At 45.2% G+C, this 71,101-nt stretch overlaps 3 protein-coding genes across 3 annotated transcripts; 2 read left to right on the top strand and 1 right to left on the bottom strand.

Annotated features, from left to right (window-relative positions):
- The first annotated feature begins 18,460 nt into the window (after positions 1–18,460).
- Positions 18,461–30,367, top strand: LOC115482008 (acidic mammalian chitinase-like). The gene is made up of 11 exons (XM_030221536.1): positions 18,461–18,534; positions 19,382–19,411; positions 21,230–21,431; positions 22,153–22,209; positions 22,308–22,473; positions 22,600–22,724; positions 23,301–23,424; positions 24,323–24,508; positions 27,152–27,271; positions 29,194–29,335; positions 30,022–30,367. Exons 1-11 carry the CDS (start codon positions 18,510–18,512, stop codon positions 30,288–30,290), a joined length of 1,446 nt encoding a protein of 481 aa, XP_030077396.1. The 5' UTR covers positions 18,461–18,509; the 3' UTR covers positions 30,291–30,367.
- A 2,012-nt stretch (positions 30,368–32,379) lies between these two features.
- Positions 32,380–45,609, top strand: PIFO (primary cilia formation). The gene is made up of 6 exons (XM_030221661.1): positions 32,380–32,425; positions 34,475–34,617; positions 40,686–40,784; positions 42,239–42,372; positions 42,709–42,826; positions 45,348–45,609. Exons 1-6 carry the CDS (start codon positions 32,407–32,409, stop codon positions 45,414–45,416), a joined length of 582 nt encoding a protein of 193 aa, XP_030077521.1. The 5' UTR covers positions 32,380–32,406; the 3' UTR covers positions 45,417–45,609.
- A 3,366-nt stretch (positions 45,610–48,975) lies between these two features.
- LOC115481601 (acidic mammalian chitinase-like) lies at positions 48,976–68,210 on the bottom strand. The gene is made up of 10 exons (XM_030220866.1): positions 68,171–68,210; positions 67,180–67,381; positions 65,710–65,766; positions 63,800–63,965; positions 63,316–63,440; positions 55,087–55,210; positions 54,815–54,997; positions 54,271–54,387; positions 50,649–50,790; positions 48,976–49,205 (listed from the first exon to the last, which is right to left on the bottom strand). Exons 2-10 carry the CDS (start codon positions 67,311–67,313, stop codon positions 48,976–48,978), a joined length of 1,278 nt encoding a protein of 425 aa, XP_030076726.1. The 5' UTR covers positions 67,314–67,381; positions 68,171–68,210.
- Between the last annotated feature and the right edge of the window lie 2,891 nt (positions 68,211–71,101).

Below are 71,101 nucleotides of genomic sequence, written 5' to 3'. Positions count from 1 at the left end.
CTTCATCTCAGAGCACAGACCTCGTAGTTGCATTTATGAGCCCTGCAGGGACAGAAAAACACCTCCCGTGACTTCCCTTACTCCATCCAGTGGAGAACTGCTCAAACCGGACCACCTTTCTATACCCCGGATGTGCCAAGTACCAGGTCCAAATAGGCATGGCCTTCTTTTTAAATATGGGCGTCCCTTCACCTTCTATGATCGGAGTTGGACGTCCATGATCTTTGGCCCCTCCCTAATCCCAACCAAAACACATCCAGACCACACCCTCTTGACTCTTTGACCTACAGCAGTTTTCGAAGTCCATATCCTGGCTTTATAAAATCAGGATTTGGACGGTCACGTAGTATGAATATCTCCATGTCAGTTTTCACATGTTCAAAACAAGAATAAAATTTGAAAATAACCACCAGAGAGTACATGTCCAATTTACATCTCCTCAGAGCAGATGCAAATTTCTGTCAATATGTGTGTACGACTGGGTGTGGTTCTGCTTATACATTACACTCATATATCATATACTAATATATCACTAACCCCTATACAATATACTCATACATCACCGCTCCCTATACATTACTCTCATATATCAGTACCCCCTATATAATACTCTTAAATATCAGTACCCCATAAGAATATAAGAATAACAATACTGGATTAGACCAATGGTCCATCCAGCCCAGAATCCTGCTTCCAACAGTGGTCAATCCAGGTCACAAGTACCTGGCAGAAACCCAGTTAGTAGCAACATTCCAGAATCTCAAATAGTAACAACCTTCCATATAGAATCTCAAGTAATACCAACATTCCATGCTATCAATCCCAGGGCAAGCAGTGGCTTCCCCATGTCTGTCTCAATAGCAAACTATGGGTTTTTCCTGCAGGAATGTGTCAAAACCTTTTTTAAACCCAGATATGCTAACTGCTTTTACCACATCCTCGGACAATGAGTTCCAGAGCTTAACTATTCTTTGTGTGAAAAAAATATTCCCTCCTATTTGTTTTTAAAGAATGTCCATGTAGTTTCATTGTGTCCCCTAGTCTTTCCTCTTTCACCCATTCTACTCTACTCAGGACTTTGTAGACCTCAATCATACCCCCCTTCAGCCATCTCTTTTCTAAGCTGAAGAGCCCTAACCTCTTTCGCCTTTCCTCATATGGGAGGAGTTCCATCCCTTTTACCATTTTGGTCTTTCTTCTTTGAACCTTTTCTAATTCTGCTATATATGTTTTGGGATACAGCGACCAGAATTGAACGCAATACTGAGGTCGCACCATGGAGCGATACAGAGGGATTGCAATATTCTCGGTCTTATTTTGCATCCCTTTTCTAATAATTCCTAAGTAGAGAGGTGTGGTAGCCATGTTAGTCCACTCTTAAAGGTTATCAATAGAAATCAAACAAAATAAAACATGGAAAAGAAAATAAGATGATACCTTTTTAATTGGACATAATGTAATACATTTCTTGATTAGCTTTCGAAGGTTGCTCTTCTTCGTCAGATATTTCCGATCTGACAAAGAAGGGCAACCTTCGAAAGCTAATCAAGAAATGTATTAAGTTATGTCCAATAAAAATGGTATCATCTTATTTTCTTTTCCATGTTTTATTTTGTTTGATTTCTATTGATAACCTAATAATTCCTAACATCCTGTTTGCCTTCTTGGCCGCCACTGCACACTGGGCAAAAGATTTCAGTTTATTGTCTACAATGACACCTAGATCTTTTTCTTGAGTGCTGACTCCTAAGGTGGACCCCAGCGTCAGGTAACTATAATTTGGATTATTCTTCCCAATGTGCATCACTTTGCATTTGTCCACATTAAATTTCATCTGCCATTTGGATGCCCAGTCTTCCAGTTTCCTAAGGTCTTATTACAATTTTTTACAATCTGCATGCGATTTGACTACTTTAAATAGTTTTGTGTCATCTGCAAGTTGAATCACTTCACTTGTCGTTCTGATTTTCAGATCATTTATAAATATGTTAAATAGCACCGGTCACTTGAGGCATTCCACTTCACCCTCCTCCATTAAGAAAAATAGCCATTTAACCCCACCCTTTGTTTTCTGTCCAATAACCAATTCCTAATCCACTGACAGATATTGCCTCCTATCCCATGACTTTTTAATTTTCTCAGGATTCTCTCATGAGGAACTTTGTCAAAAGCTTTCTGAAAATCTAGATACACTACATCAACTGGCTCACCATTATCCACATGTTTATTCACACCTTCAAAGAAATTAAGCTAATTGGTAAGGCAAGACTTCCCTTAGCTGAACCCTTGCTGATTCTATCCCATTAAACTATGTTTGTCTATGTGTTCTGTAAAAAAAATTTTTATATAATACTTCCACTATTTTGCCCAGCATTGAAGTCAGGCTTACTGGTCTGTAATTTCCAGGATCACCTCTGAAAACCTTTTCAAAAATCGGCAAAGTCAGCACGGATTTAGTGAAGGGAAGTCTTGCCTCACCAATCTAATGCATTTTTTTGAGGGGGTAAGCAAACATGTGGACAATGGGGAGCCGGTTGATATTGTATATCTGGATTTTCAGAAGGCGTTTGACAAAGTGCCGCACGAAAGACTCCTGAAGAAATTGCAGAGTCATGGAATCGGAGGTAGGGTATTATTATGGATTAAGAACTGGTTGAAAGATAGGAAGCAGAGAGTAGGATTGCGTGGCCAGTATTCTCAGTGGAGGAGGGTAGTTAGTGGGGTCCCGCAGGGGTCTGTGCTGGGTCCGTTGCTTTTTAATGTATTTATAAATGACCTAGAGATGGGAATAACTAGTGAGGTAATTAAATTCGCCGATGACACAAAATTATTCAGGGTCGTCAAGTCGCAGGAGGAATGTGAACGATTACAGGAGGACCTTGCGAGACTGGGAGAATGGGCGTGCAAGTGGCAGATGAAGTTCAATGTTGACAAGTGCAAAGTGATGCATGTGGGTAAGAGGAACCCGAATTATAGCTACGTCTTGCAAGGTTCCGCGTTAGGAGTTACGGATCAAGAAAGGGATCTGGGTGTCGTCGTCGATGATACGCTGAAACCTTCTGCTCAGTGTGCTGCTGCGGCTAGGAAAGCGAATAGAATGTTGGGTGTTATTAGGAAGGGTATGGAGTCCAGGTGTGCGGATGTTATAATGCCGTTGTATCGCTCCATGGTGCGACCGCACCTGGAGTATTGTGTTCAGTACTGGTCTCCGTATCTCAAAAAAGATATAGTAGAATTGGAAAAGGTACAGCGAAGGGCGACGAAAATGATAGTGGGGATGGGACGACTTTCCTATGAAGAGAGGCTGAGAAGGCTAGGGCTTTTCAGCTTGGAGAAGAGACGGCTGAGGGGAGATATGATAGAAGTGTATAAAATAATGAGTGGAATGGATCGGGTGGATGTGAAGCGACTGTTCACGCTATCCAAAAATACTAGGACTAGAGGGCATGAGTTGAAGCTACAGTGTGGTAAATTTAAAACGAATCGGAGAAAATTTTTCTTCACCCAACGTGTAATTAGACTCTGGAATTCGTTGCCGGAGAACGTGGTACGGGCGGTTAGCTTGACGGAGTTTAAAAAGGGGTTAGATAGATTCCTAAAGGACAAGTCCATAGACCGCTATTAAATGGACTTGGAAAAATTCCGCATTTTTAGGTATAACTTGTCTGGAATGTTTTTACGTTTGGGGAGCGTGCCAGGTGCCCTTGACCTGGATTGGCCACTGTCAGTGACAGGATGCTGGGCTAGATGGACCTTTGGTCTTTCCCAGTATGGCACTACTTATGTACTTATGTACTTACAGTATGTACTTATGTACTTATGGCATTGCATTGGCCACCCTCCAATCTTCAGATACTATGGACGATTTTAATGACAGGTTACAGATCACTAACAGCAGATCAGCAATTTCATGATTGAGTTCTTTCAGTACCCTGGAGTGTACACCATCCAGTCCAGGTGATTTATCACTCTTTAACTTGTCGATTTGGGTCAGTACATCATCCATAGAGATTTCTTTCTGTCCCACCGGATCTTCATCTATACAATGCACTCGTATATCACTCCCTATACATTACACTCATGTATCAGTGGTATCAGGCGAGTTCCCACCCAGACAGATCCCACCGGACAGTTCTCACTACCAATTCCCCCTGAGACTATTCCCACCTAGGACAATTCCTCCCGGGACAATTCCCGCTTAAGGGGTCAATTCCCACCAAGGACTTTCCCCCTTATCATTTTCCACCCTCACTAGCCTTTTTTTTTTTTACTGACCATAGCTTATTTCTTGTATCAGGTCCCATAACGGCATCTGGAACAAGGAGGTTAGAGCCGTATACGGATGTACACAGAGGACGTATAATATCAGAATAACTTTTCATAGGTAGAGTAGTAATTTGTTATAAATTGTAATCAGTGCGTCATTTTGAGGGATTGAATTAGATTCAAACCTAGTTTGGGGGGGGGGGGGTTGAGGGACATGAGTTTGTATTATTTATTTATTTATTTACAACATTTAGATCCTGGATTAAACATGAATTAGGTTGAAACCTAGTTTGGGGGGGTGTGGGGGGCTTTGTCGTCCCCCCACACACACATGATCTGCATATCTGGAAGGGGAAAGGGATGTGTAAAAGATAATGTTGTGGGAGGATGAGTGGGTAATGCCCCCCCCCCCCCAAATGATCTGGAAGAGAAAAGGGAGGGAGATTACTTGCCTTGTGTGTTTTATATTTTTTGGCTTATGGGTGGTGGGAATTGCCCTCCCTGGTGTGGTGGGAATTGTCTAGATGGCAACTGACCTAGAACCGTATCAGTACCCCATGAATACACTCATGCATCACCACTCCCTAAACAATACACTTATATATCACTACCCCCTGTATAATACATCTATATATCAGTACTAACTATATCTTACTCAGACATCACCACTCCCTACACAATACAATAGGATTGGAGAGTGGGCTAGCAGTTAGAGCACAAGTCTTGACATCCTAGAGGTGGCCAGTTCAAATCCCACTGCTGCTCCTTGTGATCTTGGGCAAGTCACTTAAGCCTCCATTGCCTCAGGTACAAACTTAGGTTGTGAGCCCTCCTGGGACTGAGAACTATCCAATGTACCTGAATGTAACTCACCTTGAGCTACTACTGGAAAAGGTGGGAGCAAAATATAACTAAATTAATAAATAAAATGCACTCATACATCACTCTCTATACACTGCACTCATATATCAGTACCCCCACATCACAATCAGAAACATGACAGGAGATAAGGGTCTGCCCATCTCAGTAACCACTAACTCCTCCCACATGCCTGTCCCATGCTGTCTTAAATTCAGACACAGTCCTAGTCTCCACTGGGAGGCCATTCCACGTATTCACCAGTATCTTCTTAGATTCCTCCTGAGCCTATATTTCCTCTTAACTTCATCATGTGCCCTCTCATTCCAGAGTTTTCCTTCATTTGAAAAAGGTTCTCCTGTATATTAACAACACTGAGGTATTTAAACATCTTTATCCCCTCTCTCCTGCCTTTCTTCCAGCATATACATGTTGAGGGGTATAAGCCTATCCCAATATGCTTCATGACAGAGACCACTGACCAATTTTGTAGCTGCCCTCTGGACTGACTCCGTTCTGTTTATATCAGAAATATCTACTTACATTACACTCAGACATGGCCCTGCTGGGCTCTTCTTTTGTTACATGTTTGACTCAAACCGAGAAGCAATATCACAAGCCAATAGAACAGGTTGGAAACTAAGGCACTTCCATCTGTGTATCTCATCAGCCGAACAGCTTGGAAAAGAGGCTGAGGTCTACAAAATCCTGAGTGGTGTAGAACGAGTAGAAGTAAATCAATTTTTTACTCGTTCCAAAAGTAGAAAGACTAGGGGACACTCAAGGAAGTTACATGGAAATACTTTTTAAACAAATAGGAGGAAACATTTTTTCACTCAGCGAATGGAACTGTTTGCTGGAGGATGAGGTAACAGCACTTAGCATATCTAGGTTTAAAAAAGGTTTGGGGTTCTACATGGAAAGTTGCTACTCTTTGAGATTCTGCATGGAATCTTGTCACTCTTTAGGATTCCAGAATCTTTCTATTCCTTGGGGGTTCTACATGGAATGTTGCTACTCTTTGAGATTCTGCATGGAATCTTGTCACTCTTTAGGATTCTAGAATCTTCTTCTCTTTGGGGTTCTACATGGAATGTTGCTACTCTTTGGGATTCTGCATGGAATCTTGTCACTCTTTGGGATTCCAGAATCTTGCTATTCCTTGGGGGTTCTACATGGAATGTTGCTACTCTTTGAGATTCTGCATGGAATCTTGTCACTCTTTAGGATTCCAGAATCTTGCAATTCTTTGGGGTTCTACATGGAATCTTGTCACTCTTTAGGATTCCAGAATCTTTCTATTCCTTGGGGGTTCTACATGGAATGTTGCTACTCTTTGAGATTCTGCATGGAATCTTGTCACTCTTTGGGATTCCAGAATCTTGCAGTTCTTTGGGGTTCTTCATAGAATGTTGCTACTCTTTGGGATCTTGCCAGGTACTTGTGACCTGGATTGACCACTGTTGGAAACAGGATACTGGGCTTGATGGAGCATTGGTCTGACCTAGTATGGCTACTCTTATGTTGTTATGTGCAACCATGTGTATGCACAGATTATATGTGTCTACTTTTACAGAGTTGGAAAGCAGGTATTCCCAGTGTCTAGTTTGTCTGAAGCAACATGCACACATTTTATAAAATACCTTTGCAAATATACAGAGCCTGCACTGATAGCTGCATCTTTCTTTGGAGCAAGTATACATTTGCTACAGGGCGCCAGATCTGGGGTCTATTTCATAAAGGTACACAAGGGCTTAAATTGCCTTTACAGATTAGACTTAAAATAGGCAGCATTTTGGACTTCTCCCAGAGATATCTCATTATAAAACCAAGCACTACATTGTGACTGCATCAGCCATGTTCACAGTAGCCCTTATATGACTCTCTTGCTTCTCACATCATCTGTGTCCTTTTGTCCTTTACTGGAAATGTTATCATATGCAAACAGTCAATAAAGTACTGTTTAAGTAACTGGTATGTTCCATCGGCATCTTTTCAAAGGACCTGAAAGCTTCATGAAAAAAACCGAATGAATGTTCTGTTCCAGCAGGGATGAGGCAAGACTTTCCTTTCTGCCAAAACAGAAACGCTACAAAATTTATAGAAAAAACACTGGGCCCAATATTTCAAAAGATGTAGCTGTCAGAACCAATGACAACCACATACAGTGGGGGAAATAAGTATTTGATCCCTTGCTGATTTTGTAAGTTTGCCCACTGACAAAGACATGAGCAGCCCATAATTGAAGGGTAGGTTATTGGTAACAGTGAGAGATAGCACATCACAAATTAAATCCGGAAAATCACATTGTGGAAAGTATATGAATTTATTTGCATTCTGCAGAGGGAAATAAGTATTTGATCCCCCACCAACCAGTAAGAGATCTGGCCCCTACAGACCAGGTAGATGCTCCAAATCAACTCGTTACCTGCATGACAGACAGCTGTCGGCAATGGTCACCTGTATGAAAGACACCTGTCCACAGACTCAGTGAATCAGTCAGACTCTAACCTCTACAAAATGGCCAAGAGCAAGGAGCTGTCTAAGGATGTCAGGGACAAGATCATACACCTGCACAAGGCTGGAATGGGCTACAAAACCATCAGTAAGACGCTGGGCGAGAAGGAGACAACTGTTGGTGCCATAGTAAGAAAATGGAAGAAGTACAAAATGACTGTCAATCGACAAAGATCTGTGGCTCCACGCAAAATCTCACCTCGTGGGGTATCCTTGATCATGAGGAAGGTTAGAAATCAGCCTACAACTACAAGGGGGGAACTTGTCAATGATCTCAAGGCAGCTGGGACCACTGTCACCACGAAAACCATTGGTAACACATTACGACATAACGGATTGCAATCCTGCAGTGCCCGCAAGGTCCCCCTGCTCCGGAAGGCACATGTGACGGCCCGTCTGAAGTTTGCCAGTGAACACCTGGATGATGCCGAGAGTGATTGGGAGAAGGTGCTGTGGTCAGATGAGACAAAAATTGAGCTCTTTGGCATGAACTCAACTCGCCGTGTTTGGAGGAAGAGAAATGCTGCCTATGACCCAAAGAACACCGTCCCCACTGTCAAGCATGGAGGTGGAAATGTTATGTTTTGGGGGTGTTTCTCTGCTAAGGGCACAGGACTACTTCACCGCATCAATGGGAGAATGGATGGGGCCATGTACCGTACAATTCTGAGTGACAACCTCCTTCCCTCGGCCAGGGCCTTAAAAATGGGTCGTGGCTGGGTCTTCCAGCACGACAATGACCCAAAACATACAGCCAAGGCAACAAAGGAGTGGCTCAGGAAGAAGCACATTAGGGTCATGGAGTGGCCTAGCCAGTCACCAGACCTTAATCCCATTGAGAACTTATGGAGGGAGCTGAAGCTGCGAGTTGCCAAGTGACAGCCCAGAACTCTTAATGATTTAGAGATGATCTGCAAAGAGGAGTGGACCAAAATTCCTCCTGACATGTGTGCAAACCTCATCATCAACTACAGAAGACGTCTGACCGCTGTGCTTGCCAACAAGGGTTTTGCCACCAAGTATTAGGTCTTGTTTGCCAGAGGGATCAAATACTTATTTCCCTCTGCAGAATGCAAATAACTTCATATACTTTCCACAATGTGATTTTCCGGATTTAATTTGTGATGTGCTATCTCTCACTGTTACCAATAACCTACCCTTCAATTATGGGCTGCTCATGTCTTTGTCAGTGGGCAAACTTACAAAATCAGCAAGGGATCAAATACTTATTTCCCCCACTGTAAGTCTTTTTCTTAAAAATATCTGCCCCAGTTGTACCCATCGTTTTATGTATAGACAGTGCCACCAGAGAACTAAGCGTAAAACTTACATGCAGACCAGGAGGAGGCAGCTTGGGGCAGGCCAGGGCTGGGAATGAAGTGATATGTGGAGGTGACTATGATAAAATGAGGAAAATGCTTAAAAAGAAACTAGAAGGATTTGCCGTAAAGGTTAGAACTTTAAATCAGCCATGGACACTAATTAAAAATACCATTTTGGAAGCACAGACTAGATGTATTCCACCACGTATTAACAAAGGCAGCCAGCATGGTTAAAAGGTGAACTAAAAGAAGCTATTACAACCAAAAGACCATCCTTCAAAGAATGGAAAAAGGATCTGAATGAAGAAAATTTAGAAGAAACATAAGCACTGGCAAGTTAGATACACAGCATTGATAAAGAAGGCTAAAAAGAATATGAAGAGAAACATGCCACAGACGGAAAAACTCACAGTAACAACGTTTCCAGGTAGATCAGAAGCAGAAAGCCTGTGAGGGAATATTCAGCGTGATGGGCCCCCAGCTCTGGAATGCTGTCCCTTTAGCTCATCGATTAGAAATTTCAAAGCCCAATTTAAGACTTACCTATCTGCCAAGGATTTTGATCTTGACAATGCCTCACTGCCTACTTGCCTAGCATAGGTTCCTTAATTGTGTCCAACCTCTCCGACCTCTTCATCTTCTCCTTTCCTGACTTCCTCTCCCCCCTACCTGATACTTTTCATGGGCTTCCCTTTCCTTTACCTTCTCTCTTTTTTTTATTTTATGGAGTTCCTTTCTGTTTCCATCATTAGTTATTGAATTTGTACTGTAAATCACCCTGATGGACCCCTCCCCAGAGCGGTATATCAAATCAACTAATAAACTTGGAAACTATTCAAGCTTGTTAACACACATGTGGACACACATTGCAGGAAGACCTTTGGAAACTGGAAGACTGGGCATCCAAATGGCCAATGAAATTTAATGTGGACAAATGCAAAGTGATGCACTTTGGGAAGAACAGTCCAAATCATAGTTGCCTGATCCTAGGGTCCACCCTTGGGGGTCAGCAACCAAGAAAAAGATCTACCTGTCATTATAGACAATACACTGAAATTTTCTACCCAGTGTGCGGCGGCGGCCAAAAAAGCAAACAGGATGCTAGGAAATTATTAGAAAAGGGATGGTAAATAAGACCGAGAATACTATAATGCTTCTGTGTCGCTCCATGGTGCGACTACACCTTGAGTATTGTGTTCATTTCTATAACGGAATTAGAAAAGATTCAAAGAGTGACCAAAATGACAAAGGAAATGGAACAGCTCCCAAATGAGGAAAGGTTAAAGGGGTTAGGTTAGCATGGAAAAGAGACGACTGCGGTGAGAGTGGAGTGGAGGAGTGGCCTAGTGGTTAGGGTGGTGGACTTTGGTCCTGGGGAACTGAGGAACTGAGTTCAATTCCCACTTCAGGCACAGGCAGCTCCTTGTGACTCTGGGCAAGTCACTTAACCCTCCATTGCCCCATGTAAGCTGCATTGAGCCTGCCATGAGTGGGAAAGCACAGGGTACAAATGTAACAAAAAATAAATTGAGGTCTATAAAATCCTGAGTGTGTAGAACAAGTAGAAGTGAATCAATTTTTTACTCTTTCAAAAAGTACAAAGACAATGAAATTATATGGAAATACTTTTAAAACAAATAGGAAGAAAAAATTGTTCACTCAATGAATAGTTAAGCTCTGGAACTGTTTGCCGGAGGATGTCGTAACAGCAGTTAGCATATCTGGGTTTAAAAAAGGTTTGGACAAGTTCCTGGAGGAAAAATCCGTGAGTCTGTTATTGAGATGGACACGAGGAATGCCACTGTTTGCTCCGGGATTGGTAGCAGGGAATGTTGCTACAAACTGGGCCAGGTACTTGTGACCTAGATTGGCCACTGTTGGAAACAGGATAGTGGGCTGGATGGACCGACCATTGGTCTGACCCAGTATGGTTATTCTTACGTTCCTAATAGTTAGTGCAGGGGCGCACAATGTTTGTCGACTTTTACAAAATTAGGGGGTTTATGTCTAACTTTACTCTTTCTTTCAATTGTATTTGTGGTTAAACTGTTTTATTTACTTTATTTGTATGTGCTCAGATTCCTTGTCATATAAGAGTTTTTACAAATGCTGGATTAAATTAAATTATGCATGGAATTATGTTCAAATTATCATCCTTTAGCCAGTTTACTTTTCTTTTTTTGACTCTGTAGATCAATTTCAACATCATCTGGAGGCATTTTGTCTCTTGGATAGTTTTTAGCGTAACATTAATCTAAATTCTAACTTAAATCAGGAAGAAATGGGAGAGTGTAGTGCAAATAGCATTTTATGCTAAATAGTTTATTTATTTATTTGTGACATTTATATCCCACATTACCCAAACAAGTTTGAGTTCAATGTGGCTTACAATAAACAGTATAGGATACATAACAAAGAATAATGCATAAGAAAGCAATTTGTGGTAAGAATCCAATTTTACAATATAGAGGGGCATAATCGAAAGGGACGCCCATGTTTTGTTCAGGACGTCCTCGCAAAACGTCCCCATCCAGGGGCGGGGAAACCTGTATTTTCGAAACAAGATGGACATCCATCTTTCGTTTTGATAATACGGTCAGGGACGTCCAAATCTTGAAATTTAGGTCGCCCTTAGAGATGGTCATCCCTAGACGTGGTCGTTTCTGATTTTTGGCAATAATGGAAACCAAGGACACCCATCTCAGAAACGATCAAATGCAAGCCCTTTGGCCATGGGAGGAGCCAGCATTTGTAGTGCACTGGTCCCCCTGACATACCAGGACACCCTAGGGGGCACTGCAGTGGACTTCAGAAAATGCTCCCAGGAACATAGCTTGTATGCTGAGCCCCCCAAATCCCCCCTAAAATTGTACACCACTACCATAGCCCTTACAGGTAAAGGGGGCACCTAGATGTGAGTACAGTGGGTTTCTGGTGGATTTTGGAGGGCTCGCTGTTTCCTCCACAAACGTAACAGGTAGGGAGGGGGATGGGCCTGGGTCCGCCTGCCTGAAGTGCACTGCACCCACTAAAAATGCTCCAGGGACCTGCATACTGCTGTGATGGTGCTGAGTATGACATCTGAGGCTGGCAATCAATATTTTTAAAGATGTTTTTGAGGGTGGGAGGGGGTTAGTGACCACTGGGAGAGTAAGGGGAGGTCATCCCCGATTCTCTCCGGTGGTCATCTGGTAATTTCGGCCACTTTTTTGTGCCTTGGTCATAAGAAAAAAAGGACCAGGTAAAGTCATCCAACTGCTCGTCATGGACACCCTTTTTTTTTTTTTTCAATTATGGGTCGAGGACGTCCATGTGTTAGGCATGCCCAAGTCCCGCCTTCGCTACACCTCCGATACACCTCCTTGAACTTTGGCCGTCCCTGCGGCGGAAAGCAATTGGGAACGTCCAAAATCGGCTTTCGATTATACCTACCGATTTGTGTCGAAAGATGGGCGTCCTTCTCTTTTGAAAATGAACCTGTTAGTATCATAAACATACTGGGATAACTATGGATATTTAGAAAATCTATTATGAATGAGAAATTGTACATGAAGCAAAGAGAAGGTTAATGGTAAAGAGAGCAATAACCAATTCAGATAATAATTAGTTGTTTGAGATATGGTCGTTCTTTGTGAGGGTTTCTTTGAATAGGAACGATTTGAGGATTTTGCGGAATCTAATATATTCCTGTATATTTCTTATTTGGTTCCTAGGGAAGTGAAGTCTGCAGAGTGGACAGTTTTGTAGATCACGTTTTTGCAATTTGGGAGGTGTAGTCTGAGGGGTGGTTCTATGGAAAAAAATAATTAAAGCACTCATTAAAGGTCATGACATTGAAACTCATGTCTGCCAAGTTTAATTTTACTTCATTTTTTGTTCCAGATAAACTGCTTAAACAGAGACCCGAATCTAAAATTGCCTGGCAAATAAAGTGAATTGTTTAAGGGGTGTTTATCACCTCCCCAGGAATATGGAGCACTGCCAGACCAAACTTGTTTTCCCTTTGACTTTGTTTTTAGGACTTTGTCTCATAAAAGCACAGCTGGGTGCATGTGAAAGGGAACCCAGAAATTCTGAAATATTCAACTGAAAGCTAATAAAGGCAGGTTAAGTGCCATCACCGTAAAGAGGTAAAGGTGGTCTCCTGTATGCAAGTACCAAGGCATGAATGACTTCTGGGGGTCACCACTGTATGATGGTTTCTTGGCAGGGTGGTTTGCCATTGCCTTCCCCAGTCATCCCCAGAGTCTATTCTGTTCAATGCACATCTTTCTTCATGGTCAGAGACAAAGCCCCCTCATCCAATCCCTTGTATGGAAAAGGAGCCCCCGCTAACCCCAGCAAGATATCCCTAGTGTCCTGTTACTCCTGCCATGGCGGCTCCTTTATTCAAATGACACCACTTCAGCCCTAGTAATAGTCTGTGGCAGAAACGCTCTCATATGTGTCTGTACAAAGAAAGCATTCTGGAACTTATTTCTTTATTTATTGCACTTGAATCCCACATTTTCCCAATTATTTGCAGGCTCAATGTGGCTTACAAAGATCTGTTATGGCATCGCCATTACAGTGTAGAAAGATACAGTTGGTGTTACAGAGAGATCAAGGATGATAGAGAAGAACTAAGCAGTTATAGAAAGACGTCAATCAGAGTCATGATGGAGCGGTGAAGTGTTGTAGTTAAGGGATCTCGTGGTAGGCCTTGTTGAAGAGATAGGTTTTCAGAGATTTGCGAAAGTTAGTTATATCATTGATTGTTTTCAATTTTGTTGGCAGTGCATTCCACAGCCGTGTGTTCATGTAGGAAAAGCTGGTCGCATGTGTTAGTTTGCATTTTAATCCTTTACAGCTGGGGAAGTGTAGATTAAGAAATGTGCGGGCAGATTTTTTAGCATTTCTAGGAGGTAGGTCAACAAAGTCTAGCATGTAGGTCGGGGCATCTCCGTAAATGATTTTATGAACTATCGTGCATATCTTGAACGTGATTCGTTCTTTGAGTGGGAGCCAGTGCAGATTCTTTCTTAGGGGTTTTGCACTTTCATATTTTGTTTTTCCAAATATGAGTCTGGCTGCGGTATTCTGGGTTGTTTGAAGTTTCTTGATAGTCTGTTCTTTGCAGCCTATGTAGAGTGCGTTGCAATAGTCCAGGTGGCTTAGTACCATTGATTGTACCAAGTTGCGAAAGATGGATCTAGGAAAGAAAGGTTTTACTCTTTTAAGTTTCCACATGGAGTGAAACATCTTCTTAGTTGTATTCTTCACGTGGTTATCAAATGTGAGATTTCGATCAATGGTGCCTCCGAGAATTTTCAGTGTATTATGATTAATAAGACAATTGCTCCCTTTTGGGAAACATGAACTCCGAGCACTCTACCAAAACACTCATCCACACCCTTGTCACCTCTCGTTTAGACTACTGCAATCTGCTTTTTGCTGGCCTCCCACTTAGTCACCTCTCACCTCTCCAGTCGGTTCAAAACTCTGCTGCCCGTCTCATCTTCCGCCAGGGTCGCTTTACTCATACTACCCCTCTCCTCAAGACCCTTCACTGGCTCCCTATCCGTTTTCGCATCCTGTTCAAACTTCTTCTACTAACCTATAAATGTACTCACTCTGCTGCTCCCCAGTATCTCTCCACACTCGTCCTTCCCTACACCCCTTCCCGTGCACTCCGCTCCATGGATAAATCCTTCTTATCTGTTCCCTTCTCCACTACTGCCAACTCCAGACTTCGCGCCTTCTGTCTCGCTGCACCCTACGCCTGGAATAAACTTCCTGAGCCCCTACGTCTTGCCCCATCCTTGGCCACCTTTAAATCTAGACTGAAAGCCCACCTCTTTAACATTGCTTTTGACTCGTAACCACTTGTAACCACTCGCCTCCACCTACCCTCCTCTCTTCCTTCCCGTTCACATTAATTGATTTGATTTGCTTACTTTATTTATTTTTTGTCTATTAGATTGTAAGCTCTTTGAGCAGGGACTGTCTTTCTTCTATGTTTGTGCAGCGCTGCGTATGCCTTGTAGCGCTATAGAAATGCTAAATAGTAGTAGTAGTAGTAGTAGTAGTTGTTGGATTACTGTATTATATTTGGGAATATCAAGAAAATAATTACATCCCACTGAATTTAGTAGTGAGCAGGTAACTTTGCCAGAGCTGCGTTCATAGAGTTAGTTTCTCATACAGTTTGAGGATGTCAAAATACAAACAGAGCAGTTCGATACGTCACTAGAGGAAACAGTCCAGTAATGGTTGATGATGATGCTACTTGGGAATAGATAGGATTTTAACTTTTTCCGAAAGGTAATGAAACTGTTATCAGTTTTTATAAAAATAAGGATGGAGTTCCTAACACAGGGAAAAGAGAGCTATATATCTTCCAAAATCGAATGCCCTTGTAGAACGGAGAAGACAGAAACAGTTGATCTTTTCATCTATCAGATTGAGACATACAGAATGATGATACATTACTCAACAGATTAGGTGCGATGCCAGGTAGAATTTGAAAGACTATATAAGCGGCTTTGAACCTGATTCTCTCAGCTTATAGGAAGCCAGTGCAGTTTGGCACGGCACAGTGAAACACTACTGTATCTATTCAGTTTGAAAATCAGTCGAGCTGCAGTGTTCAGAATTACTTGTAGTTTCTTCGGATGTTGAATCTTAATACCAAAAAATAGGATGTTACAGTAGTCTAGATGTGGCAGAATCAGAATTTGGACCAGCATTGAGAAGGCTTTCTTGTTAAAAAATGATCTAAGTAATCTCAGATGTCTCATTTTAAACAGAATTTTCTTCCATAGATGATTAATGTGGGCAGAGAGTGATAAGGAAGAATCAAGAAGTACTCCAAGAATTCAAGCTTCAGAATCTACCGTGAAAGTTTTATCCAGTGCATATTTTCTAGCAAAAAAGGTGCCAGTACTCAAATGCTGGGCCACTCTTCAGGGGTGGGGTGATTACTGAGGGACCCACCTCACAATAGCCAGACCCCCTGCAACCAGTCACAGAATCTATGGCAAGGCAGAGTTGGAGTGTAGAGCCTGAGCTCTTTCATTAAAACTTGTGGTCCATGGGTCAATTTTAGCAGACAATGGAAAAGGTGCCGGTACTCAGTACCCCCAAGTACCCCCTCAAAAAAAGCCCTGGTTTTATCATTACACAGTGTTGTTGAGGTTGGGACTTCAATCCCCTGTTTTCGGAACCACGGGATCTTGGTTTTTTTGTGTGTTTCAGTTTAGTTTGTTTATCAGTGCCCAATTCTGGATAGAAGTTATCCCAGCTGTTACAGTCTGGGTTAGATTGTGGTGTGAAGGATGTATTGGGAGAAGAAGCAGAATGTCGTGAATGCAGGATAACAGCAGTTCGCTTAGTACCAAGTGTATTGTGTCCAGACAGGAGTGGGACAGTTGGCTTCTGTTTGAAAGGAATTTGCTAAACAATTTGTGAATCCAACCGTTAAGAAACATTACGTGATCGACTGCATCAAATGATGCCGAAATATTGAACTGGAGCAAGATTACCTGATCACCTTTACATAGGTGTTGTTCAACGTACGTAGTTAGAACAAGCAATAAGGATTCTGTACTATGCACAGCCCTGAAGCCGAATTGTGTCCAGTGTAGAATAGAAAATTTCTCCAGATATGACGCAAAATGCTTACTAACATAGGTTTCCAGCATCTTTGTGAAAAGGGGTATATTACCCACTGGGCGGTAGTTTGCCGCCGATGTTATGTCTAATCCAGAGGCCTTCAGCAAAGGTGTAAGAACAATTTTGGCCATGTCTAGAGGAAGGAAGGCCATTTCTAAAAGCCTGTTAAGGCTAGCCATTAACCATTGAACTAACTTAATCGGAATAGTTATGGGAAATGTGTTTTATGAATAAAGGGATAGTAACGGCAAGAAAAATGAATAAAGGAGTTAAAAAGAAGATAAATTAATTATATGGGCATTTGGAATTAATTTAAAATTTGGCATGTATGAAGGAATGAGTGTTGAAAAGGAATATTTAAAATTAATGAAAAGAATGCTTGGAGAGAGGGGATTGGTGGAAAAGGCAAGAGTGGGAAATCTGTTTGGAATGTTGGGCGGGAGCGTTGTGTTGGGCAGAGGGAGGTTGGGTGGTGGTTGGAGGGATGTGTGGTGGTAAAAGGGGTAATTTTTCTGAGAACTCTCCCTGCCCAACCATGGTTGGGGATGTAGGTTATCAGCTTTGTATGGTGTTAGGATTAGTAATGGGGTTTGCAAGCTGGTTTGTAGTTGGGCTACTTGGGGGTAGTAGGAGTCACAGCTACAGTAGGGTCTAGGAGGGTGGGAATCTACGCAGCCAATTGGTGGGGATAAATTTTGTGGTTGAATTAGACGCAGTTGGTGTGTGATGAAACAAGGCTCGGGTGTGACACCGCATTGAGTCGAGGTGAGTTCTTGGCGTTACAGCAAGACTCTTGAAATTAATGAATTTTGCTACTAAGATGTTTATGGTGTTATCGTTATTTAACTTTTACTAATTGAATGAATGCTGTGTGAGTGGCAAGGTTATGTAAACATTTACAAATAATATAACATATAGCAGCCAGATTACTTTTGGGAAGAAGTAAATGGGAGATTGCACACCCACTTCTTAAGCAGCTCCATCGGTTGTTGGATATGGATCGTCGTTTATTCAAATCGATGGTTCTGGAATTTAAAATACTCACAAAGCTGGGTACTTATTGAGGGCAATTTGGCGGTATGAACCCTCTCAGACACTCCGATCCTCGGAAAAGACACTACTAGAAATTCCACCTCTAGAATTCTATCCAAGAATTAAATGGAGGAATAAAAAGCTTTAAGTGTAATTGGTCCCAGTTATTGGAATAAATTTACCCATAGAGTTTACGTGAAATGGGACCATTATTATCTTTTAGGAAGGGTTTGAAAATGTTCTTTTTTTCTAATATTTGAGCCTATTACAAAAGTTGACCTTATTGGCTTAGGTCTTCTGCTGGTGTCTCTTATTTTCTATCTTTATTGTTTTTATTTGCATTGTAAACCACTTTTTGAATGGATTTGTCCTAAAGGTGGTGATAACGATTGTGGTGATGGTCTCACTGAACTGACCCATTGACTGACCTTGTGACACTTCTGTGCATAACCTTCCTGGGCTCTGAATTTCACACACTCTTGGCTGAGTTCCTTAGGGTTATGGAATTTGATAACACATGGAATTAGAAATTATAATGAGCCTTTTATTGGTGCTTATCATACTCTGTGCTTGCAAATGAACCAAATGGCATGGTACCACTAGATGTTAGACTGCATACAGCCATTATCAAAGAGTGTTACGAATGATCTGTCCATATTGATACTATGATATGGCACTAATATCGTAAGAGCACGACAACTATTTCCTATAAAACAAAAAAATGTCATATTTGCAGCCTGGTTACAAATTAATTGTACAGGCCACAGTGTAAAAAAACTTTCTTGATAAAGGAATTGAGGAGGAGCTCAATGGTGTATAAAAAGCAGAAGGTGACAGCTTCGAATCAGTACAGAGGCAAAGATGGCCAAGTTACTCTTCCTCGCCGGTAAGACAACTCTTTTGAATTTTATATTTATGTCTAGCTCATAGTTCTTTCAAGATTTAATGTACTGTTTTATTTGTACCATTAAGACAGAATATGATTGCACATAAACACCTCAAGGTGCCTGGTCTACTGAAATCCATTTACTAAAATGAGCTCTGAAATTTAGAGGTACATGCAGGAAAACAAATTGAAAATGTGTTAGATACTGTAGCACTGATGAGATCTAATTCTCTCAGTAGAGCCAGCACCAGAGCTGAAATTAAAACACAGTAACTGGGTTTGGTTCCCAGCTCAGTCAGGTCTTCCACACTCTTGGCAGACTGGAGCTGAGGATGTTCACAGCCCCAACAGAAAGAAGTCATGGATATCATGCAACAGCAACATTCAGAGGCTGGATTCAGGGCTATGCCTTCAGGGTTTTGGAAGGGCCTTGGTGCAGGGCCCCTGCTCAAGACCATCACTGTAATAACGACCATATGAGGAGTGTTTGGTGGGGGAGGGGAGAAGGGGGAAAGGTCCCTGGGTTACTGCAAATCAAGGCTCATGTAGCCAGACCACAGTCCTGGGTCTGATTGAGCTGGAAGCCTGGAGGAGGAGGAAACTGGGGGACAAAAGAAAGCAGAGGTCTCTCCGGATCTGCTCTATAACTTGACAATTCTTCTGCAAAGTCCTTATAGATTTCTAATGTGGCTGAAAATGCTTTCTTTCTTTTGATATGTGTTTCCAAGGTTATTTGTGTGATTGGTAGACTTCTAGGGGTTTACAAAATCTAAAATTACAGGGGTGAAAGTTCTGAAGAGGATAGAGATAGTAACAGAATAAAAATTCTTTGTTTCCTTCTTTTCAGGTCTGGCACTTCTGCTAAATGCTCAGCTAGGTAAGTGGAATTATTAGAGGAGAATGTGCAGAGCACGATGCAAGCTGTGAATAAAACTAAAATGCGGCTTATCTGTATTCAAGCAACTTCTCACTGACAAAAAACAGGAGATAAATACAGAAACTCTCCAAATGGCCAGTTTCAGGAATCAGGTCTGCCAGGTGGAAGGACCAGTCCAGAGAGTACTTCTGGCCCTTCTGCTGGAAAATAAGTTGCAGACGTTCCAGTGAGGTAACCAAGAGCAGTGTTTAGCGGCACAGGAACTCATAAATATCCTGCTAAAAGGAAAACTAATTCAAAAGAAAAGACTATGGAGGTAAATGACAGCCTGCCTTAGTAAAAGACCCTCTTTAATTGGGAATAAGTGTAAGAACATCTGAGAGAATCGCCCACCAGGCCTTTCCTGTCTCATGTCTGAATGTTTCCGATTAATCCTTTTGGAAATGTGTACATCGCCTAGCTCTGCACCTCACTTTAGATGGTAATAAGCTATAAACTGTAATATTTCACCAATATTGATCTCTCACTTACATATCCAACGGAATAAATTACTACTTATTTCTATAGAACTACTAGACGTACGCAGCGCTGTGCACTGAACACGTAAGAGACGGTCTCTGCTCGACAGATCTTACAAATAAACAGGACAAATAAGACCCAAGAAACCCAGTCAAGGGAATTAACAGCAGGTTAACATCCAGACCAAAGTTTCAGCCTGCCTATCTGATATCGCTGCCTGGAGGTCTCAACGTCATCTGAAACTTAACATGGCCAAAACCGAGCTTCTCATCTTTCCCCCCCAAACCCACCTCTCCTCTCCCCCCTTTCTCTATTTCTGTGGATGGCACTTTCATTCTCCCTGTCTCATCAGCTCGTAACCTTGGGATCATCTTTGACTCCTCTCTCTCTTTCTCTGCTCACATTCAGCAGATTGCCAAAACCTGTCGTTTCTTTCTCTATAACATCAGCAAAATCCGTCCCTTCCTCTCTGAGCACTCTACCAGAACCCTTATCCACACTCTTATCACCTCTCGCCTTGATTATTGTAACCTGCTTCTCACCGGCCTCCCACTTAGCCATCTCTCTCCTCTTCAATCAGTCCAAAACTCTGCTGCGTGAATCATTTTCCGCCAGAGTTGCTATGCTCACATTAACCCTCTCCTCAAGTCACTTCACTGGCTCCCTATCTGTTTCCGCATTCAATTCAAACTTCTCTTACTGACCTATAAGTGCATTCACTCTACCGCTCCCCAATACCTCTCCACTCTTGTCTCTCCCTATGCACCCCCCCCCCCTTTGGTACTCCGTTCTGTGGATAAATCTCTCTTGTCTGTCCCCTTCTCCTCTACTGCTAATTCCAGACTCCGTTCCTTTTTTCTCGCTGCACCTCACGTCTGGAATAGACTTCCCAAACCTGTCTAGCCCTGTCTTTGACCGTTTTCAAATCCAGGCTAAAGGCCCACCTCTTTACCGCTGCTTTTGACTCCTAACCAATACTCACTTGCCCTGTACCCTCTTATCCCCACCTCTTTAATTCCCTTACCTCTTAGTTGTTCTGACTGTTTACTTGTCCTACTTAGATTGTGAGCTCTTTGAGCAGGGACTGTCTTTTTCATGTATGATGTACAGCGCTGCGTATGCCTTGTAGCGCTATAGAAGTGATAAATAGTAGTAGTAGGTTCTGATTTTGATTATTATGAAAAGCAAAACATAGGGGAAAAGCTATTGAACAGAGATCCACTCTGATCCAGTGACAAAGTCGTGCAAAGAAGCGCTCAGCAAGCCAGGACTCAGTCACTTCTCCTCTGTTCCCTGCAGGCTCTGCCTATGAGCTGACATGTTACTTCACCAACTGGGCTCAGTACAGACCAGGTCTGGGGAAATTCAAGCCTGACAACATTGACCCTTGCCTGTGTACTCACCTGATCTATGCCTTCGCCGGAATGTCCAACAACCAGATCGCCACCATTGAATGGAACGATGTGACCCTTTACAGCTCCTTCCAGAACCTGAAAAACCAGTAAGTCCACATAGGAAACTTCATGGTGTATATTCCATGCATAACAAGGTCACCTCTCCAAATCATGACCACTGGCAGCTTCTATCCCAAACCACAGAACTAAACTTCACATTAACAGGTGCACTGAACGCAGATGTTAAATTTAATTGCCCAAAGTCAAGGCAAGTTACACATTCAGGTAGTTAGATTTAAGTATTTTCTTGGGTACAGGCATACTGTGCAGGAATCTGAAAGGTTCTAGACCACTTTCTGCTTTAGGCTGAAGTTTTGCTCTTTACCTTCTGTGGAAATGGTGAAGTTGTTGCTTTTTATTTATTAGGATTTATTTACTGTCTTTTGAAGAAATTCATCTAAGGCCGTGTACAGCAAGAATAAGCTGAACATAGACAATAGACTACAGCAGTAAAAATATTCAAATAACAGTACCTAGTATGGCATGATACGCAACTTACAATGTCAACACTATACACTTTATACATTAAAACATCTTAAAATAGACAGCGCAGGCTGCAAGCCATGCTCTATTAGTTCCTGATCCTCCGGTAAAATTGTCTTTAATGCCCGTTATATCAAAAGCAACTGAAGTGCTAAATTTAGTTACTGAATTTTGATTTCTACATTGCTATTTAATAAAAGATTCACACCACCATCCATAATATCATTACAAAGCCATAAGTGGTAGAAGAAAACTCTTGAATGATTTTATTCTCTTTGCTCGCAGGAACGGTGCCCTGAAAACACTGCTGGCTATTGGAGGCTGGAACTTTGGAACTGCACCGTAAGTGTGACATTTTGGTAGCTGGAGGTTCACCTCGACATTGTACAGTGTCTTCAAACTGGTTATTGTCTAGGTTCCTAAATCTTTGTCTTCTGTAGATTCACAACTATGGTATCCACGTCTGCAAACCGCCAAACCTTTATCACCTCTGTCATTAAATTCCTGCGCCAGTACGGGTTTGATGGGCTGGATTTCGACTGGGAGTACCCTGGCTCAAGAGGTAGCCCTCCTCAGGACAAGCAGCTTTTCACAACACTGGTTCAGGTAAAGAACAAGCAGCTGGCAAAAAAACCTCATTCAGTCTCGAAAGGTACCCTGTATTGCGTGCAAAGGCAAACCCCATCTTTTTCCACCTGATGCTCAGAGATGTTTCTGTTTACTTCCCTTCAGGAAATGTTCGCAGCCTTTGAACAAGAAGCAAAACAGACAAACAGAGCCAGGCTCATGGTTACAGCTGCTGTGGCTGGTGGGGTATCTAACATTGAGTCAGGCTACCAGATTCCTCAGCTCGCTCAGTAAGTAGCACCATCTCTTGCTGGATTATTCCATCTCTCTACAAACTATCACCTTTCTGAAGTTTGGTTCAATAGGTTTCTCATGATCATACTGTAACAATTTAGTAATTCTCCCAACACAAAGCTGTGAACCTAGAGATACGCTCTTCAGTCGACACAGATTAAAATTTTGGCATGAGCAAAATATACTACTATATTTGAAGTATTTGGGTTTCGGCCAGGTACTTGTGACCTGGATTGGCCACTGTTAGAAACAGGATACTGGGCTGGATGGACCATTGGTCTGACCCAGTAGGGCTATTCTTATGTTCTTACCTTAGAACAGAAGCTGTCGACAAGACATCAAATTTCAAGTTCTATCAGCAAATCTTAAAAGATCACAAAATAAAGTCCCCCATCCTAAAGAAGAAATGTATTTATAAAGTGTTGTGAGGGCATCGCTCAGGACAAACTATTGATCAATATGCAGGAAATACTCCTGAAAAGATAATCAGGCCACAACTTAAAAACATTATGCGTATACGTTTTAGACTATTAACAGAAAAAAAAACCCTGTGTGCCTATTCCTTTGCACAGGTATCTGGACTATTTCCATGTGATGACATATGATTTGCATGGTTCATGGGAAGGATACACAGGGGAGAACAGCCCTCTGTACTCAAACCCTGCTGCCACTGGTGCCAACACCTACTTGAATGTCGTAAGTATGGCCTGAGCAGGTACAACAGACGCCAAGATGGCAAAACCTAATCAAATGAAAAAGCTGACTATAAAATGTCAATTAATTGACTTCTGATTAATAAGACAGAAATGAGGGTAAAGCCAGAGAACAAGATCCAGCATATCGGCCAATTAGATGGCTTTAGAGGTTTCTATTTGTCATCAATTTCTCGTCTCATATCGTCCTTCCCACAGTCACATTCAGAGATCCATGTTCACTGATGGCGCTTCACAGGCAAAATGATCTAAATCCCCGAGGTGTGGGTACCTCAATAGGCTTGCAAACAAATGTTGACAAGGGAAGTCCTCAAGGAATTTCTTCTTTGAAATTAGTGTCACTTCCACACCAGCATCAGATTCCTACGCTTTGCCTACTTACCCCACCCCTTTGCAACGCAGTTAAAATTTTCCTCCCTATATAATAAGGATTAACTCTGAATTGGACTGTTTCTGTACAGATACATGATGAGCTTTTCATAATTAACTCTTTAGATGCATGGTTTACCACATATTTACACCCACAAATACTGTAAGTGCCTTGTTTATTTATTTATTATATTTGTACCCCGCGCTTTCCCACACATTGCAGGCTCAATGCGGCTTACATAGTAAATACAATTACAGAGTCGTGAAGGAGAGTATTACAAGTTGTAGTAAGCGTAGTAATTATGAGGTTTTGAGGATATGAGAGTTGGATATGTAGAGGCAAACAAAGATAGGATAAGCAAAAGGAAAAGAAATTGGGAGCGATAAGGAGAAGGAAGGATGGAGAGGAGAAGAATAGAGGGATGGGCATAAGGAGATTGGGAAATATAGTCTAAGGGATACCTTTAGTCTTGTCAACGGTACCTTTTTTATACTAAATGTCATCTTTGCAGGACTATGTCATGAATTACTGGCTGAATAATGGTGCCCCGGCTTCCAAACTCATTGTTGGCTTCCCAACCTACGGACACACCTTCGTTCTCAGTAATCCATCGAACAATGGCATCGGTGCTGCAACATCTGGTGCTGGACCCGCTGGACCTTACACAAGACAGACTGGGTTCTGGGCCTACTATGAGGTAATTGTCTGTGGACTTAAACTTACATCTAATCAGTGCATTTTTCTAGCAAAAGAGGTGCCGGTACTCAAATGCCTGGCCACCCTTCAGGGGTGGGGAGATCACTGAGGAACCCACCACGCAATAGCCAGGCTCCCTTCAACCAGTCACAAAATGTATGACAAGGCAGAATTGGCGTGTAGAACCTGAGCTCTTTCATTAAAACTTGGGGTCCATGGGTCAATTTTAGCAGACAATGGAAAAGGTGCCGGTACTCAGTACCCCCAAGTACCCCCTCAAAAAAAGCCCTGCATCTAATACAGATGCAGTAATTCTGTTTTTATTGTACTATTTTAAAAAAATATTCATTAGCGGGGGCATGACAAGACTCCAGACTTGTGAGCGGCAGTGCAGTTTTGCTGCTGGTGAAATTTTTACGTCTGGAACATGATGCCACATACAAAGAGGAAGGGGGTAGTGTCATGTCCCCTACCTCAACGCACGTGGCGTCCTCAGGCTACGCGGGGTCCCGTCGACACACACACTTGACTGGCACTGCCTGAGCCATGTATGTGAAGTCCTCTCTGGGTTTGTTCAGAGAACGGTGGTTGCAGGATCCTTAATTGCTTTGCTTCCATGCACCTGGCTCTGCTCTCTCTCTGCCTGGCTTCCAGGCTCCTTGATTGCTTTGCTTCCACCCACCTGGGTCTGCTCTTCCTCTGCCTGGCTTCCCTTGCTTCTTTCCTATTGGTCTTCCGGTTCCTCCTTCCCCTGCTCTTGTCCTATGGCTGTGCCCTTTCTCCCTGCTGATGTCAGACGCCAGCACTTTTTCAGCTGAGCTCCATGCTTCGGCTTCTACATTGGTAGGGGTTTCTAACTCTGTAGTCTGTTTCTTATCTACTGGTAGATAAGAAGAAATCTACTGGTCCCTCGTTTCTGACTTCACCTGTACCTGGCTTACTCTCTTTCCTGCCACCTGCATCTGGATTACTCTCTTGCCTGCCACCTGCCTACTGACTTTCGCCTGTACCTGGATTACTCTCTTTCCTGTCGTCTGCCTACTGACTTTCGCCTGTACCTGGATTACTCTCTTGCCTGCTGCCTGCCTGGCCAATACATTCATCACCCTGCTTCCAGCTCCATCCCGTAAGTCCTGCAGGCCACCCGCACCTAGGGGCTCCACCTCTGGGGAATGGCGGTCAGCGCAGGTGAAACCCGGGGTTGTCCAGCCACCAAGCAGAACCTGGCCCGAGTACCGGACTCGGCAGCACTCTACTTGGTACAAGAACTCACAAGTCTGACAGGTAGTGAGGACGGTTCCCTCGCCTGCCTCTATTTCATCCCCCGTGCAGCAGAAACTTGATTGTTTCTTGTTCGGAGATGTTGGGGAGCCAAGCCCTGTTGTGAAGATAAAGGAGCATCGTCTTTGCTGAGGCAGGAAATAATGCTTTCGCCCCTAATTTCCAACACTCCTCTGAGTGAAGTGGGAGACTGCAAGCTGCCAGAAGTGCTGCGAGTGAGGTCTCCAGTGAGGGCCCCGAGCCATCTTCAGGTATCTTGGGGGATCAGACTATAAGATCAGCAGGACTCTCTGCTTCACCCATGGAGGTGACTTTGGTGACTCTATGGTCAATGTTTCAAAGAATAGACTCAACGTTTGTTAAATCATCAGGAGAGGTAACAGCTTTAGTTACCAAATTTGAAGAACTTTCTAGGACTGCTGAGACTGTTAAGGAAGATCTCTGTGGCTGGGTCAGGCAGGTACAGGAAGATGTGAAACAGCTCCAAGAGTTTACGATAACAGCCAGAGATAAGTTAGTCCTCCATAGAAAAACTGAGCAGATAGAGAATTTCAATAGGCCTTTAAATCTCCGCCTCCTGAACTTTCCTAAAACTCCTGGGATTTTGCCACTGGATTTGTTTAAGAGATACCTGCTGGAAAAATTTTTAATGCTTCTGGACTCTATTTCTTCAGATAGCAAGATTTATTATTTGCCAACTAAGAGTTCCCAGGGCAAAAGGGAGGAGATAGTAGGGGAGAGACAAACGTTGACGTGAATAATTTATCTGCTATATTGGAACAATCTATTGAAGATACTCACGAGGGTGTTTGAGCAAGACTTAAATGTGATTTTAAGACTTTAAGCGTTCACATACTCCTTTTGGTGGACAAAAAATTTGGATTTGTCCTGATGTTACTAAATCAGTCCAAGAACGGAGGAAAATTTTCCTGTTGATGAGGCAGGAAGCTTTGAACCTTGGTGCATCCTTTGCATGCTTATCCCTGTAAATGCCTGCTGCAGTATAGGGGGACCAAATACGATTTTATGCTTCTGAGCAATTCAAGGCCTTTTTGGATTGGAAAAAGATGGGAATAGAATGTAAATGGTGTTTAGGGTTTTCTTGCTAAGTCTTTACTTTGTTTCTTATTCGATACATCTCCTATTTACTGTATGTCACTCTCCCGCTTTGTTGTGGTCTAAGAAAGCTTTATTATCTTTAGTTTCCATGGGATTTTATTTTTCCTTATTTGTTGTTTTGCTGAGTTACTTGTAACAAGAATTTGTCTTGTGAAAATATTGTTAAATCGAATAAAATAAAAATTAAAAAAAATATTCATCTCTGTCAAAGCTGGACATTAACGAAAGTCTTTCATTTCCACAGATCTGTACCTTCTTGAAAAATGGAGCTACTCAGGTTTGGTCATCTGCCGAGGACGTTCCCTATGCATACCAAGGCACTGAATGGCTTGGATATGACAATGTGAAGAGCTTCACCCTCAAGGTATCATTTTACCACCTGCCCTACTAACTAATTCTAGGTTTCGGTGGGTTACCCCTTTGCGTTGTGACAATCATTGGTTGTCGGTGGCCTATAGGATTAAGTTGAAATGGTTGATGCTTTATTTGATGGGGGCTCTGCTTATTTGGCTTCACATTTGATTCCATCCACTGCAATTAGTTCCCAAACCACTTTGACTCTACCACAGAAAGGAGATATATCTAATCCCATTCCCCTTCCCCTTTGTTCCTTTCACCCTCTAGAATATATTTAAAGCCCACCCATCACTGTGCATTTGTGTACCTTGCTCCAGCATTGTGGAATACTCTTCCCGTTGAGTTTCCTAGATCAGAGTCACCTGTAAAGAAATGTAAATGTGTACAGTGCTGCGTACATCTAGTAGCACTACAGAAATGATTAGTAGTAGTGGAGTGAATGACTGGTTTTACATACAGGCTCTTGGTGGGCTGGTCCCAGACTATGGGCCATGTGTGGAAGTGGACTGCTTGTTGGTTAGGTTAGGTTAGTTTATCTTGTGTTTCATTAAATACTAATTGCTATTTTATTTTAACATTCTAATTTATGATGGTTTTTTATTATAATTTCTGGATATCGCCTTGTTCACAAGCAGGCTTATTTTTGAAAGAGAAGGGCGCCCATCTTCCGACACAAATCGGGAGATGGACGTCCTTCTCTCAGGGTCGCCCAAATCGGCATAATTGAAAGCTGATTTTGGGCATCCTCGACTGCTTTTCGTCACGGGGATGACCAAAGTTCACGGGGACGTGTCGGCAGCGTAGCGAAGGCGGGACTGGGGTGTGCTTAAGAGATGGGCATCCTCGGCCGATAATGGAAAAAAGAAGGGCGCCCCTGACGAGCACTTGGCCGACTTTACTTGGTCCATTTTTTCTTGCGACCAAGCCTCAAAAAAATGCCCGAACTGACCAGATGACCACCAGAGGGAATCAGGGATGACCTCCCCTTACTCCCCCAGCGGTCACCAACCCCCTCCCACCCTAAAAAAAAACTTTAAAAATTTTTTTTGCCAGCCTCAAATGTCATACCCAGCTCCATCACAGCAGTATGCAGGTCCCTGGAGCAGATTTAGTGGGTGCAGTGCACTTCAGGCAGGCGGACCCAGACCCATCCCTCCCCTACCTGTTACACTTGTGGGGGTAAATGTGAGCCCTTCAAAACCCACCAGAAACCCACTGTACCCACATGTAAGTGCCCCCCTTAGGACTATGGTAGTTGTGTACAGTTGTGGGGAGAGAGTTTTTTTGGGGGGTTGGGGGGCTCAGCACACAAGGTAAGGGAGCTATGCACCCGGGAGCAATTTCTGAAGTCCACTGCAGTGCCCCCTAGGGTGCCCGGTTGGTGTCCTGGCACGTGAGAGGGACCAGTGCACTATGAATGCTGGCTCCTCCCATGACCAAATGGCTTGGATTTGGTCATTTCTGAGATGGCCGTCCTCGGTTTCCATTATCGCCAAAAACCGGGGACGACCATCTCTAAGGACGACCTACATATTGAGAGTTGGGCGTCCCCGACCGTATTATCAAAACAAAAGATGGCCGCCCATCTTGTTTTGATAGTACAGGTTTCCCTGCCCCTTCACAGGGCCGTCCTGCGAGAACGGCCCCAGGAAAACTTGGGCCCCCATTCGATTATGCCCCTCCACGTGATGCATCAAATTGGTACTTAAACTGAACTAAAGTATTTCATTGTTATTTTATTTTTACCTTTTAATTTATGGATGGTTTTGGTATAGTTATTTTTTTTTATTATAATTTCTATATATTGCCTTGTTGTTTATTGAAAGGTGATCCATCACATTGGTACATAAACTAAACTACTGAGATCTGGACCAGATCCATTTTCCACAGCACAATTCAGTTTTTTTTCCTAATTCTTTTCACTTCTAGGCTCAGTGGCTGATGAAGAACAACCTTGCAGGTGCCATGGTCTGGGCTATTGATCTGGATGACTTCACTGGAACTTTCTGTAACCAGGGCAAGTTCCCCCTGATCACTGCCCTGAAGAACACTCTTGGAGTGCAGACCTCTGGTCAGTAATCATAGAACTACTAAATATATTTCTTGCAAAATAAAATGGCAGCGTAGAGCTGAATCCAACAGCATAGTTCCAAAATATGGGGATTTGACCCCTTACCCACAATCTGCCGTCTGATGCAACTAAATGCCCTCTTCTGATATGCAGTTTAATTTTTAAGAAATTCCTGGAAAACACGCTCATTTGAAAGCACAATTTGATTTTCTGGGGGGGTTTTCCCCCTCTCCACAGCTGTATGGGCAAATATATAGGTCAACTACTCATATGATAAAAGTCAAAAATTAAATTCTAGTTTATGTTCTTTAATGAAGCTCTTCAAAATTATCATGATCTTTATAGAAGATGCTCTGCCTCCAGGGCCGCCAAGAGACAAAGCTGGGCCCGAGGCAAGCAATCTTCAGGGTCTCGCTGCCGCCACCCCTAAAGGTCCTTCTTCCTGCTGTGTTCCGCCTCCTGTGAAGTAATTTCCTGTTTCCATATAGGCAGGAGGCAGCAGGAAGAAGGACCTGTGACCTTTTGATCACCAGCACCGGGCCCTCCTTGGAGGCAGGGCCTGGGCAATCTTGCCCCCCTGCCCCTCCCCTGCCTATGAACCTAAGCCAGGAGGGATGTGAACTAGAACTGTTGGGGTCAAAGTTTAAAGTGGAGGAAAAGAACTGGTCTCATCTTCTCTTTTTCAGGTTGCACCCCTCCTGCAACACCTGTTCCTCCTGTCACCGCAGCACCAGCAACTGTTCCCAGTGGTAGTGGAAGCGGAAGCGGTTCAGGTTCTGGTTCCAGTTCAGGTGGAAGTGGATTCTGTGCTGGCAAGGCCAGCGGTCTCTATCCTGTTGCTGGGAACACCAATGCTTTCTGGCACTGTGAGAATGGGGTCACTTATCAACAGCATTGCCAGACTGGCCTCGTCTTTGATACAAGCTGTTCCTGCTGCAACTGGCCGTCATCCTAAGCAACTCAAATTTCCCTCTGATTTATAGTTATTGCAACAAATAATTCTGAAATAAAAGCATATAAGTATAAATGCCATCTCTTGACTCTACATTCTTACACAGCTTTCATTAGTACTCTGGGGACAATTGGAAATTGCAAAAAAAACCTGCAATATGCGTCTAGGCAGAGGTGGGGCTCAAGCCATTGGTTCAATTGTAGCAGGACAAGTGGCTTAAAGTCTCATCCAATATTCATACTATGAAACTCCCACACAAAAAAATCACAGCAACAAGTTTCAAGAAAAAAGAATTTCACAAGTCTGAAATTACATAAGTACAGTAGTACATAAGTGTTGCCATACTAGGACAGACAGAAGGTCCATCAAGCAGCCCAGCATCCTGTTTCCAACAGTGGCCAATCCAGGTCACAAGTACCTGGCAAGATCCCCAAAACAGTGCAATACATTTTATGCTGCTTATCCTAGAAATAAGCAGTGGATTTTCCCCAAGTCCATTTTAATAGTAGTCTATGGACTTTTCCTTTAGGAAGCCATCAAAACCTTTGTTAAACCCCGCTAAGCTAACTGGTTTTACCACATTCTCTGGCAATGAATTCCAGAGTTTAATTACATGTTGAATGAAGAAATATTTTCTCCGATTTGTTTTAAATTTTCTACTTTGTAGCTTCATTGCGTGCCCCCTAGTCCTAGTATTTTTGAAAAGAGTTCCGCTCCATTCACTATTTTATATACCTCCATCATATCTTCCTGGAAACTGAAGAATTTGCAACTTTATTGCACATAAACACAAATATTATTTCAACTCCCTCTCCCCTCATTAATTTAGGATCCCCAGCAAGAGTCTGATGTACAGCAAGACCTTCTTCATAATAACTGTGGGCCTTGTGATCATTGCCAAATTCTAGGAATCCTGAGAAAAACAAGATTCTTTCAGACTGTGACACCATTCATTGAACCAAAAGGAACATTATAGGCAGACATCAGTCACCACTGCCAATCCAGCACTACCGTTGGGCTACCACAGCAGCCCAGCAGCAGTGCCTGCCCCCAACGTGCACCATTTCCGCGCTGAAAAAATACTTTTGTTTAGCGCTGGGGGGCTTACCCAGCAGTAATCTGGCAGCCCCGCACACTGCCTGGTTACCACTGGGTTAGCACAGGAGCCTTTTCCACCTCTTTAATCAATGGCAATAACGGCTCAATGGCCGCACAGCAAGTGGTTCCTTAAGATAAAAAGCCTTTTTCCTGTTGCGGTAAGAGGGGGCCTCAGCACACACCAAACCCTCACACCAACGCCAGCATGGTAAAAGGGGCCCTACAGAAGTCGTATTAGAATTGTTCCAGGCTGTTTGGGTCACAGCCACCTTCTAGTTTCCTGTACCTGTTGCATTTGATCTATAAAAATAAACATCTGAGAAACATTTCTTTGGATTTAGCTCACACCTTGTTCCAGTGGTGGTTCAGAGTGAGTTACAGTTCCCTGTCCCTGGAAGGCTTAACATCTTAGGGGGTCTTTTACTCATTTTATATGCAGCAGATCCCATATCATAACATGATGCCTATTTTAGTGGCCCTTTACCAGGAGAAAAAAAACAAAACAAAACTCAGAATGAATATAACACATTGTTCCTATAACCAGCCCTCCCAATGACACACTGACTACAATTTATAACAAAGTTGTTCTGTTATTACATGTCCTCTGTGTACATCAATATGCTGCATAAACCAGCATGTTCGAAAATATAAGTGAGATTACATAAAATGCTACAAACAATAAAGAACTACAACGTGGAGTTGCAACACCTCATATAAGCTCGCTCGCTTTGCTTTGAGTGAGAGGCTGCGCGTGCGCGGGGATGGGGGAAACTAACCCAAGTACCTTCAACGTTTTGACGTCATGCCGTCTCTTGTTCTCAATCAAACCTCCTTGCTGCAATAGGTGTCTGCTTTGCTCCAAACCCCGCCTCTCCATCCCTTCCGCCGCAAGCACGTGACCCACTGCGGACGAACGCGCCCCACCCAGCGAAGCTTCTAAGGCGTGTCTATGACGTAACACACACACAGTGCCGCCCCGCCCCGTCACCTCTAGCAACAGAACGCTGACCGCGAAGCCGTGATGGAGCAGGAGCTGCAGGGTGAGAAGAGGAGGAGGAGGAGAGAGGGAAGGGGACAGGGAGGGACCCAAGAGATGCAGGATCACAAACTTTCTGCTATGTTGCCAAAGGAGGGGGAACAAGTAGGTGCTGCTTGGTTGGGGGTGAATTTGTAAAGACACACAGTTGACATTTTCAAAGCACAGACTTACAAAGTCTTTGAAAATGGGTCTCACAGGCACTTAGATGCCAGCTCAGAGCTGCAGAAGATGCAGCTAAAATGCAGCCCGCGTGCAGAGCCTCACAGCTTATAATCTTGGGCAAGTCACTTAAAGGCAGTTCTGTAACTGGGCACCAGTGGTTACAACAGAACTGCTGCTAAGTGCCTTTAACGCATGACTTCAAGGGGTGGACATGTGGGCGGAGCATGGGAAGGACATGGGTGTGTCTCCAAATTATAGAACACCTTGCACAGTGCATTTGCATTTAGTGCATCTATATAGGCTGCCCTTGGCTTGTCCTAGCATAAAAGCTCATACCTAAATTTAGGTATGCCAGTTGGTTAATGCAAGTATTTTCTAATGACATCTTGGCGCACAGACGCTGTTCGAGAATTTGGCACTCAGCTCATCTGGCAGAAACCCAAAAAGTAGCAACATTCCATGCTTCCAATCCCAGAGCAAGCAGTGGCTTCCAAATGTCTTTCTCAATAACAGACTATGAACTTTTCCTCCAGGAACTTGTCCAAACCTTTTTTAAACCCAGATACACTAACCGCTGTTACCACATCCTCCGGCAGAGAGTTCCAGAACTTAACTATTCATTCAGTGACAAAATATTGAGACAGACATGGGGAAGCCGCTGGGATGCTACTAACTGGGTTTCTGCCAGGTACCTGTGACCTGGATTGGCCACTGCTGGAAACAGGATACTGGGCTAGATGGACCATTGGTCTGACCCAGTAAGGCTACTCTTATGTTAAACCTGCTAGTGATGGGAAGTAAGAGCCTGAGCCTAAAGGACGGGACATTGATGCTGCTTTACACAATATTCTGTCGGGACAGTCATGTGTATTACTGCTGTTTGAAGTAGGCTCACAACCCATGCAATTTGGACCATCATTATGGAATGTTTCAGTTTTTATTTTGTTTTTACTGAAAATGAGATTCTTACATTCCTAAAGTTATTGGGAACTAGCCTGGAAAGCACTACAGATTTCCGAGATTTTGTAGCATGAATATTTACCCCGGGCTTCATGTGCCTTGAAGGAGGAAAAAATGCACAGGGAAGAGAAGCTCATTCTGGTATGGCTGGGACAGCCCAGCCCCCAGCTTTAGCTAAACTTCTGGTCTTATGTCGTAGTCAGGTCCGGGAGACTGAACACTGTAGTAATAAGCCCATAACCACACACACCACTCTCGAGGGCATGAAACTGTTATTGATCATATCACAATGGACATATAATTTGCCTTCAGTTTGTTCTGTCTCTGTATCTCAGCTGTACTTTTCCCCCATCTACCCATTGTATTGTACAAACAGCGTCAGCATCATATTTCGTTGTATTGAACTAACATCGTATCATATTTGTGTTAAATGAATACTCTGCCATGCTGCCTACTATCATATCACTCGTATTCTGATAGCATTTATCGTGTTTACGTGTTATGATTGTTTTACAGTGCTGTTAAGTGTTTATATTTCTGATTATTGTTATTAAGGTTCAGTTTCCCTGTCTCTAAGTTTATCTCATTGATTGTATTTATACTTGGGCATTTTACTATTGTTATACCGATAACAAATTGTAAGTTTTAAGTTCAGCTGTACCTGGTGTACAGCTCCTTGGGTGAATCTCATCATAGAGGCTGTTAATAAATCCCAATAAATAAATAAAAATAAGTTAAAGATCGTCACTGTGAAAGTGAGCTGCATAGTTTTAAGAGCAATCATTTTGTCAAAGTCCACATACTTCTCTTAGGGGGAGAGAGATGAAAACTTCACATCCCGAGTCTTCTTCTCCGAATATAGTTTCACCAGATGGCACATGCAGGATGCGTCCCTGCTGTATTTACTGTCATTCTTCTGTCCTCACAGGAAGGCTGAAGCAGATCTCCTTTGGTTCCACCCAGGAGCGGAAGCAATTTCCCTACTACTGTGCCCCAGACCGCCTGGGAAATGAACTAGCACCCATCCGGGGGCTGCCCCGCATTTCACCAAACACCTATAAAGTTGATAAGGTGAGCAACAGACTCTGGTAGCATCTGGGTTTCCAATGATCAGTCTCTAAATCAGGACTGGGTTTGCCAAAAACAAATAAAAGAATGTTATGATCAGTTTTCCTCCTTTCTCTTGGGGACAGTGTCTGCAAACAGGTTAGTTTTGCACATCAACTGTCGTGACAGTAGTGAACCTGACTCATAGGCCGGGGTTTGTAGGGTACAGTCCCATTGTCTCAAGCTTGTAGTGTGCCAAGGAACGCTTCCTTCTGGAATCTGCATGATGTAATATGTACATTCAGCATGTCGAGATTTTAATTAGACCCAACACATGTTCTTCACCTCTGATTGCATTTCTTGGGACTTGAGGACCTCCTTTCTCTATGTACGTTATACAGAACAGGTCCCCGTCTAGTAGCCATTTCTGTGTTATATCCAGTAATCAGTTGGACTTGGAATGTCTCAGGTCAGTCACAACCTTTTCATTCTCTACAATTCTCTTATGGTCGTGATCCCAGTGTTTTTCTGGTTCAGCAGGGCTCTAGTGGTTACACAGTTTCCAGTGGATGAGCTCGGGGCCGCTGAGAGGCGGGGGCAAAATTCCCCAGGCCCAGCCTCCAAGGGTAGCCCGGCGGCACCGGGGTCTGTCTCTCTCCTGCTCCTGTCGGGACTCGGATGATTGCGTTAACGCGTGTTTATTTACCCCTCTATAGACCCCCGTGGGATCCTTCCACACGGAGTTGTACAGAGGGTCTGTTCTTCTATGATCTTGTGGACCGCCTCCCTGAATTGCAGCGATACTCCTGCCCATGGGTATCGCTGTTGAGGAGGCATCAGAAGGCTTAGTTCAGATCTTATTCCCATGACCACAGCTTTCTGTCTCTTTGGATCTAAATGAATCTTTGGCTATTTATGTTCAGTGAGAAATCTTACTTGTGTGTGTGTGTTCGTTTGGAAAACAGATAGAAGATAGAGAATAAATTGAAGCAAGGACAGAAACAGTGTAGTTAAAGAAATAGTCTTTTTATTCTTACCAAATCAGACTTTAATCAGATACATTCATCAGACAAATTCTGGATTCAGCTGACTGGAGCTCTGCGTCCTAGATACGCTGGGGAGAACCTCCGAAATATGTTTGGGTGACCAGTCCTTATATACCATCTGGTCCCCATACAAGTCTATTGAGAGGGACTTTTTTCTAATCTTGCTCAATCTATGAGTCATGTCCTCCCGGCCAGGTGCCCATCTGTACCATCTCCTTTCCTGTTCTAGCTATTTTGAGAGATTGAGACATTTCCCTTTTTGTAAACATTTCCTTAGATACGGGTATCCAAACATCCAAACAAGAACAAAACAACTCTTGTTATGAAGATATCTAAATTTGGATATATCAGGTTCATATCATCTTGTGATCTGGGTGCCAACTTATTAAAAACATTCTCCATCTTACAAACCAAAATTTCCATTTTCATCCATAATTTCTACATCATATGTGTTACATTCAATTTGAAAGTTGTACCAGGTTTCATTAAGACTCATCATGCAGTCCTGCTATTGCAGGTTCTCTGCTATAAGGCCATCAGCTTGTTATCAGGCCTAGTCAATGCTTTTCAGCTGTTTAAAGCTATGTAGCTTGGCCTGCCACTATTCCAGTGGATAGGTCTTGAGCTAGAACACATATTAACTTGCAGGAAAAGCAAGTCCTTGCTCAGCCAGTCATAGATTTTTAAACCTAGCTGGTATTTTTACAGCCTGAGTCCTAAAATCTGGCCTTCCACCCTTCCGGTGGGCATCCAGTGAGGGCCTCTTGCTGTACTATAATTATACACGCGATAACCTGGTCCCGGCACACAGAGCAGGAGAGAGAGAAACAGCCTCAAAGGTCCTAGAATGCAATCCAGTCAACCCTAAAACAAGGAGGACAGGGCAAACTCTAAATTCTTATCATTGGCTTTATTTTATACTACAAGACCTGGAAAAAACGAGAGCCTGCTCAAGAAACTCCGTTGGAGTATTTCGATTTTTGTACTTATGTTTGATATGGACTGCACGTGATTTGGCTATTTGTCCAGTTTTTGGGAGAGAACATTCTTTTTTCTCCAGGGGCGTTTTTTCTCGAGCATGCTCTCTTTTTTTTTTTACTGGATTATTTAGTATAAAATAAAGCCAATGATAAGAATTATGGGACACTGTTTAGAGTTTGCTCTGTCCTCCTTGTTTTAGGGCGAACTGGATTGCATTCTGTGACTTTTGAGGCTTTGCTTTATTAATTCTTTTGATTTTTGTAGCCACTGTAGTCTGTAATAAGATTCTGGAACCCCAACAAGTAGGAAGATTCCGGAATCCCAAAGAGTAGCGAGATTCCAGAATCCCAAAGAGTAGCAAGATTTCGGAACCCCAAAGAGTAACCAGATTCCAGAATCCCAAAGAGTAGCAAGATTCCGGAACCCCAACGAGTAGGAAGATTCCGGAATCCCAAAGAGTAGCAAGATTCCGGAACCCAAACAAGTAGCAAGATCAGGGCCGTGCCTAGGGTCTCTGGCGCCCCCCTGCAGACTATCAGTTGGCGCCCCCCCCCCCCCCCCCCCCCCCCCCCCCCCCCCCCCCGGTGAAAATGATCGCTCACCACTTGCTACACTGACAGGAATTGTCAGCAATATTCTTAGAAACAAATTGCTATATATTGCAAAATAAGATAGCAGATGTAAATTCTCAAAGTAGACATATTCCAAACGCTAAAATGAAAATAAAATGATTTTTTTCTACCTTTGTTGTCTGGTGACTTTCTTTTCCCGATCATGCTGGCCAGTATCTGAGTCTGCTGCTATCTGTCCTCTTAACTCCATTTCCAGGGCTTCCTTTCCATTTATTTCTTTACTTTTCTCCTTTCTTCTTCATTTCTTGCTCTATATCCATTTCTCCTCTCTCCCTGGGTCCTGCCCTCCCATCCATGTCCATTCTTGTCCCTCTCTGCCCTTCCCTCCTCCATCCATAGCCAGCAATCCTCCTCTCTCCCCTCCATTTCCAGCAAATTGTCCTCTTCCTGGGCCCCCATGTCCATCCTTGTCCCTCTCTGCCCTTCCCTCCTCCATCCATAGCCAGCAATCCTCCTCTCTCTCCCCTCCCTTCCATTTGCAGCAAATTGTCTTCTCCCTTCACGCAATTCGCGAACCGCTTCTTAGCACTGCTTAAAAAAAAAAAAATTACACGTCAGCAGGAACAGGCTGCTTCAGCCAATCCCAGGGGCCTTCCTTCAGCGTGTTCCGCCCCTGAGGGCTAAAGGAAGGCTCCTGGGATTGGCTGAAGCAGCCTGTTCCTGCTGACGTGTAAATTTTTTTTTAAGCAGTGCTAAGCAGCAGCGCGGTTCGCAAATCGCGTGAAGTGGGGGGTGGGACGACGCGACGGCAACGAAGAGGTCGCAGCAGCGTCAGCATAGGCGGTCGGTGGCCCAACTGTTTGGGGAGGCTAAAGGGGGCAGGGTTATGGGTGGTACCAGGGGGCGGGGCTTACATCCATAATTGTCCGACAACACACAGGAAAAATAAATAAAAGTAAAATAGTCACAATTAATACCTTTAACAATTCAACATCAGATCTTCCAAAATATTATAAAACTATGTCTGATGTTATGACAAACTAAAACACACAATCTTTCCACTGCAAAACACTATACACAAACTTGTGCAAAAACACACTCAGAAACTTACCAAATCATAACAGCACTAATTCCAAGGACAGGACGAGCTACAATCTTATGCGTGGAAAAGCAGCACTGTAATTACACCAGGCTCTAAAACACCAATACACTACCTAGTGAAAAAACCAAAACCAAAAGGACTGCAAATAGTACACGCTAGCAGAATACTGCACCTTGATCACACATGAAAAACACATGACAACAGATATGACAAAAGGAACTAGAAATCAAAAGATATGAAGGCAAAATTATGAATTGGAAAATTACCTCAAGAAGTCAGACTTGGCATGCAGCAATACTAGAGAAATTGAAACTTACGTGCAAAATATCACAGATGCACATTTCCAAAAGCTGACATATTCCAATTAATACATTCTGAATAAAATACTTTTTTCTACCTTTGTTTTCTGTGCATTTAGTTTTTCTATTCGCTTTGGTCCCAGTGTCGTCTGTTTTATGGTGTCTTCTTTCCATTTGATATTCTTTCACTCACCATGTCCACCATCCTCCTGTGTCCTTATGCGTTCTGTCTACCATCTGTGGCACCCTGTCCCTATCCTTCCTCCAGTTGCAGCATCTGCCCTCAAAGCGTTTCAATCCAGTCCTTAAATTCAGCAGTTTCCCCTCCATCCATATTCAGCATTTTTCCTCACTCCCCTCCCCTCCATTCATCCATCCATCCGTGTCCAGCAACTCTCCTCCCTCCCCTGTCCTCCATCCATCTAGCAAATCTCCTCTCTCCCCTGACCCCTCCATCCTTCCATATCTAGCAATTCTCCTCTCTCCCCTGCCCTCCCCTACATGTCCAGTCCAGTGATTTCTCTTCTCTCCCGTCCCGTCTATCCCCCCTCTCCTCATCCTTCCATCCGTTTTCCCTCTTTATCTCCCCATCCTTCTGTCTTCCTCTTCCCTCTTTCTCTCCATGTCCTTCCATTCGTCTACCCCCTCTCCCGATCCTGCCATCCAACATCTACCCCCCTCTCTCCCAATCCTTCCATCCAGTGTCTCTCTCTCTCTCTATCCCCTTTTCCATCCAGTGTCTCTCTCTCTCTACCCTTTTCCATTCATCATGCCCCCCTCTCTCTCCCCATCCTTCAATGTTTCTCCTCCTGTTAGTTTCTCTCTCCCTTCCAGTGTCTTCCCTCTTTCACCCCCCCCCCCTCCCATTTTCTCCTCATTTTAAGCAGCTTCTCCCTTTCTCCAGGACTCCAGCCCTTCTCCATGTCCCCTCCTTCTCTCCCCATCTTCCCACTCTCTCCATTATACCTGCCTAGTGCCTCTCGCTCCCCCTTCCACCCGGTATTAATTTGTTGGCCACTGCTGCTGCTTCTCCTCTTCAGCAGCAGCAGCGCCCCGAGTCCAGACAAAAAAAAAAAAGGTAGCACGCGTTACACGCACCCAAAGTGCAGGAATCAGCTGGGAGGACCGACACCACACGCAGCTTCAACCGCTTTGGAGCCCCCAGGAGCAACAGTTGGCTGCTGGAACAAGCGCGGGGCTGTACCGTAGCAGCTTTCAGCATGGGCTATCGGCACTGCAGCCGCTCCTCTCTGTCCCCGGAGCAGAGCAGGAAGTCGATGTCAACTTCCTTCCTGCTCCTCCAGGGGCAGAGAGAGAGGAGCGGCTGCAGCGCAGACAGCCCATGCTTGAAGGCTGCCACGGCCCCGCTCTTGCTTCTTTTTTTTGTTTTATCGCGCGACTTCCCACTTTGCCGGCCCAGACTCGGGAGTGTGGGAGACTCCGGACTTGGCAGGTCTGGATGAGCGGGCCTCGGGCCTGGCCCTGGAGGGAAAGTGGCTACGTTTGGCGGGGGGGGGGGGGGGCAATGCAGCATGGGCGGGAAAGGTCACAGCTGGGCTGGGGAGGCTTAGCCTCCCCAAGCCTCTTATACGGGGCGCCTATGAAAAGCGGAGCGCTGCCGACGTTTACCTTCCCTTCGCGCTCTTGGTTCCCTCAGTGTCCGCCTTCTTCTGACGTCAGAAGAAGGCGGGACACTGAGAGAACCAATGAGTGCAAGGGAAGGGAGACGTCGGCAGCGCTTTCACTGACGCTGCTGCGACCAAGTAAAAAGATTTAAAGGCCTCGCGGGGCGAGAGTAAGCACCGCGGCGGCGCCCTCCAGAGGTGGGCGCCCCCCTGCGGCGCTTACCCCGCTTACCGCATCGGCACGGCCCTGAGCAAGATTCTGAATCCCCAAAGAGTAACCAGATTCCAGAATCCCAAAGAGCTGCAATATTCCATGCTACCGATCCCAGGATAAGCATGTGTCCCATGTAGGTTCCATTTCCATTTCTTGTTATATTATTTTGGGAAATGGGCAGAAATATTCTCTTATGTGAGGTGATGTAACAACTTTACACAGAAGTTGTGGTGTTTTTGCTTTGCAATGACAGGTGACTGGAATGATATATTGCCTGCGTATGAAACCGCAGAGTTTAAAGGGTTACACGCTGGGTGCAAGAACAGCACAGAGATTTCCCCCAGACTGGAAGGTAAATAGAAAAACCAGCAGCATTTTGCTTTCATAAAGTTCTTGTAAGTTGTGGCCATCATGGCCTCATTCGTTCTGGCTCTGACCAAGAATTGTAGAATTGAAATTTTTCAGCACTGCAGCTCTCCTGCTGGTTTGTCCTGTAATTGTAAGGGGAGACTGTGCAGAGCCTTTGAGTCTGCTAGTGTGTGTGAGGGAGGGAGTGCTCCTGGGTATCGGAGCAGGGAACCATTGATGGGCAGATGATCGAAAGCCCTGTGCTGTTCCAAGTAGCGCTCTAAAAATAGCGCTGGAACAGCGTGGGGCTTTACCGCCCCTATGATCAGAGATAATAGCATGCAAATTTAAGCACGCTATTCTCTCTGATCATAGGGTAAAATTTGGGAGGATTGTCAAACACAGGTGCGGGACCCCCAGATCCCCCTGCAGCTGCAAGGCTCTGGTGGCTTAGTTCCCCCCCCCCCCCACCCCGAACCTCCACACCCCTACCCCAAGCCAGTGACATGGGGGCTCCAGGCCCCCTACCCCCCGACACAAGCCGGCGACCTCCAGCCTCCCCTGACCTGCCCGACACAATTTCACCGCCCCCCCCCCCCATAAAAGCCCTGGGGGCTCAGTGGCTGCAAACTCAAGCACACCCCCCAAAACCTGATACTCTAATGGGCCACCCCCGGTACCTTAATATTGGTGAAGCCTCAACCATCGCATCCCAGGATGCACTGGGCAAGGCTGGGTGCCACCATTTGCAAGGCGGCCCTGGAAGAGAAAAGAGTGTACCAGGGGCAGGCCGCTACAAGACCAGGTTGGGGGCGGGGGGGTTGCTTGCCACCAGGGCGTTTTTGGGGAGGTGAAATTGTGTCAGGGGGGGGTGGGTCAGGGGACTGGAGGTCCACCAGACCTCCAGCCTCCGTGTTGCCAGCTTGAGGTAGGGACTCAGGGCTCCTGCAGGGGGGAATGGGATGGGGGCCTGCTAGCATATGAATGGACAGGGCTCGCCATTCCTCCCCAATGTTCCACAAGCCCTAACGCCAGCTTCGAGCTGGTGTAGGGTTTGCCACATGCAGCATGCCAATGTTTGGTGAGCTACCCACTGATCATTGGAATATGTTGAGCATGCATTTGCATGCTTTCGGTCAGAGCCTGCAAGCGTGTTGTTTCACGTGCTCGGGGGCTCTGATCATGGGGCGGTAGCATGGTGCTAATAGCCTCTAGCGCCCACGTTTGCTTCTGAATGCCTATCAGAACCTCTTCAGGCTCTGTGGGTCAGGAGTGGCTTCAGTTTTTGTCAGGAAAGCTACAGTCCACAGCATTTCAAAGTACACTCATGGCTTGGAATATTGCTTGTTTTCAAAAGGTGCAGTCGATATAGTGTCATTATAGTTTCTTTCTTTGCATTTAGCTTTCGCTTTTTCATGGCTGCAACTCCTATTTTAATTCTTGACATTTCTGAACTAGCGGGATCTTCCATCACCCTCAGAATACCAGTCAGTATGGATGAAGGAGAGAGTATTTACACCAAATTTTGCTCCATTTTCTGCCAAAACAGAACGGTTTGAGAAGAGGATGTCAGACGCCACATTATTCCCTGGGTATGTCGAGATGTATCCTTTCATTGAAGAGCCGGAAAAGGCCTCCTTGGCCACTAGACAACAGACAGACAGACTGGGACGGACACCTGGACAGCAGACACATATCATACAGATTAGAAAGAGCAAGGGAGGGTTGTTTAGAGTCTGTAATCGGGCTCGGAGCTCTCTTTCTGCCCATTGGGTGCTGACAGATATATACCCCCTTAGTCCCAGAATGAAACCGATCTGGCCTGGTTGTTCTGTCTGTCTCTTAGGACATTGTCGTGGTGGGAGCAGACTTTAGACACTGTTGTTCCCTGTTACTTTAATAGGCCTCTGGGGTTTGTTTGCCTTTAGCCCCGGAACGTACAGTCACGAACTCTGTGAGAATAGGAAGGTATCATGGCCAATGAAATTTGGGTCCCCAGACTGGTCTCTGGTGCCGTCGCTGGAGAAGAGGACCTTAAAGTCAGAGGTAAGGACTTGGCACCCAATTTGTTAAAAGTATTTCGCAGAACAGGTCCTCAGAGGTAAATTTGTGATCAGATTCAGGTGGAAAACATGAAAAAAACTACTACTACTACTATTTAGCATTTCTATAGCGCTACAAGGCGTACGCAGCGCTGCACAAACATAGAAGAAAGACAGTCCCTGCTCAAAGAGCTATGTAATAAAAGTGAGCCAAGTATAGGACAATCAAGCCATTGTGACATCACTGATGAGGTTGGCTCTTATTGGTGGCCTGAGGCATTATGACATCACAATATCACCTCTGATTACAAGAGACTACTACTACTACTATTTAGCATTTCTATAGCGCTACAAGGCATACGCAGCGCTGCACAAACATAGAAGAAAGACAGTCCCTGCTCAAAGAGCTTACAATCTAATAGACAAAAAATAAATAAAGTAAGCAAATCAAATCAATTAATGTGAACGGGAAGGAAGAGAGGAGGGTAGGTGGAGGCGAGTGGTTACAAGTGGTTACGAGTCAAAAGCAATGTTAAAGAGGTGGACTTTCAGTCTAGATTTAAAGGTGGCCAAGGATGGGGCGAGACGTAGGGGCTCAGGAAGTTTATTCCAGGCGTAGGGTGCAGCGAGACAGAAGGCGCGAAGTCTGGAGTTGGCAGTAGTGGAGAAGGGAACAGATAAGAAGGATTTATCCATGGAGCGGAGTGCACGGGAAGGGGTGTAGGGAAGGACGAGTGTGGAGAGATACTGGGGAGCAGCAGAGTGAGTACATTTATAGGTTAGTAGAAGAAGTTTGAACAGGATGCGAAAACGGATAGGGAGCCAGTGAAGGGACTTGAGGAGAGGGGTACTACTACTACTATTTAGCATTTCTATAGCGCTACAAGGCATATGCAGCGCTGCACAAACATAGAAGAAAGACAGTCCCTGCTCAAAGAGCTTACAATCTAATAGACAAAAAATAAAGTAAGCAAATCAAATCAATTAATGTGTACAGGAAGGAGGAGAGGAGGGTAGGTGGAGGCGAGTGGTTACGAGTCAAAAGCAATGTTAAAGAGGTGGGCTTTCAGTCTAGATTTAAAGGTGGCCAAGGATGGGGCAAGACGTAGGGGCTCAGGGAGTTTATTCCAGGTGTAGGGTGCAGCGAGACAGAAGGAGCAAAGTCTGGAGTTGGCAGTAGTGGAGAAGGGAACAGATAAGAAGGATTTATCCATGGAGCGGAGTGCACGGGAAGGGGTGTAGGGAAGGACGAGTGTGGAGAGATACTGGGGAGCAGCAGAGTGAGTACATTTACAGGTTAGTAGAAGAAGTTTGAACAGGATACAAAAACGGATAGGGAGCCAGTGAAGGGTCTTGAGGAGAGGGGTAGTATGAGTAAAGCGACCCTGGCGGAAGATGAGACGGGCAGCAGAGTTTTGAACCGACTGGAGAGAGGAGAGGTGACTAAGTGTGGACACATGACATCCATCTTTTACCCTATAGCTTGTTGGAAAAGGGATTTATTTATTTATTTATTTATTTATTTATTTATGTATGCATTCTTGTATCTCTCTGTTATCCAAAAACAAGTTTTGGTTCAAAGTGGCTCACAATTACATTCTGGTTAACAATTACAGCATTTTGATTTACAATTTATAGTTTGGTTGAGATTTATAGCGGTGGTTTACCATTACAGTTTACATTTTGAGCAACCAGGGAACTGACGGACTAGCTTTATTTATACATCTTAGGTTTGATATTCAAAACGCTGAGCTCCCAAATGTTTGCTCCTAAGTTAAGCTCTTAAATTTAAGCTCAATTTTCAGCCTGATTTAAGTGCCCAAGTTTTCAGCTGAAAATGTATCTTCATTTAGGAGCTTAAAAGTTGTGCTTAGAAATTTCGGCCTGCCATTCAGTTCCTTAGATTTATGAGCCTAATTTAGGCCCTTAGGGCTAGGTGTATCCTATGCCTAATGTTAGGTGCGATTTAGAGAATCCGCCCAGCACCTGTTTCCAGTCACAGTTATTTATGCCAAATAAAACCTGGCGTCAATGCCAAGGCCTAAGTTACACGTGGAACGGGCATATTCTATAACACTGCACGTGAATTCTAGAACGCCCGTGACCCACCCATGCCTCGCCTACGCCCACACACCCTTTTCAGATGTGCGTCTTAGAATTTAGAAAGTTGTGCGCGTAAATTCTAATTACAGCTAATTAGTGGCAATAATTGCTTGTTAATTGCAGTTATTGACACTGATTGACTTTATTAAGCCAATGAAGTTGCGCTCGTAAATCAGAACATGACCAGATTTGCATGCGCAACTCAAGTCGCCATTTCCGGAGTGAGAAATACAGGTGGTATTGCATTAAGTACATAGATGGTAGAGTAAATTATAAATTAAATTAGATAATCAGTTCATTTCGGCGTGAGAAATAAGGTAGTGGTGTATTAACGTTCGTTAGTGATAGAGTTACTGAAGTAGTCAGGTATAGAGAGTTCGGTTTTGTCTAATTTTGTCTATCCATTCTATGTTTAATTTCAGCTGATAACAGATAAAGAATTCCGGAAGAACAGAAACCGGGTAGCCTACCTGAGCCTCTATTACAGCTGAGAGCGGAGCCAGGTGCCTCACACCAGAGCATAACAGTTGGGTGCTCGGAAAAGACCTGACTTCAGTTGTCGCTAAGTCCCAGGCTGAGCTTTACTACCTCTGTATTAAAGGCTGGCCGTGGGCTCAGTTTACACTTAAAATAATCATGTTGCTTTAGAAAAATGTCGCTGTATTAATATGTCTTAAAGGTGGTGTTGAGCTCTCTGAAGTAAAAATATTTTCAGTTAATTCAATAAAAATGTACCACCTGCCACGTTTTGGGGTGACTTTTCTTCCTCTCTGTTTAGTTGGTCACCAGAATCATGTCTAGGAGCCAAATGAGGAAGGATGATGCACTGACTTCTTTGCTGTAGTTGAATGTTAATAATATGGCAATATTTTCATTCTGATTAGAGAGACACAGCTTAACGTAAACAGAGAAACAGACAGCAGGCCTCTAATCCAGATAGGTTAAGTAGGGCTGGCCAGGTCAGATTTCCAGCAGCACCTAACTAGCTGCTGTCACTGAAAATCCAGGCAAATCGCTGTAGTGCTGGAGCAGGTAAGGGGCAGAGTCTGGGTGGAACCATGAGTTACACGGGCATTGTCAATATTCATTGAATATTGTCGTCCCCTGCTGCTGGCAAGGCCACTCTCTGAGCTGGACACCGGACTCCCCCTTTATACTCAGAGTCAGTAAAGACAGTCTTAGAAAGACCCTCTCCAAGGTAGACAGGAAGTCAGGTTGTATAACTTCTCAGACTTACATGATCTAAACTTAACGGTAGGCAACAGTTTTCAAGGTTAGTGTCAGGATGGACTGGCCGTCCTGTAGAGCTCAATACAGCAAGCAAAACTGTAGCTGGACACAGCTCCCCACTTCTCTGCCCTATTTATAAAGTCCAGAATCAGAAGTAAAAAGCAATTCTGTCCCTGTCTCCTAGAGTTGACTCAAACACTTCATATCTGTCTTCATTTACACCCAACTTCAATTTCCAGCCTGCAGAATTCTTCTTGAGCAACAAACAAAATACGAACTCCTCCTCAAATCACAAGAAGTCAGGAACCTTGGAATCCCCCAAATCAACAGCTCTGCTGCCTCTCACCTTACACTGAGAAGGCAAATCATGTCTCAATTGTGGATTACTGTAATGCATTCTACACTGGTCTGACTACAAAGGGTCTGTACCAGCTCCAATTGATTCAGAATGCTGCGGCAAGACTAATAGAAGGTTGCAAGTGACATGACCACATCACACCATTTTTGCAAAAACTTCACTGGCTACCAGTACAATACAGGGCCAAATTTAAAACTCTCTGTTTCACCACCCTAAAGGAAATGGGCCAGAGTTACTTGAAGAACAGGATCTCCCTCTACACACCTCCAAGGTCACTAAAGTTCTCCCAAGGAGTTTCCCTAACCACACCTTCTCCAAAGGACATTACAGGATGTGACATTCACAAGCGAGCCTTCTCCAGAGTAGCCCCCACACTCTGGAATGCACTCCCTGAAAGGCTCCCCTTAACACAAGACTATCTCTACTTCAGGAAGCAGGAGAAAGCTTGGCTCTTCAACCAGGCCTTTGAGAGAAGAATTAAGGAACTTGCTAGTCACGCATATACAAGGTGTATAACATTGGCTACACATACTGTAGCAGGACATGTTTATCCACTCCTACCCTAGCCAAGATAATGTTCAAGCACCTTTCTGAACCTATCTCTTCTAGGGATACACATTTAGCTCTAGAGGCCAACCGAATTTCGGTTTTGGCACTGAAGCCAGTCCAAAATCTGGGTTCAGGTTTCAGAGCTAAAACTGAAACTCCCCCCCCCCCCCCCCCCACAGCTCCCCTATGATCACTCTCCAGCCCCCATCCTGCCTGACCACCCATTGGCCCCGGGCCTAGTTTAAGAAACCCTAATGGTCTAATGACCTCTTTGGGGACAGGAACAAACCCACTCATTCCTGCCCAGTGCTGCTGCTCAGTGGAAATTTCTACCGAGTCTTGCCGCGGCAGCCTCTTGAGACTGATGGTGGAAGTCATGGGAGCCATTTTGACTGGAGCCGGCCGTAAGGAGGAGCAAGTGGGGATGTGCCTGTGCTCACTACCTACCAATGACAAGGTAAACCCAGGGGGATAGGCTCTGGGGGGGGGGGGGGAGAGTTTCTGTTTCATTTTCTGCCGAAACTGAGCGGCCAGTTTCGGTTTTGATCAGGCTCTGTTTAGCTCCTTGACTCTCACCCTACAGGAGTTTCTGCAGCAGACTCTGAACTGTAGCTTTGTCTGGTATAGTATAATGCATTTTTTTTTGTCTGTTGTGTCCAGATTTAATTTAGGGAAATGACAGGAAGTTTTTATTAGTGTAAAATTCTGAGGAAAGTTTCAAGTAACTCTCTGTTACCAAGTGAGTGTTTTGTAATAACTTCTGTTCATGGATTTGTCAGCAGGAAGAATATTGTTGTCAATTTACATTTGTAACCACAATAGTTAAATGAATAGAATCCGTTCAATGATCCCTGGAAGTTACCAGAATAGTGAGCAGTTACACATCTGTTTCACTTCACTGTCGGTTCGGGGCAGGAGAGTCTTCAATCGCATCGCTTGACCCAGACCTTAATACTTGCTGAAAATGACTCTGACCCCCTCAGCAGTCTCCGGTTAGTGGTGGGATAGACCAGGAGGTGGAGTCAAGGAAGACCCAGAAGTTATTCAAGCATTCAGTGCATTTTATGTGGTGTTACCTGCCCAGTAAGTTATCTAAGCATGGGCGTAGTTTGACTGTTTCATTTGGGGGGGGGGGGGCAAAGGATGGGGCGGAGCATATTAGCATATTCATTTGTATATATATATATATATATATATATGCAAATGAATATGTTAATATGTTTCTATCCATCCCCTTCCCCATTCTATCCAGCGTCTCCCCCTCCCTGTCTCCCCCTTCGCAGCATCTCCCATAAAAAGATTTACCAAATGGCTTCCTACCTTCCAGTGGACTAGACAGGAGCGAGGATCCAGCATTTCCACTCCAGCGGCGAATGGGCGGGCGAGCGAGCGGAGGTTGTAAAAGCAGCAAGCGGGCACGCTCGTCTCCGTCCGCTTCCCTGCCCTCTCTGCGTCCCGCCTTCCTCTGATGTCATTTCAGGCGGGACGCTGAGAGGGCAGGGAAGCGGATGGAGAAGAGCATGCCTGCTTGCTGCTTTTACAACCTCTGCTCGCTCGCCCGCCCGTTCGCCGAAGCAACGTCGGGTAAGTCATCATCGTTTGGGGGGGCACTGCCCCCCTTGCACCCCCTCTACGCCCATGTATCTAAGTATCAGCACTGGTTATTGGCCTGTGAATTAGACCCTGGCACTTAATTTCCAGATCTAATTCAGCCTTAGCGGCCAATATTTTATATAAAACGCTGTCCAACGCCAACTTTGCTAAACTTGAAGTTATGCCAAATTGTCTTTCGAAATCACTCAGCAGTAACTTCATGCACAGAGTGAAACTGTTCATCAGGCCTGTTATCACTGAACACTTTATTATAACACATTTTGCTTAATAGTCTCTCGCTCTGCCTTGAGATGGTGATTTCATGGCCAGTTACAGCATTTGCAGCTAGGATCGAACACCAGACCATCTGAGCACTGCATGGGGAAGGTGATGCCTCCAGCACAGGAGTAAAATTTGCTGTTGTCTTCAGGATCAGCGTAAATACCATCAGCTTTCCCATCACAGAAGCCTCCGTCTCCTCCTCCTCCTCCTCCTCCACCGCCTCCGCTAGTGGTGGTGGGTGGGGTGATTGTGGAACATGGTTTACAGTCTGCCAAAGATGGGAAAGTTAAAAGGTATCCTTGTTTTGGAAGAGGAGCTAGTGAGGCATTACATCCAGACACATTCTTCTAGAAAACATGCCCTTCCTGCCCTGTCTTTTGCATCTGAGGGAACAAAGTACCCTATGTGGCATCTGATGCCACTTCCAAAATTCAGAAGAAACTTATTTTGCTAAAGTGCCTCCTCTTGTACCTGCTGCTTTTTAAATACAGTACATATACCCTATGTAAGCACACAGTGAATCAGGTAGTAACATAGTAGATGACGGCAGAAGAAGACCTGCGCGGTCCATCTAGTCTGCCCAACAATTTAAACTCATATGTGCTACTTTATGTGTATACCTGACCTTGATTTGTTTCTGCCATTTTCAGGGCACAGACCGTAGAAGTCTGTCCAGAACAAGGCCCACCTCCCAACCACCAGCCCCACCTCCCCCCACTGGCTCTGCCACCCAATCTCGGCTAAGCTCATGTACTCATGTATATGTCTCCTGAGTGATGCCACTCTTTTTCTGCTTGCGTATGTCCTGGACGCTCGCTGGCTGTATGTGCTAGAAAATACAGATGCACTGCTGTGTGTCCTTATATGTATTTTATAAAAAGCTCTGTAAATTGCCAGGGAAATACCCCTTCCCATGTACAGCCCCTATGCAAAATGGGCTTTTAACGTTAGAGACTGTTACATGTGCAAATTTTTAGAATTCTGGCATTTAGGCCTCTGGGTGTGTTTATACACACACACACACACACACACACACACACGTGCTGTTCTGCAAATCCCCAGCTTAAACTACTTAGGGCATATTTGCAAGGCAGGTGTGCACAGGAGCAGAGCAATGGGCGGGGCTCCCACTTACACACAATCTACAGAATAGTGGAAGTTTCACGTGGACCTACCACACTAATGTTCACACGTCCACCTGCTCTATGGCTGACCCAAGTGCGAGCGCGTTACTAGCCGGTTCCACAGAAGAAGGTAATTGGCTACCATGTGGTCAACAGATGCCTAATTGGAGGCGCCAGAAATATTGAATGGCCCCCTTTAGGGACCTTCTTACTCTTTAATTTTTGGTTAGCTTGGAACGTAATGAAGTAATTTGATATTTGCATTCTGTATTTTCAATTTACAAACTTTTTCAAACTAGATCGCAAAATTCCACAAGACTGCAGCAACTTTTACATAGAATAGCACTAGTGTCCCCAATATTATGCCCCCAGGCAGCACTACTGTCCCCAAGCTCCTGAAAGATAGCTATATTGAACAAGCAATGAATAAAACCCTTTAAAAATGTAACTGGTAAGAGAAATACATTGAAACCCAGCTCTAGTAACTGAAATAGACGTCTGCATATCGGGCCCTGAATAGTCACAGTCAAAGTGTAACCAACAGCGGTGCAAAGTCCCCAAGTCATGAAATAGAAATATCTGCATACCTGAATCTATCAGTCCAAGGAGAGATTTCAGTTTGCTAATGAGTGGATGAACTCCTTCCCCACAGAATGACCCGCTGAAATCATCCAGGTCAATGGCCCAAACCATAGCTCCTCCAAACCCATTGGCCTTCAAGAACTCCACCTGTGCACAGGTCAAAGGAAGGGCTCAGTAAAGCTCAGAATGTCATCAAAAGCAAAACTAGGTTATGTAGGCACCATCCTGTCTCTGTTCTGTTAAACATAACCATTTAGTAATCCACAGTCCTGATCAGCTGACTGGAACTTTCCTCTGTCTTTCAGTGACAAGTCCACGGTGTGAGAACTGGACATGTCTTTTGGTTTCTTTTTAACGTTTATCACTAGGAACGAGAGGGTATAGGATGAAGTTTAAAGGCTGTAGGCTCAGGAGTAATCTAAGGAAATACTTTTGTACAGAAAGGGTGGTGGATACAAGGAGACCTGTATCTAATTCAAGAAAGTGTGGGATCTCTTGGGGAGAAGAGGAGATAGTTGATACCGGGGATGGGCCATTTGGCCTTTATCTGCTGTTATCTTTCTAGGTATGTTGGGATGGAGACAAACTACATGTCCCATGATGCTTTGGGATTTAAGCTACTCTCTGCCTGTTCTGACTGACTTTTGGGAGTGGGAAAGTTTCTGTCCCCCACCACCCTGCAGACCTCCACTCCCCTTTGGATCTCAGACTCTTCCCCTGCTGCTCTCATTGCCCTCTTCCCTTGGACTCAGGGGCTCTTCAGTGCTGTATTCTGTGATAGAAGTGAATGTGAACATTGAGTTAGTCCACTTTGACAGGTCCCACAGCAGCTCTGTCCTCCCCATCATTGCCCCTGAGCGCAGGCTGCCTTAGTTCAGCATTCACTGCATCATTGAAGCAGAGCCCTGAAAACTGTGAGTGGCGGCAGAGGAAGGAAAAGATTTGGAGGTCCAACCATGCCTAGGGAAAGGGAAATGGGACTTGATATACCGCCTTTCTGAGGTTTTTGCAACTACATTCAAAGCGGATTACATATATTCAGGTACTTATTTTGTACCAGGGGCAACGGAGGGTTAAGTGACTTGCCCAGAGTCACAAGGAGCTGCAGTGGGAATCGAACTCAGTTCCCCAGGATCAGAGTCCACTGCATTAACCACTAGGCAACTCCTCAACTCATTCCACCAATAAGAGCCAACCTCATCAGTGATGTCACAATGGCTTGATTGCCCAATACAGTTCCCCAGGATCAAAGTCTACTGCACTAACCACTAGGCTACTCCTCCACTCATTCCACCAATAAGAGCCAACCTCATCAGTGATGTCACAATGGCTTGATTGCCCGATACTTGGCTCACTTCTGATATTGTGATGTCATAAGGGAAAGGGAAAGGGAAGAGGGGACTTGATATACTGCCTTTCTGAGATTTTTGCAACTACATTCAAAGTGGTTAACATATATTCAGGTACTTATTTTGTACCAGGGGCAATGGAGGGTTAAGTAAGTTGCCCAGAGTCACAAGGAGCTGCAGTGGGAATCAAACTCGGTTCCCCAGGATCAGAGTCCGCTGCACTAAGCACTAGGCTACTCCTCCACTAGCAACATTCCATGTAGAAGCCTGCCCTTGCAGATCACCAATGCGGGCGCGCAGGCTTCTGTTTCTGTGAGTCTGACGTCCTGCACGTACGTACGTTGCTGATCTGCAAGGGCAGGCTTCTACATGGAATGTTGCTAGTGGAATAGCAACATTCCATGTAGAATCTCAAATAGGGAAAGGGAAATGGGACTTGATATACAGCCTTTCTGAGGTTTTTGCAACTACATTCAAAGCTGTTTACATATATTCAGGTACTTATTTTGTACCAGGGGCAATGGAGGGTTAAGTGACTTGCCCAGAGTCACAAGGAGCTGCAGTGGGAATCGAACTCAGTTCCCCAAAAGTCCACTGCACTAACCACTAGGCTACTCCACTAGGGATGACGTTAGGTGAAATCAGAAGGTTAAAACTGAAGGACAGTACTGATTTATTGCAAGTTTAATAACCCATCTTATATTTGAAAGCAAAAATAAATAAAGTTAAAAAAAAAGTCCCCAAAACAACTCAATGTCAAAGCACAAAATATGATAAAACAAAAAAATCAGCTATAATAATCGGTTGAATACATGAGTGAACAGCCAATACTTCAGAACATTCCTAAACCAACAGCCACAGATTCCTCTGCTCAGCTTCATCTAGGACCATAGACCATAACGTAGCACAAAATAACTGTGTTCCTGCTTTATATAATGGAATCTGTGGGAGCAGCCAAAGACCAATGCACAGGGATTCTTGTGTGTTGAGTTTCTTGGACAAATCTGTAGGAAAGCAAAACTTGCCTGTGCCATTCATGAACTGAAATGAGAAGTGTAGTCTAATTGGTCGCATGGAATCTTGCTACTCTTTGGGTTTCTGCCAAGATAGTTGTGACCTGGAAAAAGGATACTAGGCAAATGGACCACTGGTCTGGCCCAGTATGGCTACTCTTATGTTCTAATTGAGCAAGTTCATGAATGCAAATCTCAGAGATCAGTTGCTAACACTAGGACAGTAACTCAGTAGTTAGTAAAGAGGGCGTCAACCTCCTACTGAAATGTTTTATTTTTATTTTTTGTTACATTTGTACCCCGTGCTTTCCCACTCATGGCAGGCTCAATGCGGCTTACATGGGGAATGGAGGGTTAAGTGACTTGCCCACAGTCTCAAGGAGCTGCCTGTGCCTGAAGTGGGAATCGAACTCAGTTCCCCAGGACCAAGGTCCACCACCCTAACCTAATCTAACGTAGCTGGGGGCTGAAGGTCATGGATTAGCCAATTGGGAGCAATTTTCAGAAGCCATTTACGGGTGTAGTTATCAGTGAGACCTAGTTACTAATAACTGGGGTTCACAGTAAAATGATTCACCCTAACAGCAGTAACCCATATTGAGAAAGCTTCCCCTTTAATGGGTAAATATCAATTTACTGGGTAAAGTGATTGCCTGAAGATTTCACAGCCTTTACCTGGCTAAAAAGTATATAGGCCCAAGTAAGAAAGGTGAAGAAACCGTGACTAGATTACTGGTATGGAAGAGGCTCCTGCAGAAAACAGAAGGTACAAACCTCCGTGGGGCACTTTTCAAAGGGAAGGAACGTTTGTATGTTTTCTTTGAGAACCGATGCAAAGTTCAGGGTAAAGTAGTCGTTGGATTTGCATTTGGAAATTAAACTGAATATGGGAACAAGTGGAGAAGACAGAAAGCAAGAAAGAAAAAAACCTGAAAATAATGGAAGTTGGACTTTGGTGTTCAAGGGAGATTTGGAGGTAAAGATTTGGAGGTAAACTTTGACGCAAAAATTGAAAGTACTTCCTGTTTGATTCGGGTTCATTGTGGGATTTTTTACTCTTTCTGGTAGTAACTTTCTGAATGTTTACTATATCTTTTTTTTGTATCTCATTTTCTCAATAAAGTAACCTTGTTAAACTTTTAAAAAAATGGACGTTTGTGTCCCAAATCCCTGAGTTGCTGTGGAGAGCAGGAGGTCAATGAAAGACACATCCCTGTCGATCCACATGGAATGTTACATGAGAAACTGAAAAGAGAGAACCTTACTTTGTACTCGTAACTCTTGGCGTTATCAAATCCAACCCACTCGCTGCCTTTGTAGGCATATGGGACCTTCTGATCTTCAATCCAATTAACAGTAGCTCCGGTTAAGAATGTGCATATCTGCCAGAATAAATTATTATTAACAGAGAGGATATAAGCAAAAAAATTTCCACTTCAAGCATCATCTACAAAAAATAAAAAGTAAATGCAATCAATAGTTTAGATAATAAAAGGATCCTCGAATATAATTTATATAGTACCATAAGAGATAACACAGGTAGGGACTATCCAGTCTGAGTGGTTATTTCTATCTACACTGCTCTAAGAGAATTCCACAACTTGGGTGCCTGCAGAATACCTCTTCAGGTCTCTTAGGTTCATCACCGTCACTCTCTGGCTTCTACCATCCCAGGCTGATGAGCATACGAGATGAGATCTGATCCTATATTTAATCCAACATCCAGACTTCCCACCTCTTCTCTTAATCCAATACACTCTTTACCTCATAAACCCAGAACTCATTCTCTTAATCCAGAGCCCACTTTACCTCATAATAGGCCCAGAAACCAGCCTCCCGAGTATAAGGCCCAGAAGAACCAGCCCCAGAGGCTGGAGCACCAACATCTGTATTAGAGGTGGTGAGTCGAAAGGTTCTTCCATAGGTTGGAAATCCCATAATCAGCTTCTCAGCCGGGACACCATTATCTTTCCAGTATTTCATAGCAAACTCCTGCAGACAAAGCAGAGGAAACTCTTCCAAATCAGTGACTTTCACCCACAGAGATCTGGTGGATCAGCGGATAAAAGATATGTCCTTACACAGTTGAAGTAGATAAAGTCACCCTGGTCAGCACACCCTTGATGAAGTGGGCTGTTGTGTCCTGTGAACGTGTCCCAGCCTCCATGGAAGTCATAGGTCATCACACTGATAAAATCTAAAGTTCTGAAATGGAGAAGGAAATAAATACCACCATTAGAACAACGTCTGGATTCCTGCAGTCACTCAGAGTAGATTCTACAAAGTCCCTAAACTTCTGCAGTAAAAATATGAAACCTTTGAATAAATTTACATACTAATATAATTTGTATTTTCATTATTAAAAATAACATTTTTCCTGCATTTCTTGTGTGTCCAGATCATTTAATTTGAGTATTTTCTTTTTTTTTTTTGGGGGGGGGGGGGAAGGGGGGTGTTAGTGATTAGTGTTGGGAAGGGAGAGGGCTCCTAAGGAAATTAAAGAATGATGCAATAGAAGAGGTATATTTTATGGATTGCAAACTGGCTAAAACACAGGAAACAGAACAGGACTGAAGGGTCAATTATCCAAAAGTTAAAGAGTCACTGGTAGTGTGTCCCAAGGGTCTGTATTGGTACCAATGCTGTTTAACATATTCATAATTGAGCCTCTGAGAACAAAAGGGGGCCAAGTCCACTTTGTTACAATGGGATATATTGACGGTATTCATTTCAGTAAAAAGAACATTTATGGGCTTTAATCTGGATGGATGTAGGTATGGACATGGCCCAAACTTTCTTCTAAGTCTTTAGACCATAGAGGCTGTGAGTCAGTGCGTAGCAGAAAAAATAATGCAAAAAGTGGGCATGGCCTGCTTATGGTCTGGAGATAGGAGTAACGAGTGAGACGATCAAATCTACAGATGACTCAAAAATGACTGAGGATTGTGAGGATTTACAAAAGGATCTTAGACTGGGAGACTAGACATCTAAATAGCAGTTGAAATTTAATGCGGACAACTGCGAAATGATGCACATGGGGAAAAATAATCCAAGTTACAGATACACGATTCTGGATTCTGAGTTAGGAGTCACCACCCAAGAAAAAGGTCTTACATCTATTCTGGATAATTTGTTGGAATTTTTAGCACAATGTTCCAGAACAGTGAATGATACATACCTGTAGCAGGTGTTCTCCGAGGACAGCAGGCTGATTGTTCTCACGACTGGGTGACGTCCGCGGCAGCCCCCACCAACCGGAAAAAAGCTTCGCGGGACGGTCGGCACGCAGGGCACGCCCACCGCGCATGCGCGGCCGTCTTCCCGCCCGTGCGCGACCGCTCCCGCCAGTTGAATGACTAGCAAAAGATGAAACACACAACTCCAAAGGGGAGGAGGGAGGGTAGGTGAGAACAATCAGCCTGCTGTCCTCGGAGAACACCTGCTACAGGTATGTATCATTCACTTTCTCCGAGGACAAGCAGGCTGCTTGTTCTCACGACTGGGGTATCCCTAGCTCTCAGGCTCACTCAAAACAAGAACCCAGGTCAATTGAACCTCGCAACGGCGAGGGTATAACAGAAAATTGACCTACGAAGAACAACTAACTGAGAGTGCAGCCTGACCAGAATAAATTCGGGTCCTGGAGGGTGGAGTTGGATTTACACCCCAAACAGATTCTGCAGCACCGACTGCCCGAACCGACTGTCGCGTCGGGTATCCTGCTGGAGGCAGTAATGTGATGTGAATGTGTGGACAGATGACCACGTCGCAGCCTTGCAAATCTCTTCAATAGTGGCTGACTTCAAGTGGGCCACCGACGCTGCCATGGCTCTAACACTATGAGCCGTGACATGACCCTCAAGAGCCAGCCCAGCCTGGGCGTAAGTGAAGGAAATGCAATCTGCTAGCCAATTGGAGATGGTGCGTTTCCCGACAGCGACCCCTAGCCTGTTAGGGTCGAAAGAAACAAACAATTGGGCGGACTGTCTGTGGGGCTGTGTCCGCTCCAAGTAGAAGGCCAATGCTCTCTTGCAGTCCAATGTGTGCAACTGACGTTCAGCAGGGCGGGTATGCGGCCTGGGGAAGAATGTTGGCAAGACAATTGACTGGTTAAGATGGAACTCCGACACCACCTTCGGCAGGAACTTTGGGTGGGTGCGGAGCACTACTCTGTTGTGATGAAATTTGGTATACGGAGCATGAGCTACCAGGGCTTGAAGCTCACTGACCCTACGAGCTGAAGTAACTGCCACCAAGAAAATGACCTTCCAGGTCAAGTACTTCAGATGGCAGGAATTCAGTGGCTCAAAAGGAGGTTTCATCAGCTGGGTGAGGACGACGTTGAGATCCCATGACACTGTAGGAGGCTTGATAGGGGGCTTTGACAAAAGCAAGCCTCGCATGAATCGAACGACTAAAGGCTCTCCAGAGATGGCTTTACCTTCCACACGATAATGGTAAGCACTAATCGCACTAAGGTGATTCCTTACTGAGTTGGTCTTGAGGCCAGACTCTGATAAGTGCAGAAGGTATTCAAGCAGGTTCTGTGCAGGGCAAGAACGAGGTTCTAGGGCCTTGCTCTCACACCAAACGACAAACCTCCTCCACTTGAAAAAGTAACTCTTTTTAGTGGAATCCTTCCTAGAGGCAAGCAAGACCCGGGAGACACCCTCAGACAGACCCAACGCAGCGAAGTCTACGCCCTCAACATCCAGGCCGTGAGAGCCAGGGATTGAAGGTTGGGGTGCAGCAACGCTCCGTCGTTCTGCGAAATGAGAGTCGGAAAACACTCCAATCTCCACGGTTCTTCTGAGGACAACTCCAGAAGAAGAGGGAACCAGATCTGACGGGGCCAAAAGGGCGCTATCAGAATCATGGTGCCGCGGTCTTGCTTGAGCTTCAGTAAGGTCTTCCCCACCAAAGGTATGGGAGGATAAGCATACAGGAGGCCGGTCCCCCAATGAAGGAGAAAGGCGTCCGACGCTAGCCTGCCGTGTGCCTGAAGTCTGGAACAGAACAGAGGCAGCTTGTGGTTGGTCTGAGAGGCGAAAAGGTCCACCGAGGGGGTGCCCCACGCTCGGAAGATCTTGCGTACCACTCTGGCATGGAGAGACCACTCGTGCGGTTGCAATACTCTGCTCAGTCTGTCGGCCAGACTGTTGTTTACGCCTGCCAGGTACGTGGCTTGGAGGAGCATGCCGAACTGACACGCCCAACGCCACATCCCGACGGCCTCCTGACACAGGGGGCGAGATCCGGTGCCCCCCTGCTTGTTGACGTAATACATTGCAACCTGATTGTCTGTCCGAATTTGGATAATTTGGCAGGACAGCCGATCTCTGAAAGCCTTCAGTGCGTTCCAGATCGCTCGGAGCTCCAGGAGGTTGATCTGCAGATCCTTTTCCTGGAGGGACCACAGACCCTGGGTGTGAAGCCCATCGACATGGGCTCCCCACCCCAGGCGAGATGCATCCGTCGTCAGCACTTTCGTGGGCTGCGGAATTTGGAATGGACGTCCCAGGGTCAAATTGGTCCGGATGGTCCACCAGAGCAGTGAAGTGCGGCAACTGGTGGAGAGGCGGATGACATCTTCTAGATTCCCGGTGGCTTGAAACCACTGGGAAGCTAGGGTCCATTGAGCAGATCTCATGTGAAGACGAGCCATGGGAGTCACATGAACTGTGGAGGCCATATGACCCAGAAGTCTCAACATCTGCCGAGCTGTGATCTGCTGAGACGCTCTGGTCTGCGAAGCCAGGGCCAAGAGATTGGTAGCCCTCGCTTCGGGAAGGTAGGCCTGAGCCGTCTGGGTATTCAGCAGCGCTCCTATGAATTCCAGAGACTGAGTAGGCTGGAGATGGGACTTTGGGTAATTTATCACAAACCCCAGCAGCTCCAGAAGTTGAATAGTGCACTGCATGGACCGGAGGGCTCCTGCCTCCGAGGTGCTCTTGACCAGCCAATCGTCGAGATATGGGAACACGTGCACTCCCAGCTTGCGTAGATACGCCGCCACCACCACGAGGCACTTTGTAAACACTCGTGGGGCAGAGGCGAGCCCAAAGGGCAGCACACAATACTGAAAGTGCCGTGCGCCCAGGCGGAATCTGAGATACTGTCTGTGAGCTGGCAGTATCGGGATGTGAGTGTATGCGTCCTTTAAATCCAGGGAACATAGCCAATCGTTTTTCTGAATCATTGGCAGAAGGGTGCCCAAGGAAAGCATCCTGAACTTTTCTTTGACCAGGAATTTGTTCAGGCCTCTCAGGTCTAGGATGGGACGCATCCCCCCTGTTTTCTTTTCCACAAGGAAGTACCTGGAATAGAATCCCTGCCCTTCCTGCCCGGGTGGTACGGGCTCGACCGCATTGGCGCTGAGAAGGGCGGAGAGTTCCTCTGCAAGTACCTGCTTGTGATGGGAGCTGAAAGACTGAGCTCCCGGAGGACAATTTGGAGGCAGGGAGGCCAAATTCAGGGCGTATCCGCACCGCACTATTTGGAGAACCCACTGGTCGGAGGTTATGAGAGGCCACCTTTGGTGAAAACATTTTAACCTCCCTCCGACCGGCAGATCGTCCGGTACGGACACTTGTAGGGTGGCTATGTTCCCGTGGATCCAGTCAAAAGCCTGTCCCCGGCTTTTGCTGTGGAGGCGCAGGGGGCTGCTTAGGCGCACGCTGTTGACGAGAACGAGCGTGCTGGGGCTGTCCCTGTGCCTGACGAGGCCTTCGGGCCGGCTGGTTGTACCTACGCTTCGCAAAAGAATAGGGTGCAGCCTGCCGGGCCCGGGAAAAACGTCCACCTGTGGAGGTGGATGCTGAAGGCGCCCAGTGGGAGAGCTTGTCGAGAGCGGTTTCTCGCTGATGCAGTTGGTCCACCATCTGCTCGACCTTCTCGCCAAAAATGTTATCCCCCCGGCAAGGGACGTCGGCCAGTCTCTGCTGGGTGCGGTTGTCCAGGTCAGAGGCACGCAGCCATGAGAGCCTGCGCATCACTATACCTTGGGCCGCAGCACGAGATGCCACGTCACAGGTGTCATAGATACCCCTGGACAGGAACTTTCTGCACGCCTTCAGCTGCCTGACCACCTCCTGATAAGGCCTGGACTGCTCCGGCGGGAGCTTCTCGACCAGGTCCGCCAGTTGATGCACATAGGTCCGCATGTGGATGCTCATATAGAGCAGGTATGATTGGATGCGGGTCACGAGCATGGAGGATTGGTAGGCCTTCCTCCCAAACGAGTCCAGAGTGCGAGACTCCCGCCCCGGGGGCGCCGAGGCGGTATCCCTCGAACTCCTTGCCCTCTTGAGAGCAGAATCCACGACCGCTGAGTCATGGGGCAATTGTGGCCGCATTAGCTCTGGGTCAGAGTGGATCCTGTACTGGGACTCTGCTTTCTTGGGAATGGTGGGGTTAGTTAATGGTCGCACCCAGTTCCGAAGCAGCGTCTCCTTAAGGACATTGTGCAGCGGCACCGTGGAGGACTCTCTAGGTGGTGATGGATAGTCGAGGACCTCGAGCATCTCGGCCCTCGGCTCTTCCACAGAGACCACGGGGAAGGGAATGCTGATAGACATATCCCGCACAAAGGAGGCAAAGGAGAGACTCTCAGGAGGTGAGAGCTTCCTCTCCGGTGAAGGCGTGGGGTCCGAGGGAAGGCCCGTAGACTCCTCTGAGGAGAAATATCTAGGGTCCTCCTCTTCCCCCCACGAGGCCTCATCCTCGGTATCGGACATAAGCTCATGTAGCTGAGTCCTGAACCGGGCCCGGCTCGACGTCGAGGCACCAAGGCCTCGGTGTCGTCGAGCGGTGGACTCCCGCGCCGGCGGGGACGAAGCTCCCTCCATCGATGTCGACGGGGACTCCACCTGCGTGGCGGTCGAGACCGGCACCGCAAGCGGCAGCGGTGTCGACGGCCCCGGCGCCGGGCTAGAGCTTGCCGGCGCCACAGTCATCGGCGCCGAGGGCGCAAGCACCCCCGGCGCCGGCCCAGCCTGGCGCATCAGCCCTTCCAGGATCCCCGGAAGGATGGCTCTGAGGCACTCGTCCAGGCCCGCTGCCGAGAAAGGCGGTGGGGCCGGTAGGGGTGTCGGTGCCCGGATCTGGTGGGAGCCAGGAGACTGCACCGAGGTGCCAGGACCCTGTTGCGTCGGCACCTCTATCACCGACGGGGATCTCTCCTCTCGATGGAGACGCTTCGGCGTCGACTCCTCTCCGACGTGCATCGAGGGCGACCGGTGACGGCGCTTCTTATCCTTCTTCCGATGCCCGTCACCGGCGCCGGGAGGCATGGAGGAGGAGGATGACGATCCCCCTCGGTCTCGAGGAACCGGGTCAGACAGGGTTCGGTCCCGTGGGCCACGGGCTGAGGGAGTGACCGGGGCCGACTGCCCACGCGGCCTCTCACCTCTACCCTCACCGGAGGACCGGCGGGCCGACGGGACCTGTTCTCCTGGGGTCGATGCCATCGGTGCCGATGTCTCGGGCATCGATACCGGTACCGAAGGACCGGGCGTCGATACCGATGCCGTCGACGTCGAGGGGCCGGCGCAAGTTCCAAAAATACGGTCCCGTTGAACTTGCCTCGCAACCTGAGTCCGTTTCCGGAGACCGAGACACAGGGGACACGACTTGAAATTGTGCTCCGGCCCGAGGCACTGGAGGCACCAAGCGTGGGTGTCGGTCTGCGAGATGGGCCGGCCGCACCGACCACACTTTTTAAATCCACTCGGGACCTTCGAGGACATCGACGGAAAAATCGCGTCGGCGAAATTAAAGTCGTCGATGGTGGCGGAAATCACACCTCGAAAATGAAAAACGACCGTGCGGCCACTAGGCCGCAACGCTACGTCCCCGCTGGAAGCGAGGGAAAATGGGAGCGCGTGCTCCTTTTTTTTTTTTTTTTTTTTAAAGAAAAGAAAAGTGGAGCGCGCGGCGATAAATTAAATATAAAAGAAAATAAAAAGGTTTGCGTAAACGCGACGGTTTTTCCGGGGCTGAAACAGAGAGAGCGGCACAGGCACGACTCTCTCCAGGCGCGGAAAAAAAGGAACTGGCGGGAGCGGTCGCGCACGGGCGGGAAGACGGCCGCGCATGCGCGGTGGGCGTGCCCTGCGTGCCGACTGTCCCGCGAAGCTTTTTTCCGGTTGGTGGGGGCTGCCGCGGACGTCACCCAGTCGTGAGAACAAGCAGCCTGCTTGTCCTCGGAGAATGCTAAAACCCCAAATATAATGTTAGGAATTCTTCTCAAGAGATGGAGAGAAAAACTGAGACTCACGTTATGCCTCTGTATAGGTCCCTGGTGTGATTTTCCATTGAGTATTGTGTACAGTTCAGGAGAGTCCTGAGGTGCTCCCTAGAGCTCTCACCCCACCCACTGTGTCATGGCCAAGCAGCGGAGACATTGGATGGGGTGTAATTTTGGCCCCACCTCCCATGTGACCTAGTGCACTTCTGGACGCCCCATCTCTAACAGGATGTAGTGAAACAGGAAAGGTTCAGAGAAGGTTGGCAACAATCAAAAGGGATAGAACCCCTGCCTTATGAAGAGAGGTTTAACAAGGTCGGGCTCTTCAGCTCAGAGAAAAGAGGACTGAAAGGGGTGGAACAGGTTCAAAAGACCTAAAAAGGACACTCCATGAATCTAATGGCCGGCAGATTGGAAACAAACTGCGCATAATTAACCTGTGGAACTTGTTGCTTATTCTGCCTCGCCTCACCCTATGCTTGGAATAAACTTCCTGAGCCCTTACGCCAAGCCCCCTCCCTACCCATCTTCAAATCCTTGCTCAAAGCCCACCTCTTCAATGTTGCTTTCGGCACCTAACCTTTATACCTTTCAGGAAATCTAGACTGCCCCTATTTGACTGACTGTACATTTGTCCTTTAGATTGTAAGCTCCTTTGAGCAGGGACTGTCCTTCTATGTTAAATTGTACAGCGCTGCGTAACCCTAGTAGCGCTTTAGAAATGTCAAGTAGTAGTAGTAGTAGTTGCAGGAGGATGTGGTTAAGGTGACCAACATAGATTCGAAAGAGGGTTAGACAAGCCCATAAAAAAATTATTAGCCAGGTAGACATGGGAGAACAATTGTTCATCCCTGGAAAGGAGCTGAGAAACAGATCTACTTTTTGGGATCTAGTGGGTATTTCTGGCTCGCATGCCACTGTTAGAGACAGAATGTTGGCCTTGATGGGTCTTGGTCTGACTCAACGTGACCTTTCTTAGGTTCTAGTAATTGCTTAATTAACTGTAATGAGCTGTTCTTGCACTCACCGCTACAGCTCTGAGTTACAGAGTCTGTGTACTTACTTCCCTATCTCTGCAATTTCATATCCAGCATCGATTGTCCCTTTGCCGGCAGACACTGCGGCTGTAACCAGAAGTCTGGGCTGTCCTGTTTCCTTTGCTTCGGCCTCAAACGCTGCCACTATTTCCTAGAGAGGGAAGCAGAACAGACTGTCAATCAATGTAACTAAGAAGATTGGGGTGATTCAAGGCAATAATCTGGTGACCTCGGGGTCAAGATGGCTCCATGGTAGCAAAACGAGTTTGATTCCTGGGCCAGGCTTTTGCTCCTCAGGCTAGCCAAGGGGTGATACAACAGAGATGGTATTCACAGCCCCTGGCAGAGGGGTCTCAGCCATTCCTCAATGTGAAGTCAAGAGGTAAGTTTCAGGGTCCTCATTCACTGATTTGCAGAAGGAGCCCCAGTTCGTAGCCCCTGGTCAAAGACTGAGATGTTCTTAGTTAAGGGATACAGAAATAACCCAGTGACATACAGCCTGGACCTCACCTGAGTTAAGATTGTGAAGCGGTGCTTGTCCTCAGGGGGACTTCCTCTCGATCCTGGGTATTCAAAGTCCAGGTCAATCCCATCAAACTTGTACTGCCGGAGGTGACGGATCACTGAGTCGATGAAGATTTTACGATTATTAGCTGAAGAGACCATGGTGGTAAACCTTAAAGAGGTGAATAATGTTGTGACTGCTGCAGGCTCACTTGTTACCCAGGAGCAGGTCCCCAGTACCAACATGATTACTATCCTGTCATGGTCTGCCTCATCCCTTTCCTTCCTCCTCATCCAAATCCAGCTCTAGATTTCTTTATAATCCAGTGCCCGAAATGGTTAAAGTATGGAATAATAACATAAGGAAAAATGAGGAAAATTTCACAGCCTGCTATTGAGATAGATAGATATGGGGGAAGCCACTGCTTGCCCCGGGATTGGTAGCAGGGAATGTTGCTACTCTTTGGGAGTCTGGAATGTTGCATCTCTTTGGAATTCTGTCAGCTACTTGTAACCTGGATTGACCACTGTTGGAAGCAGGATCCTGGGCTAGAGGGACCATTGGTCTGACCCAGTAGGGCTATTCTTATATTTTTATAATAATATCAGAACAGAGAATACACAATTATTACCTAATATACAGTGAATAAGATACAAATAAAAAGGGAATTCAAGCATGACAAAACCTTCCAGGCCAACATTGAGGGGGTGATTCTACAAACAAGGCACTGATTTAACTGATTAACATACCAGCCTATGTGTATGTGTGTGTGCTCACGCGTGTAAATGCCAAAACTCCACCCAAGTGCTATTCAGTAAATATGGACATATCTTAGACAACTCATATTGAATGGGTTGGTGTCACATGGGCAGAGCCTGGGCGGGATGTGCAGTTAAGTGTGTAACTTTATAGAATGCTATAAAATACGTGCTTATCTCTGGCATTTAGGCCTGAACATTTACAGAACTGCATATGAACCCAGTTACACTAGTATTACACAAGAATAGCTCTACTGGGTCAGACCAATGGTCCAGCCCAGTATCCTGTTTCCAACAGTGGCCATTCCAAGGTTACAAGTACCTGACGGAATCCCAAAAAGCAGCAAGATTCTGGAATCCCAAAGAATAGCAGCATTCCATGGGGAATCCCAAAAAGCAGCAAGATTCTGGAATCCCAAAGAATAGCAACATTCCATGGGGAATCCCAAAAAGCAGCAAGATTCTGGAACCCCAAAGAGTAGCAACATTGCATGCTACTGATCCTGGAACAAGCAGTGGATTCCCCCATGTCTCTCAGTAGCAGACTGTGGACTTTTCCTCCAGGAACTTGTCCAAAGCTTTTTTGAACCCAGACGAAATCAGGAGCCCACATACCTTTACAGAACAGGCTCCAATCAGGTGCCCTGTAGGCGCCTCTCTATATATATATAAAATTAACCCCTGAAAAGCCTTGATAAATAACTAGCATTTCATCCTGTGTTTCCTCACTCGCCATCATTGTTTCATGGCCTTTCTCTCACTCGTAACTTATCACTGATGTTGTAGGAGCTTTACTATGCCATGATCTGTACTGCTATTTGAATATTTTTACTGCTGTTAATTGTTGCCTAAGTCCAGCTTATTCTTTCTGTACACTCCCTTTGGTGAATTTCTTCATAAAGTCTGTAAATGAATAATAATAATTAAAAACATGTGATTTATTTGCCATGACATCTCAGAATAGTCATTTGGCTTCAGAGCGCAGCTTTTGTTTAAGCAGCATCCCAGTATATTTTTCATTCCTCAGGAGCGAATGTCAAGCTCTCTGGGTGCCCAGAAAGTCTGGCTACCAGTTTGGAATGAAATGTTGCAAAGGGGTGGGTGAAAGACTAGACAAGAAATCAGTCAGTTGCATTGCCAATATTAAAGGTTCTCACTTGTCAGTGCCAAAGTTCCAGCCGCCAATGGCTAGTAGAGTGACCAGCTTGGAATTTCTGTGAAGAACAAATCAGATGGTAACAGATTAAAGTGGACAGTAGTTATACAAGAAAGAAGAAATAGAAGCTTCGGTCTGAGAAGAAAATGAGTTTAAATGTTCTCTTCATCCAATGATTTCTCTTTCTTTTCTGTGTTCTCGATCAGGAATATCAAAGTGGAGAAGTGCAAACCACTCAGATATTCCAGATCCCCAAATGAATATGCATGAGTGTATATTCATCAGGGATATAGGAGACAGCAATTTCTGGTGTCCCTCTTCTCATGTTTAACTCTGTCCAGCTCATGTGCAGAGTCCTGATGAAAAATGACAGCATCCCCTTTCTACTTCTACTTCTCCAGGAGCTCAGGATAAGATCTGCCCAAATTCCTGAAATTGGCTGCACATAGTTATGTGCGTAATTCACACTAAATTGGCATTTAATTAGAGATACAGATCAATAATTGACCTTAAAAGCACTAATTAGCACCCTATCCTGTAAACTAAGGGCTCAATATTGAAAACCATTTAACCGGTTACCACCCAGCTGAAGCTGAGTAAGATAATCACATGAAAAGCAGTCCTTTCTTTATGTGGTAACCCATAGCCGGAAATTCAATGCTGGAGCTTGGACACAGCCTCACCAGTGGTCAGCAAAATGCTGGCCATCACTGCCTGAATATTGGGCCCTGAATGCCAATTTCTCTTGCGCACAACTCCAAAGGATTTAGGCTTCAATGCAACAGTTACACATATAAATATTGGGCCACAACAGTCACTAGCAGGCTTAAATGCGACAGTTGCATGTGCAAATGTTGGGTCATGCCCATCAATAGAAGGCTTAAATGCGACAGTTGCATGTGCAAATGTTGGGCCATGCCCATCACTAGCAGGCTAAAATGCGACAGTTGCATGTGCAAATGTTGGGTCACGCCCATCAATAGAAGGCTTAAATGCGACAGTTGCATGTACAAATGTTGGGTCACGCCCATCAATAGAAGGCTTAAATGCGACAGTTGCATGTGCAAATGTTGGGCCATGCCCATCACTAGCAGGCTAAAATGCGACAGTTGCATGTGCAAATGTTGGGACCTGCCCATGCTTCCTGGATTTCTGTGCATTAGTTCTAGAAAACTGCTGAGCTTGCGGCTATCTCTTACACAAGTACCTGTAATACTCATGTAGTAAATGCTCATATTTCTCTGTGCAACAAATGCCTGACTTTAGGTGACCTGTGATAAAGGAACTGAGAATATCATCCAACCTCTTGTGCTGATTGTGAACTTTTTCTGTGTAAAATATTGAAAACTCTAGTTTGCAATAAAATCTGTTTAAACATGAAAGTTACATGAAGGTCTGAATGAATCTGTAAACAACTCTGTCCATTTAAAAGATTTGTATATCAAGTGTAAACTATTAAATTATTACTGACTGTAGCTTGAGGTCATTGAACTGTTTATAGAGGATGTCGTCATTCCATTCATAGGGAGCAATTTGATTATTGCTCATGGTGGCAAAGGCGTACATCAGGTGGGTGCACAGGCATGGATCCACATTAGCTGGCATGTACTTTGCGGGTTCTGGTCTATACTGAGCCCAGTTAGTAAAATAACAGACGAGCTTCAGTGCAGAGCCTGGTAAGGAAGAGCAAAGTGAAGGAATATGACAAAGACAGAAACTCTCTATAATACTGGTGTCTCTCACTGTTTCCTGCATCTCTTTCACGCCCCACCGCCCCCCCCCCCCCCTTGGTACGCCACTGCACACAGCTTCCTGCGTCTCTCTATAATACTAGTGTCTCTCTCTCACTGTTTCCGCATCTCTCTCACACAGCTTCCTGCATCTCTCGTAAATGCTGGTGCCTCTCTCTCACTGTTTCCTGCATCTCTCAGTAAATGCTGGTGTCTCTCTCCCTCACTGTTTCCTGCATCTCTCTCTCACAGCTTCCTGCATCTCTCAGTAAATGCTGGTGTCTCTCTCCCTCACTGTTTCCTGCATCTCTCTCACACAGCTTCCTGCATCTCTCGTAAATGCTGGTGCCTCTCTCTCACTGTTTCCTGCATCTCTCAGTAAATGCTGGTGTCTCTCTCCCTCACTGTTTCCTGCATCTCTCTGTAATGCTTCCTGCACTGTGTACAGTTACAATACTCCTTGTATTTCATAGTCACATAGGACCTAGTAGTTCATAACCCAATATGCCCAGTCTCCCGTGTCTGCTGTGCCACCCAATCTCCTTGGTATCACCGTTCAGACTATCTCCCCTCTCACGGCCTTTCCTACACGCTTGAATTCTATCACTGCTTTGCTTGCTCTATCCTCTGCTGTTATATTCCAGGTGTTCACCAACTCTCACATCTCTGTCATACAAACAGACAAGTCTTCTATTATACAGTGGTAGAAAGGGAAAAAGAGGAAATTCTTACCCAGCTGCAGCAGCAGCAAAAAGGCCAGACCTGGGAAAGAAAGCAGAACTCATTAATTTTTCCGCCTAGAATAAAGTCTTGGTGAACGCAAAAGCCTTTCTTTTCTTAAGGGATTTGGAAGAGATTTCAGCTAATGGATGTGTCTTTTTACTGTTGATTTTTTATTGTTAGTTCTTAATAAATTGTGCCAGTTTCTTACTATGTAAACCACCTTGGAGGTGGATTTTAAATATAAAGATAAGATTAGATGAGATCAGATTTTTCACAACAGGAGATTTAGAGCCATTTTTGGGGTATCTGCCCCGGTAGTTGTGATGCAGGAACAGGACGCTGGGGGCTCCCTGGACTCAACATGGCTTCCCTTCTGTTCTTCTACCTGTGTGAAGTGTCAGGGGCTCAGGTGTCCTGATGGAGATACTCACCTACGCACACCACTGTCCTACCCATTGTCCTCCCTCAGACTCAATACTGCTGTAGCAGGACTATGCTCCTTTTATAGGGGGGGGGGGGGACAAAAGCTTTATTTACTACTACTACTACTTATCATTATCACTGCAGAAACCTCACACCTGTTAAGCGCAGGCGTGAGTCCAATCAAATTGTTCAGTTTTTCAAGGATAATGACAGGTTTGTCCTTAGAAACCCTTAAAACTTGAGCCAGGATGGGGGAAATAAACAGAAAAGGTGCTGTGATATATTAGAGCAGGCAGTGCAATAGTACATAAGTAATGCCACACTGGGAAAAGACCAAAGGTCCATCGAGCCCAGCATCTTGTCCACGACAGCGGCCAATCCAGGCCAAGGGCACCTGGTGAGCTTCCCAAACGTACAAACATTCTATACATGTTGTTCCTGGGATTGTGGATTTTTCCCAAGTCCATTTAGTAGTGGTTTATGGACTTGTCCTTTAGGAAACTGTCTAGCCCCTTTTAAAACCCTGCTAAGCTAACTGCCTTCACCACGTTCTCAGGCAACGAATTCCAGAGTTTAATTATGCGTTGGGTGAAGAAACTTTTCTCCAATTTGTTTTAAATTTACTATACTGTAGTTTCATCGCATGCCCCCTAGTCCTAGTATTTTTGGAAAGCGTGAACAGACGCTTCACATCCACCTGTTCCACTCCACTCATTATTTTATATACCTCTATCATGTCTCACCTCAGCCGTCTCTTCTCCAAGCTGAATAGCCCTAGCCTCCTTAGTCTTTCTTCATAGGGAAGTCGTCCCATCCCCGCTATCATTTTAGTCGCCCTTCGCTGCACCTTTTCCAATTCTACTATATCTTTCTTGAGATGCGGCGACCAGAATTGAACACAATACTCAAGGTGCGGTCGCACCATGGAGCGATACAATGGCATTATAACATCCTCACACCTGTTTTCCATACCTTTCCTAATAATACCCAACATTCTATTCGCTTTCCTAGCCACAGCAGCACACTGAGCAGAAGGTTTCAGTGTATTATCGACGATGACACCCAGATCCCTTTCTTGGTCCGTAACTCCTAATGTAGAACCTTGCATGATGTAGCTATAATTTGGGTTCTTTTTTCCCACATGCATCACCTTGCACTTGCTCACATTAAACGTCATCTGCTATTTAGCCGCCCAGTCTCCCAATCTCGTAAGGTCGTTCTGTAATTTTTCACAATCCTGTCGCGAGTTAACGACTTTGAATAACTTTGTGTCATCAGCAAATTTAATTACCTTGCACAGACCCCTGAGGAACCCCACTAACTACCCTTCTCCATTGTGAATACTGCCCATTTAACCCCACTCTCTGTTTCCTATCCTTCAACCAGTTTTTAATCCACAATAGGACATTTCCTCCTATCCCATGACCCTCCAATTTCCTCTGTAGCCTTTCATGAGGTACCTTGTCAAATGCCTTTTGAAAATCCAGATACACAATATCTACCGGCTCCCCTTTGTCCACATGTTTGTTTACTCCTTCAAAGAATTGCAAAAAGAATTATTTTTCACATTACGCAAGCCACGTATACAGTACGTAGAAGTAAAGCCTGAACGTATGACATGCCAGCTCAGCAATCTGACTGAACCTGCAATTGCTAAGATTTGCACTGGTCTTGGTTGGATACTGTTTAACTTTGATCTTATCCTTATGTGTCCTTCTGTCTGTCCTTCCCTTATCCTTTTTGGTCCTGTCTGTTTGTCCTGATTTAGATTGTAAGCTCTTTTGAGCAGGGACTGTCTTCTTCATGTTCAATTGTAAAGCGCTGCGTACGACTGGTAGCGCTATAGAAGTGATTTATAGTAGTAGTAGTAGTAGTAGTAAATTGGTCAGGCAAGATTTCCCCACATGCAAGCGACAGGTCTTTCTCTGGGCAGTGCTACACCCCAGGCACTAGGACACTGGGTCACAAGTGGAAGGAAAGGATGGGATTATAAATTGTGCTCTGTCCTGTCCGGGGCTCTCCAGGCTCTTGTCCCTGGAATTTCTCCGCCTGCGCTGGACTAGAGTTTTTCTGAAAGTAAGAAATTAAATTACGTGTGTCAGACTTGTTAGTGTCAGGAACAGAAGACAAGCTATTGATGATTATTCCCAGGTGAGCTTTGGTCTCCATGTGCTGTTCATGGTGTCACAGCTCACACAGTTAACCTTGGGAGGAGAGGACATGCTGGAGCCATCCAGTCCCTGAGGGTTAGCGCTGGCACTCTGATATTAAACATTTTTAATCTTTATTATCACCTAACATGCAAACATTCCTCCTGCCTCCAGAATGCCCCACCTCCCCTCCTGGGAGCAACGATAGGCTCAGAAAGAGGGCGTCAGCTCGTGTGCAGTGTGACAAGCTTCAGAAAGCCAAATTGTGTCCCTCAGGTGATGGATACAGAGGTCAGAGAACCTGGCAGGTGCAGAACGGACACACCCAAAGCAAGGTTTGCCATGAGTGACTCCGGCTGCTCCTTCT

This window comes from Microcaecilia unicolor, chromosome 12 (assembly GCF_901765095.1).
Source record: "Microcaecilia unicolor chromosome 12, aMicUni1.1, whole genome shotgun sequence".
Classification (NCBI taxonomy): domain Eukaryota; kingdom Metazoa; phylum Chordata; class Amphibia; order Gymnophiona; family Siphonopidae; genus Microcaecilia; species Microcaecilia unicolor.
The sequence above is the reverse complement of the archived record's forward strand: the minus strand, read 5'-3'. Positions and strand labels throughout refer to the sequence as shown.

Excerpts from the sequence above, each read along its gene's own strand:
- LOC115481601 (XM_030220866.1), bottom strand. The coding sequence starts at position 67,313 with ATGCCAGCTAATGTGGATCCATGCCTGTGCACCCACCTGATGTACGCC. Across the intron at positions 63,441-63,799 it reads GCTTCACAATCTTAACTCAG|GAAATAGTGGCAGCGTTTGA; the intron begins GTGAGGTCCAGG and ends TTCCCTCTCTAG. Across the intron at positions 54,388-54,814 it reads GTTTCTGGGCCTATTATGAG|ATATGCACATTCTTAACCGG; the intron begins GTAAAGTGGGCT and ends TTATTCTGGCAG.
- LOC115482008 (XM_030221536.1), top strand. The coding sequence starts at position 18,510 with ATGGCCAAGTTACTCTTCCTCGCCG. Across the intron at positions 22,474-22,599 it reads TTTTCACAACACTGGTTCAG|GAAATGTTCGCAGCCTTTGA; the intron begins GTAAAGAACAAG and ends ACTTCCCTTCAG. Across the intron at positions 22,725-23,300 it reads CAGATTCCTCAGCTCGCTCA|GTATCTGGACTATTTCCATG; the intron begins GTAAGTAGCACC and ends TCCTTTGCACAG.
- PIFO (XM_030221661.1), top strand. Across the intron at positions 40,785-42,238 it reads GATTTCCCCCAGACTGGAAG|CGGGATCTTCCATCACCCTC; the intron begins GTAAATAGAAAA and ends TTTCTGAACTAG. Across the intron at positions 42,827-45,347 it reads AGAGGACCTTAAAGTCAGAG|CTGATAACAGATAAAGAATT; the intron begins GTAAGGACTTGG and ends GTTTAATTTCAG.